The sequence below is a fragment of the Phoenix dactylifera genome, chromosome 1, assembly GCF_009389715.1.
Source record: "Phoenix dactylifera cultivar Barhee BC4 chromosome 1, palm_55x_up_171113_PBpolish2nd_filt_p, whole genome shotgun sequence".
Classification (NCBI taxonomy): domain Eukaryota; kingdom Viridiplantae; phylum Streptophyta; class Magnoliopsida; order Arecales; family Arecaceae; genus Phoenix; species Phoenix dactylifera.
This window is the reverse complement of record NC_052392.1, coordinates 11,559,143-11,631,057: the sequence shown is the minus strand read 5'-3', so window position 1 is coordinate 11,631,057 and position 71,915 is coordinate 11,559,143. Positions and strand designations below refer to the sequence as shown.

At 45.7% G+C, this 71,915-nt stretch overlaps 2 protein-coding genes and 1 long non-coding RNA gene across 3 annotated transcripts; all 3 read left to right on the top strand.

The window, feature by feature from the left end:
* The first annotated feature begins 23,370 nt into the window (after positions 1-23,370).
* LOC113461324 lies at positions 23,371-24,376 on the top strand. Its single transcript, XR_003383539.2, has 2 exons — positions 23,371-23,808; positions 23,924-24,376. It is a non-coding gene; the product is annotated as an uncharacterized LOC113461324 (long non-coding RNA).
* A 5,101-nt stretch (positions 24,377-29,477) lies between these two features.
* Positions 29,478-31,178, top strand: LOC103697376 (putrescine hydroxycinnamoyltransferase 1-like). Its single transcript, XM_008779216.4, has 2 exons — positions 29,478-29,974; positions 30,064-31,178. The coding sequence occupies exons 1-2, from the start codon at positions 29,540-29,542 to the stop codon at positions 30,949-30,951; spliced, it is 1,323 nt and encodes a 440-aa protein (XP_008777438.2). The 5' UTR covers positions 29,478-29,539; the 3' UTR covers positions 30,952-31,178.
* A 24,771-nt stretch (positions 31,179-55,949) lies between these two features.
* Positions 55,950-65,384, top strand: LOC103699039 (putrescine hydroxycinnamoyltransferase 1-like). The gene is made up of 2 exons (XM_039126535.1): positions 55,950-56,440; positions 64,330-65,384. The coding sequence occupies exons 1-2, from the start codon at positions 56,030-56,032 to the stop codon at positions 65,212-65,214; spliced, it is 1,296 nt and encodes a 431-aa protein (XP_038982463.1). The 5' UTR covers positions 55,950-56,029; the 3' UTR covers positions 65,215-65,384.
* The last annotated feature ends 6,531 nt before the right edge of the window (positions 65,385-71,915 follow it).

The window sequence follows — 71,915 nt, the reverse complement described above, 5'->3', positions numbered from 1 at the left end:
AAAAGGATATTTATGCAAAATATGCTTTCCTATTTCTTCTATCCTATGATCTTCCTTCTTCTAGGGGTGGCAAAATATGACCCGACCCACCAATCCGATCCGTGTTCAACCCGCCATAAACAAATTTAGATTTGTCCTAAACAGGTTCGGGTCATAAACAGGATTGACCTGTTTAACCTGCTTATTAATTGGGTCGGATACAGGTTTAAAATGTCTGACCCATTTAACCTGTATAACTCGTTTAATAACCTATTTAATATATGGGTCAGGTTGGATAAGGGTCACAGCCCACAGCCCACAAAGACCCATTAGGCCGTCACCCGTTTAAGACCTTCTCTCCAAGTTCACCTGGGCACCGCTGCCCTTATTTTTTTTTTTTGGTTCGACCTCTCCAGCTCTCCCTCTAGTCCACCTCCTCCCCCACCCTCGAGCCTGCCGCCCTCCGACCCCTCCAACAGTGCCGACGACCCCTCCTGCCTCCCCGACCTCCTCTTCCACCCCCGCAAGCTGGCCTCCTCCCTCCCCTCCTACCGATTCGTTGCCGAGCTGGTCGCCACCCGGTCCTGCTCCTTCGTCGGCACCCACGAGTACGTCGCCCACGAGGTCGCCGCCGGCCGCTCCCACAGTCCCATGGCAGCGTCGCGTCCTCCTCTACGAACTTCTCTACGGCCGGACCCCCCTTCGCCGGGATCCTAACTCTAGATCTCCTCCAAGGATCCGGATCTTTGCGAGGTATGAAACCCTAACTCTAGATGTCCTCCAAGGATCCGGATCATCCCTTGGTCCGTGATCTTTGCGAAGCCATGACGTCTGGGTTCTAGGGGCGTGATCTCCGCGGAGGCTTCAGGTTCAGAGCCAGAGCCGCGATCCAGAATTAAGTACATCGAGGAACCACCAGCGAATGCACTCTCTTTAGGAGGTGTTCACCAAATAGATGACCAATCTGGCTGGAGTCCCACCTTTTTCCCTCAAGACGGAGGAGATCACTAAATGCAAACCATCCACGGCCTCAACATTAACCATTGTCGGCTAGAGCCTCAATGGAAAAGTATCCACCCAAGGGTCCTCCACAATATCCATGCTACGCCCATCTTTAATCGGCCAACTGCTGCTAGCAAAAGTAGTAGAAACATATCAACAGATCTCCCTCCACATGAAAGAGCATCTTCGACTACTCTGAAAAGCCCCACTTGTGGTTTTTTGGGCCCTATCAAGCTGTCATCATCTGACTCCAAAGGCACTGAGGCTTGAGGACTAGTCATGCAGTATTTCTAGCAATCAGTGCCTCTCTTCTAGTAAGCAGAGACTGGAGACCCAGCCCCTCGCCCTAGACCGGATAGCAAATAGTACCCCATGCTAGCAAGTGCACTCCATGTCCCCCGCCATACGAGCCCCACATGAAGCTTTGAAGCATCTACTTAATTCTCACAAACACCTCATAACCTTATATAAAGGTTGTCCGACTCCGATAGGTATGCTTTGAGAAAAGTTTGAGAGTTTGGTGTAAACAAATGATTGAGATTAATGGCTGCGAAGACTCTCCTACTTGATCACGTGGGCCTATTTAGGAAAGCTTTTGAAGGCCCAAAAAGTATTTTCTGGCCCTCCGAAAGTACTTTTAGATGAAATAGATGTATTGGTAAAAGTTTCGGAAAGTTGTTTCAGCTTTTTCAGAAAGCTCAAAATAACTTTTGGCGAAAAGCTCCATTTTGGAGCTTTCCGAACATACACTTTTAGGCCTGTTCGGGAAAGCTATTTTTTTACCAAAATACCTGTGATAAAATATAATAATTATACAAAATGTCCCTTTAATAATTATTAAAACTAATTTTATCACCTAACTAAAAAATTTGTTATATTATGAGAAATTAATTTATGCTAATAATTATAATATTTTATATCTTTATTATTATATTATACTATAAATATAATATTATATACATTATATCATAATACATTGATACGTTATGTTAAATAATTTAATATTATATTAAATTATTATGCTATAGTATGGAATATTATATTACTATATTATCATAATAATATATTACATTATAATGATATTATACTATATCATATATTTATATATTAATATATATTATATTTTATTATGCTATGTTGTATAATACTATGCAATGTCCTTTATGGTTATTTTGTCATACCAAAGGTACTTTCTTATTTTGTTTACCAAACACATGTTAAAGTGGCACAACACTTTAAAACGTAGTTATCAAACAAAAAAACTTTTTATAAAAGCTCTACATCAAAAAGGTCTACTTTCAAAAGTTCTACTGCCAACAGTTCTTCAAATGGATCCTTTGATAGTATTTGGTACGGAATGATGATCCAAGAATCAATAATGATATCATAGAAGTGACAGGATCACCATATTTAGTAGCATTCCGATGATTCTATATATAATGATCCTGAATCAACTCCCTCTAAGAATTCCTGTCTAACTTAGTGATATTAAAACCCACCTATGGAGACTGAGGTCCAAAATCATCTCAAAGCAATGATGTTGGCTGATATTTAGAGACAAAAACACCAGAGTGTCCAAAGGGAAATATTGTTTCCAAAAACATCAATCTTTAAAAAAAAATGTTTTTTAGCCGGAAAAAGTTTGATCAAAGTAGTTTTAACATCACATCGTGAATGATCGTCGATAATATAGTTTTTTATTTAATAACATAATAATACATTATTTACTATATCTTTAGTCATACGTACATTATGAAAATTTCGTATAATAATATATGGTAATATTAATTTCATAATTTATTTGAAAAATAATTAAAATATTACATATCATTGTCCGGAGTCAGAAAAGCGTCCTTCCGGGATCATGCGTTGCAGGCTGAAGTTAACCCCCCCCCGGGGGACTGGTGAGTTCTTTGCTTGCAGCTCGTTTGGTTCGCAGAAAAGGAAGGAGGAAAACATGGTCAACGAAAAAGTAATAAGATGCCTTTTATTTGGTTAGAGTTTTCAAAGAAGAGAGATGGAAAAGTTATATTCTTATGAGAATATGATTCTCACATTTCATGGAAAGCCTTTTCCATGAGAAATATGGGAAAGTTACTTTCCCATGAAGCGAAAATCATTTAATGTTTATTTTTTCTCAAAAAAAGCCTTTCAGCATTAAAAAAGCATTAAAGAGGTATTAAAAATCTAATTTTTATTAGGAGCATAATAGAAATTATACATAACTTTTCCATAAAAGTGGATGGCCAACCAAACATAAGCATTTTGAAGATTTGTCACTTTTCCATGGTCAACCAAATATGCTAAAAGTACTTTCATCGGCATGCTTTTTCTAGAAATTTATTTTTTAAAAATTATATTTCTATAAGAAAAAAATACTTTCCGCAAATCAATTAATATCTACCGGCTATCATTGTGTCCGGCGATTGGGAGGGAACGGTGGGAGATCCTCCACGAGAAAGGGTACGTGCTAATGGCTCATCTATCTCCCACGTGTCATTACATAATTTGCCGCATTATTTGTAACATTTCAATTCCAAGCCCACGCTTCCCGTTCCCGGGAGTGCGTCCACTTCGCCCACGTGAACTGAATGCAGCCACGGCAGAAAAGCCCACACTTCCAGTACGATTCCTGCACATTGACAAGCCTCGTGGGGTTCGTGCGCGGTTGCACATGGCCTGGTTTGGCTGGATGTCCTCAATTAAGGGCCCCACCTCACCATCTTTCTCGCCAAACTGTCCAGCCGTTGTTTCAGTCAACATTTTTTGGAAGACATCCAGACTTACTTTTAATTTCTATATCAACAAAAAATACTCTTTTTTAATTCTTCGGGATGCATTTGACTGATATTTTGTAAGAAAAAATTATCATAGGCAGCTAATGTTAGTCCCCCCGCAAAGTTCCTCTTCGAGAAATAATATCCTGCGGCAGACGCACCATTTGAGTGTACGATGGGAACAAATCAAGAAGGAAATGGGTGCAGCCTCATAAACATTATTAACCCCAATAATTTACTTAAACTTTAAAAATAAAATAAATTGTTAGGATAAAATTAATATTATTCATGTTGCTGGTGGTCCAAACCGAGAACGATTGACACGACGGTGTGAACGGGGTTCCGCCTGAGTTGTCTTGGTTGGTGCTGGTTGCGCTCCACCTTCCGCCAAGGAACCTGCAAACAAAGCCTTGCACCACCACCAGGGTGGTGATGGCCCTCCGACGGTCAAGTCAGAGGAGATTGGAGGAGGAGAGATGATAATCACAAGTGGGAGAGAGTGCTCTGGGAGGTATTGCTTACCCCCCCTTCTCCCCCCAGCCGCATATATGCCTGGCTGGGAGGTCTCTCAGGGGGGTTTGTCGTCGTGGGGCACGATAGAATGGCCACTGACATGGCCGTTACGGGGCGTCGTGGAGCAGCGCCGGGTACGGTCATGGCAGGGCGTAGTGGAGCTCCGCTTTGTACGGTCGATACAGGAGATCGTGGGCAGCATCGGGTACAGCCGTTGCAGGGAGTAGTGGAGCAGGAGGCCGCGGCGTGCCTCTGGAGAATAGCCTGTCGTTATCAAAAGATCTCCGATTCGGGGTCGGAATGCTGGATCATAGGGCAGCCGACCCGGGGTCGGGCTGCGGAGCCGAGGAGGTCCGACTCGGGGTCGGAGTGCTGGATCATAGGGCAGCCGACCCGGGGTCGGGCTGCGGAGCCGAGGAGGTCCGACTCGGGGTCGGAGTGCTGGATCATAGGGCAGCCGACCCGGGGTCGGGCTGCGGAGCCGAGGAGGTCCGACTCGGGGTCGGAGTGCTGGATCATAGGGCAGCTGTAGCTTTCCTGGATACGCGTGCCGATCACGTGGGGCATGGCGGCTCAATTCCCCCATAACAGTAGCCCCCACTTCCGAGCCTGGAACCAGAAGGGGAACAGGTGAAGGGAGTGATGTTTCGAGATTGCCGCCATCCTTCGGAGAGGCGCGCGCGCTTCAAGCTTCCCGCCTTCTTTATGGCGTTATGGCGGTTGCTGCTGACCTGGCAACCTGAGGATTTCGGCGGACATCCTTCCTTAATGGTGTCGATTCGCCTTTGGGGTGCGAGCGACCCTTCGGCGGCCAGGCGTCTTCTGGCGTCATCGAGGTTGTCACTTGCCCTTTCGCCTATTAATCGGGGGCCCTCCCCCGTCCGTCTTCTTCTTTACGGACATTTTCGAGTTTCTCCTTTGCGCTACCGTTGTTGCCGCCGAAACGTTCGCTTGCTTTTCCTTTGACGCTCTCGGAGCCGTTCTTCCTCCTCTTCAAGTGAGTTTCCCACTCTTCTACTTTGAGCTCTTCATACTTTTTCTTTTTGTACTAGTGCACCCCAGTCGTTCCGGCCTTTCCCTCCTTCTTGACCCCGTCCTGACCGTAGATTGGCCATTAGGGATGGGCGAAGTGGGAGCAGATAGCATCAAATCAAAACTGGTCGCCGAGGACTTAGACGGATTTGTGGCTCGGTACCACCTTCCCGAGGCCTGCAATGTCACGCTCCCAGGGCCTGAGGAGAGGATGTCTCATCCTCCCCGAGGGAAGATCGCCATCAATGAGGGCATCCTCCAAGCCGGGTTCCGCTTTCCCCCTTCAGACCTAGTCTTACAGGTGCTCCGGGGTTTTAGGAATGGCACCGGACGCAACTGGTGCCGAACTCGTGGCGTGCTCTGACGGTCTTCCAGGTTCTCTGTCGCTTGCATGCGATTCCCGCCACCTTGAACGTTTTCTGGGAGCTCTACGGCCTGAGCGGCCACCCCCAGGACAAAGGGTGGTGGTGCTTCGCAGCGCGGCGAGGGTGCGGCCTTGTCAAGGAGGGTCCTACCTCCATTCACCACTGGAAGGAGCGCTTCTTTTTCGTTGATGCAGACCCCTCCTGGGAAATCAGGGCAATCTGGGGGACGCCGATGAAGTCCCCCAATTGGCCTGTCGAAGTTGTCGAGGGAGGAATCCGAGGGCGTCGCCGCCTTGAAGGGGTTGGTCGCCGAGGGCCAGCTTCCCCCGGTGGGCCGCCTCATTTCTGAGGATACCTTGGTGAACGTCGGTTTGAGCTCGGTCCCCACCCGACCGTGAGTCCGCCATCGTTTCTTTAGCTTCTTTTCTTCTCTTTCGTTCCTTTTTCCTTTCGGTTTCTCAGTCCCTGACCATCCCGTCCTTCTTGCAGAGGTCGACGACGTCATGCGGTCGGTGAAGTCGAAGGCTGTTGGTAGGGCGTCCCTGCTGGAAAGCAGTCCGGAGGAGGAAACGAGCTCTTCCGAGCGGGGCCCCACCGGCGAAGAAGTCCCGTAAGGAGATACCTCCGATGCCGACCGACGAGTCCGGGCCCACCGGTCAGGGAGATGTCGTGGGCACCGACCGGCAGCTGACGCTGTACCAGCCCTCCGGTGGTAAGGTTGCCGCTACTCCGGAGGTGCCACCTGAGCCTGCTCAAGACGGACGGGTCGGACGTGATCGGTCCCCGACCCGGCCTTCGACTCGGTCGGCTCCTGATGACTCGAGGAGGGACGCGCCGAGGCCCCGGCCGAGCGGGACCCTATCAATTCCTGGGGCGACCCCCGCCCCGAGCGCGATCAGTCGGACTCTTCCCCAGGCGATGGATAAGGGTAAGGCTGCAGAACCACCATCCGGCTCCGGGGAGAAATCGGGGTCTGCCTTCACTACCGATGGCGCCCGAAATCTCATCGAAACAGTGTTGCTGGAGAAGGACCGTCGGCGGGTCCGGGAGTTGGATGTCTCTGACGTTGGGGCCGCCAGCTGCGTCTGTCTCATGTCGGTGAGTGTTCTTCTGGCCGTCTTTCACCATTTATTGGCTCTGTTGTTCTCCGCCTGACTCCCTTATCTTTCCTATTTCTTAGCTCGCCCAGTACATGATCCGTCTGGAGGAGTGCTACAAGGAACAGGCGGGGCTTTTGGCGAAGGCCGAGGACCGGATGAAAGCAATGGAAGAGGGAGGCCGGGCTGCGGCAGGCAGGACGACCGGGGACCTCGAGGCGAGGCTCCGGGAGGCCGAAGAGCGGGCACTCGGCTTCGCCGCCCTGGAGGAGCAACTGTCAGAGGCTCGGGAGCAACTCAAAGCTGCCTCGGGCCTCGAAAGCAGGGTCAAGAAGGCGGAGGAACGGGCTGAAAAGCAGTCCCGGAAGATCGCGGACTATCGAGAGCGGTGGGAGAAGGCCCAGCGGTCTGCCGACAACGCCTGCGACCGAATCCGCTCTTTTGAAGCCAAACTAGGCGAACTGGAGTCGGCCCTGGAGAAGTCATGCACGGACGTCCAAGAGCTCCGTTCGCGCCTGAAGGAAGCCGAGGCCGCTCGGGTTGCTACCGAGGCGAAGCATAAAGAGGCTCAGGCTGATCTGCTGAGGGTCTCCTCTGAGGCCGAAGGCCGGATTGTGGCGAAGGTCTTGGAGGCCAAGGCTCAGATTATGGAGCGAGCTGAGGCGGAGCTGGCCGAGAAGAGGGCGGAAATCGGGCGTCAGGCGGTAGAGGCTTATCGCCAGTCCGCCGAGTTCGCCCATGATATGTCGGAGGCAGTGCGGACCTATCGCCAGTCTGACGAGTTTGTCCATGACGCGTCGGACGCGGGGGCCAAAGCCTTCACCTTGGGCTTCGAGGAGGGCCTGGCAAGGGTGTCGGCTAAGTATCCCGAAGTTGACCTGAGCGAGATCTCCCTCCTGGACTCCTCTCCGGCGCCATCGCCTGCTGGTTCTCCTGCTGCTTCCCTACCTCCCGCGGACGAGCCCGGCGTTCCCGACCCGGGAGTTCCTCCAAGCTGACCTCTTGTACCTTCCATTGTCTTTTTTATTTTTGTATGTCGGCGTTTTGCCCAATTGTATGGGCCTCGGCCCTGAAAATTAATGCACGTTGAATATTTCTTCATCTCGCCCTCGTCCTCTTTTTTTTTTTTTTTTAGCTCTTGGTTGCTTCTTGCTGACTTTTGATTCCCGAAGTTCTTCCGGCGCTAGGCCAGGCATCCGAGGGTTAAACCTCAGGAAACTCTTCCGGCGTTAAGCCAGGCATCCGAGGGTTAGGCCTCAGGAAATTCTTCCGGCGCTAAGCCAGGCATCCGAGGGTTAGGCCTCAGGAAATTCTTCCGGCGCTAAGCCAGGCATCCGAGGGTTAGGCCTCAGGAAACTCTTCCGGCGTTAAGCCAGGCATCCGAGGGTTAGGCCTCAGGAAATTCTTCCGGCGCTAAGCCAGGCATCCGAGGGTTAGGCCTCAGGAAATTCTTCCGGCGCTGAGCCAGGCATCCGAGGGTTAGGCCTCAGGAAATTCTTCCGGCGCTAAGCCAGGCATCCGAGGGTTAGGCCTCAGGAAATTCTTCCGGCGCTAAGCCAGGCATCCGAGGGTTAGGCCTCAGGAAACTCTTCCGGCGCTGAGCCAGGCATCCGAGGGTTAGGCCTCAGGAAACTCTTCCGGCGCTAGGCCAGGCATCCGAGGGTTAGGCCTCAGGAAACTCTTCCGGCGCTAAGCCAGGCATCCGAGGGTTAGGCCTCAGGAAATTCTTCCGGCGCTAAGCCAGGCATCCGAGGGTTAGGCCTCAGGAAACTCTTCCGGCGCTGAGCCAGGCATCCGAGGGTTAGGCCTCAGGCAACTCTTCCGGCGCTAGGCCAGGCATCCGAGGGTTAGTCCTCAGGGAATTCTTCCGGCGCTAGGCCAGGCATCCGAGGGTTAGGCCTCAGGAAATTCTTCCGGCGCTAAGCCAGGCATCCGAGGGTTAGGCCTCAGGAAACTCTTCCGGCGCTGAGCCAGGCATCCGAGGGTTAGGCCTCAGGCAACTCTTCCGGCGCTAGGCCAGGCATCCGAGGGTTAGTCCTCAGGGAATTCTTCCGGCGCTAGGCCAGGCATCCGAGGGTTAGTCCTCAGGGAATTCTTCCGGCGCTAAGCCAGGCATCCGAGGGTTAGGCCTCAGGAAATTCTTCCGCTCGCTGGTCGACCAAGGCTGGCGCAAGCCGAAGCGACCGGTCGGGGCTTCCGGCTAGTCTGCTCCCGGGATGATCATCGGGTTAGCCAGGCATCCGAGGCCCGAGCCTCGGGAGATTCCACTCGTTGGTCGGCCAAGGCTGGCGCAAGCCGAGGCGACCGGTCGGGGCTTCCGGCTAGTCTGCTCCCGGGATGATCATCGGGTTAGCCAGGCATCTGAGGGTTGTCAAGCCTCAGGGAAATTCCGCTCGTTGGTCGGCCAAGGCTGGCGCAAGCCGAGGCGACCGGTCGGGGCTCCGGCTAGTCTGCTCCCGGGATGATCATCGGGTTAGCCAGGCATCTGAGGGTTTGTCAAGCCTCAGGAAAATTCCGCTCGTTGGTCGGCCAAGGCTGGCGCAAGCCGAGGCGACCGGTCGGGGCTTCCGGCTAGTCTGCTCCCGGGATGATCATCGGGTTAGCCAGGCATCTGAGGGTTGTCAAGCCTCAGGGAAATTCCACTCGTTGGTCGGCCTAGGCTGGCGCAAGCCGAGGCGACCGGTCGGGGCTTCCGGCTAGTCTGCTCCCGGGATGATCATCGGGTTAGCCAGGCATCTGAGGGTTGTCAAGCCTCAGGGAAATTCCACTCGTTGGTCGGCCTAGGCTGGCGCAAGCCGAGGCGACCGGTCGGGGCTTCCGGCTAGTCTGCTCCCGGGATGATCATCGGGTTAGCCAGGCATCCGAGGGCCGAGCCTCGGGAGATTCCACTCGTTGGTCGGCCTAGGCTGGCGCAAGCCGAGGCGACCGGTCGGGGCTTCCGGCTAGTCTGCTCCCGGGATGATCATCGGGTTAGCCAGGCATCCGAGGGCCGAGCCTCGGGAGATTCCACTCGTTGGTCGGCCTAGGCTGGCGCAAGCCGAGGCGACCGGTCGGGGCTTCCGGCTAGTCTGCTCCCGGGATGATCATCGGGTTAGCCAGGCATCCGAGGGCCGAGCCTCGGGAGATTCCACTCGTTGGTCGGCCTAGGCTGGCGCAAGCCGAGGCGACCGGTCGGGGCTTCCGGCTAGTCTGCTCCCGGGATGATCATCGGGTTTAGCCAGGCATCCGAGGGCCGAGCCTCGGGACATTCCACTCGTTGGTCGGCCACTTGTCGCTCGCCGCCCATCGGGGTTTCTCTGTGCCCAGCCGCGACCGTGTTCTCCTCTCCTCCAAGCGTTGCCTGGGGGGAACACGAGAAGGGTATTAAACGCTAATTAATGCGTTACCTGGGAAATCGGATCGCCAGTTGCTGCTGGTGAGGAGTGTTAGTTGAGCGGCCGCGATACGCGGGTTCTTCGAGGAGGATGCGGCCTGGGGCGCGAGCGGAGACACGTGGACCTAGGGGTATACGTCACCCGGATCGTCCTGCACAAAGAATGCGATTTAAGGAGAATGACGCTTAGGAAATCGCGGGGAGATACGCCTCGGGAGCCGGAACGGCTCCGGATTCAGTGCGCCTGCATTTATTGGAGCCACCCGTATCGGAACTACCAGGGGGCCGCAGCTTGGCTATAAATACAGGTGCAGGTACGATGGGAATTTGCTAAGCCGGAGCTGCAGGTTGCCATGGATCGCGGACCTCCTCCTTGGCATATGACTGAGAGACTCCTGTCGAAGGAAAGGGGAGGCGCTCCCCTTACAACTTCAGCCAACTAGCCGTTTCATCTGGGATCAACAAGGAGGGTCTCCCCGGCGGAACTCCGCTCTAGGCGTTTCATCCGGGATCACATCTCCCCTCCTTGAAGTTCAGCCTCCCGGTTGAGCTCTGCGCCGGACGCTCAATCCGGGACCGCGCCTCCATATACTCTTCCCCCTCGAATCCCTTCTCTTTCCTACCACTGGGGAAGATGGGAATATCCTTTGGAGGCGGCGTTCCCCTGGGGGCAGCGGGAGCTTCTTCTGCGGCGGCTCCTCCTCTTTTGGTGAGGTGCTGGATGGCGCCTCCGGTTAGAAGCACCCACTTCTGGTGGGACTGCAGCCGCCCTGGGTTGAGGGTTTGGGTCCCCACCTCTTCTTTACTTTCTTTACTCCCTAATTCCCCTCTGGGAATTCCTTGTAATCACACGAGCACGCCACTGTAACCAGAAATTATTGAAATGAAAAGTATTGCACCTTTTTAAATTGTCTTTCTGGCCTTGTTGTTCTACTGGTAATACATCCGCAGGTTAGCGGAATTCCAGCCCCTTGGAATTTCTCGGCCATCTAGGGCTTCCAACTGGTAGGAGCCAGGTCGGTTTACCCAACGAACTTTATACGGGCCTTCCCAATTTGGCGCTAGCTTCCCACCTTCCGTAGGTTGAGATGCCTTAGCTCGCCTCAGCACCAGATCTCCAATTCTGAAAAGCTTCGGTCGGACTTTGGAGTTGTAATATCGGGCCACCCTCTGCTGATACATTGCCATCCGTACCTGAGCCATTTCCCTTGCCTCTTCCAAGAGATCCAAGTTCCCTCGGAGTTGCTCTGAATTGGCCTCGGGTCGGTGCGCGGCCACCCGAGGCGAGGGGAGTCCGAGCTCCACGGGGGCAACGGCTTCCGTGCCATAGGTTAGGCTGAAAGGCGTCTCTCCAGTAGGAGTCCGTTGTGTGGTCCGATACGCCCAAAGGACATTCTCGAGTTCCTCGACCCAAGCTTGCCCCGTCCGGCCGATCCGCGCTTTGATACCTTGGAGGATGGTTGGCAGCGTTCGGCCGACTTTGCCACAAATCGTCCGAGCGCGGCGACCCTTCCAGCGAGCTCCTGAACCTCCTTCACTTTGGTCGGAGGGGACATATCTCGGATGGCTTTGATCTTGTCCGGGTTGGCCTCGATCCCGCGCTGGTTGACAATGAAACCGAGGAACCTCCCGGCCGAAGCACCAAAAGCGCACTTCGCTGGGTTTAGCTTCATGCGAAACTTTCGCAAGGTGGTGAAAGTCTCCTCCAGATCTGCAATGTGCTGGTCTGCATGGCGGCTTTTTACCAGCATATCGTCCACGTACACCTCCATATTCCGGCCGATCTGCTCCTTGAAGATTTTATTGACGAGGCGCTGGTAAGTGGCGCCAGCGTTCTTCAGACCGAAGGGCATTACCTTGTAACAGTACAGCCCCCGGTCTGTTATGAAGGCAGTTTTCTCCTCGTCCTGTGGAGCCATCATTATTTGGTTGTAGCCGGAGAAGGCGTCCATAAAAGACAGTAGCTGATATCCGGAAGTCGCGTCGACCAGTTGGTCTATCCGTGGAAGCGGAAAGCTATCCTTGGGGCACGCCTTGTTCAGGTCGGTGTAGTCGACGCACATCCTCCACTTTCCGCTCGCCTTCCGGACAAGTACGACGTTTGCCAGCCACTCGGGGTAGCTCACCTCTCTTATGAAACCTGCCTCCAAGAGTTTGTCTACCTCCTGGTCGACCACCCTGATCCGATCCGGGGCACAGTGTCTCTTCTTTTGCTTTACCGGTCGGTGGGTCGGGTCGACGTTGAGGGCGTGAGAAACGACCTCCGGGTCGATCCCAGGTACATCGGCCGCCGACCAGGCAAACACATCTGCATTGGCTCGGAGGAATTCCACTAACCGGAGCCGAGCTTCCAAGTCGAGGTTGGCACCGACCCGGACCGTGCGGTCCGGGCGGCCTTCTTCGAGGGGAACTTCGATTACGCCCTCGGCCGGCTCCCCGTGCCGCAAGGCCACTTCGTCTCTGGCGTCAAGTGACTCGACGCTTAGGGCCTCCATGGGCTTCTTCCCTTTGAGAGTTGCTAGGAAACACTGCCGTGCGGTCGGCTGGTCACCTCGGACCTCTCCAATCCCGGCCGCTGTGGGGAACCGCATGAGCAAATGGTAGGTAGAAACCACCGCGCGAAGGGCGTTCAGTCCGGGTCGTCCGAGGATAGCGTTGTAGGCCGAGGGGACACGGACGACCAAGAACCCGAGCCGCACCGTGGCTTCTGCGGGTGCAATGCCCGCAGTCACAGGCAGCTCGATGACACCTTCGGCCGAGATAGCGTCTCCAGTGAATCCTATGAGGGGGGTGGATGTTTTGTGCAACAATTGTCGGGAAAAGCCCATCTTTTGGAAGGCCTCGTAATACAAAATATCAGCTGAGCTTCCACTATCCACAAGAACACGCATTACATCATAGTCCGCCATAGTGAGAGAGATCACCATGGCGTCATCGTGGGGAGTCTGAACCCCCTTTACATCTTCATCACAAAAAGTGATTACATTTCCGACCCGCTGCCTCTTCGCGACGGCCACTCCTGATACTTCCGCCGAGCCCCCTGCGTTCCTCACGGGCCGAGAGCAGCCCCCAGTGATGGTGTGGATCACTCCCGCAACGGGTCGATTCTGCTCCCGAGGCTCCTGAGGGGCCGGGTCGGCTGGACGCGGGTCTGCGGGGGGACGTCGGTCGTTTACATATCGACCGAGACGTCCTCGGCGAATGAGAGCCTCGATCTCGTCCCGAAGCTGGAAGCAGTCTTCGGTATCGTGGCCGTGGTCTCGGTGGTACTCACAGTACGCCCGAGAAGGCTTCCTCCCAGGGATCTTCTTCATCTGCCTCGGGACCGGGAGGTCCTCCCGCCCCTTGACCTCCATGAGGATCTGGGCCCGGGGGGCCAGGAGTGGGGTGTACCGGTTGAAGCGTCGGTGCGGAGAACGAGGGCGTGTGGCGCCGTGGTTCCTTGCTGGTGACGGGCTTCTGCGCCGGCGTTGAGGCGTCGGGCTCCTCCTCTGGGGTGCCTCTTTTCGCCTTTTCTTCCCGGGCTTTAGAGGGGCTTCGGCGGCCTCCTTGTTCCGGTGGGAGGCTGCCTCCTCGGCGTCTGCATACTGGTTTGCCCGAGACAACAGCTCCGGGAAGCTCCGCGGCAGACGTTTGTCCAGGGAGAAGGTGAGTCTGCCCTTCCGGAAGCCTCGCTTCAGGGCTGAGAGAGCCACCTCCTGGCTCAAATTCCGGACCTCCAGTGTTGCCTTGTTGAAGCGGGTGAGATAATCCCGCAGGCTCTCTCCCTCGTTCTGCCGGACATCGAAGAGGGAGTCGGAGACCAGTCTTCGCCGGCTACTGACGGCGAAATGGCTGATGAAGAGACGGGTGAACTGGTGGAAGGACTGGATGGAATTAGCCTCCAGGCCGGCGAACCACGCCCTTGCCGGGCCGCGGAGGGTCGCCGGGAAGGCCTTGCAGAGGAGAGGATCCGATGCTCCATGGAGGAGCATAAGAGTCCTGAAACTCTCCACGTGGTCCCGTGGGTCCGCCGCCCCGTCGTAGGGTTCGATCGCCGGCATTTTGAACCCCGGCGGGTTTAGGGTTCGCAGGATCCTTGAGGCAAGCGCCGGCTGGGAGGAGATTTCCAAGTCGGCGAAGGGATCTTTGGAGTGGCCCTTCAGGACCTGGAGCTGTCTGTGGAGATCGTCCACCCGCCGGTCCAGGGAGCGCGACCGGTGGGTGGGAGACAAGGAGCGGCGCGAGGGGGACCGACTGGAGTGCGGGCCCCTTGAGGACTGGGGTGTCTGAGAACGCGCCCGGGTCCGCCTCTCGTACACCGCGCAGCTCCGATGAGAAGGTCCTGGCAGAATGGACCGCACTCGAGAATCCTCCCCGCGCCGGCGCTCCTCTCCATGGGAGAGGAAGGAGCGCGGGTTGTGAGGAAGAGGCGAGTGCTCGGGGAGCAGCGGCTCCTGAGCCCGCTGCGGCACCCGAGAGATCACACCCTGCAGATTCTGCACTGCCTCCGCGAGGGTGCGAACCTGCTGGGCTAGCTGGTCGAACTGAGCAGGTTCGACCGTCTGAATGGGAGGAGAAGCGGTGGAATGCTGCTGAGAGTGTGTTGGGGACGCAGCAGCCTCCCGGCCAGAGGCGCGAGAGGCTCCGCGACCGGAAGCATTGGAAGCTCCGCGACCACCTCGCCGTGCCATTACGACCGTTCTGAGATTCGGGCCCCTCCTTCTAGCGCCAACTGTTGCTGGTGGTCCAAACCGAGAACGATTGACACGACGGTGTGAACGGGGTTCCGCCTGAGTTGTCTTGGTTGGTGCTGGTTGCGCTCCACCTTCCGCCAAGGAACCTGCAAACAAGCCTTGCACCACCACCAGGGTGGTGATGGCCCTCCGACGGTCAAGTCAGAGGAGATTGGAGGAGGAGAGATGATAATCACAAGTGGGAGAGAGTGCTCTGGGAGGTATTGCTTACCCCCCCCTTCTCCCCCCAGCCGCATATATGCCTGGCTGGGAGGTCTCTCAGGGGGGTTTGTCGTCGTGGGGCACGATAGAATGGCCACTGACATGGCCGTTACGGGGCGTCGTGGAGCAGCGCCGGGTACGGTCATGGCAGGGCGTAGTGGAGCTCCGCTTTGTACGGTCGATACAGGAGATCGTGGGCAGCATCGGGTACAGCCGTTGCAGGGAGTAGTGGAGCAGGAGGCCGCGGCGTGCCTCTGGAGAATAGCCTGTCGTTATCAAAAGATCTCCGATTCGGGGTCGGAATGCTGGATCATAGGGCAGCCGACCCGGGGTCGGGCTGCGGAGCCGAGGAGGTCCGACTCGGGGTCGGAGTGCTGGATCATAGGGCAGCCGATCCGGGGTCGGGCTGCGGAGCCGAGGAGGTCCGACTCGGGGTCGGAGTGCTGGATCATAGGGCAGCCGACCCGGGGTCGGGCTGCGGAGCCGAGGAGGTCCGACTCGGGGTCGGAGTGCTGGATCATAGGGCAGCTGTAGCTTTCCTGGATACGCGTGCCGATCACTGTGGGGCATGGCGGCTCAATTCCCCCATAACAATTCATTATAGATAAAACTAGTCTTTTTTTCTATGTAAATTATGTGAAGCCCATGTGAACGTGTTTAGAGTGCTTTGAGAGCTGTGCGCTAGACGATCCATAATTGGATTTATGTGAAGGCTTTGTATCTTTTCTGCAATAGGAGGATCCGCCTTCCTTTGCAAGAATCCACTGTTGGATCACCTAACCTGCAAATATCAAAGCACTTTGAACTCCATCGTTCATCCGCCTGTATAGATCTCAAAGCGACGAGTGGGTGACCCAACGGTGGATTTGTGTGAAGAAAAGTGAATCCTTCTTTTACACAAAAAATATAATTTGACCGTCCAAACTGAACAATTTGACCATTCAACCTTCCCCATTTAGATCCAATTTGATCTATTTGTAAGAATTCATAGGGACGGATCGGGTTCCAAAATTGGATCCGTTCCACATTCTAGATTAGACTGGGTTTATTGAATTTTGACCCGATCCGACTCGTTTGTAATCTAGATCTAAATTAGGCCTTCTTGTTTCTTGCCCGTCCAACCCGACCCAAACCCGATAGTCCTGATAATCGATGATAAAAATAAAGGAAGTGAACTGATCGAAAATCCTAGATCGAGGATTAGCTTTAACCCGATGGGCCTATCCTGCCTTCTTGCGACGTCAGCATGCTCAATGGACTAGTCCATCAACCCGCCCCCTCCAAGATAGTTCGAGCCTCTTTCACGTAAGTCTGATCCTTCATCACGACAGGCTGGTCCTCGACAATGATGGAATCCCCCACATTGCTTAAACTATGCCATGGGATTGTTATTTATGATGGAATTGTTAAATGGGAATTAAACTTATAATAGAAATCTGCGGATTCTGCATGCTTAATGTGTGCAAGGAACAAAAATCATTTAGGGTGGGTACAATAAAAAGAAATATGGGGTGGGACATCTTTTTTGACACGTTTTCTCTTGCACCTATCTTTAAAAAAAAAAAAAAAATCTAGAGGAATCCTACTAATGGGTCTGTTAGTTCCCTAATTTAAACAAAAAAAATAAAAAAGAAAACGAAAGTACACGCACGAAGAGAGATCATCTGCGAAGAAAGAGCATCTCTATCTCCTTTCTACCTCATCAAGCCTCTCCTTCTATCCTCTTCCTCATTAAGTCCTCTCTTTCATCTATGAGATCTTCCTTCTCCTTAATCTATCTCTCCCTTCTTTCTAAAACTATGTATCGATTTACCTAAAATATGTATTAAACGTTAAATGACTATTTCGCTAGGTATGTATCACTTGATTGTGTAGTGTATATTGATGAATACTGTGTTCTAGAAGTTATATATATCAATTTACCTAAAGGTATATATTGGGTTGCTACTGGGTGTATCAGAAAGCCTACAGCATGTAACAGAAAGCGAACGAATGTATATTACTTGACCATATAGTATATATTGGTGAGCATAATATTTTGGAAACTGTATATCAATTCACTTGGAGGTGTGTATCAGGATATTGGATAACTATATTACTAGGTGTGAATCAACCAGTTATCTATATGTACTGATAATTACCATATTCTGAAAACTATGTACCGATTTATCTAGGTTGCTGCTAGATGTGCATCCAAAAAAACTTATGTATCAGAACACTGACGAGTTGTATATCACTTTATGAAAAAAAGAGAAAATATAATGTTCTTTTTTTTCCGCATATGGCCCTCTATTGGCATATGATTTTTTTTTTATTTTTGAATTTATGGAAGTGATGGGTTGAAGTTTTGTTTTTATTTGATTTTTGAATTTTAGAGCATAAGAAGAAATGTGGTAGAAAAAAAATTTGGCCTTCTATATTATGGTGCTTGTTCCGTATGAATTTTGTTCACATGCAAGGATATTGATGATTGTATCGAGCTCTTGATGACAGGGTGTGAATATTTTATAATAATCGCATTCACCATTTTTCTCGACAATGCATGCATGCGTTATCTCCATCGTTATTTTTTTGTCCCACGAGTTGAGGTCACATGCTCATACTCCCGCGGTACGTGGGCGGAGTCATAGATTTCCACAAAACTTGATAAAGGGTAGGTTGGACGTAAGCAGAGCAGAGAGAAATTTTTTAGCGACCTATTTTTTATGGCTTGGGCGTTTTCGACATGGGATGCGTGTGAGAATGGCTGATTGGGGACATGGTGGATGTAGCGATCTGGCTGTCCAATTTAGATTTATGGTATCGTAGGTATTGTACCGCCACCATCTACGTCTACAGCCCCAATTGGAGATCCGAACTTCTTTGGCCCCAGCCAACCATTGAAGCAGTTACAGGGAAGCTACCACTGTCGCCCTAAGAGGGGGCCGGAGGTGTGGTCACTCCGGTTTGTAAGAGGTTTTCAAATTTGATACGTTGCTCCTCATTTTGGACGGTCATGAAACCATCCCTCAATTAAAGTAATATTTGAAGAGCTGTCCCGTCGAAGAACTCAACGGACAACTCAATTAAGGTGCCCTTAAAGAGGGAGGACGTTGGGATCCAACGTTCCTCTAGGGGAAGAGAGAGGACAACCTCTCGTTCTGGATTTTTGGCTTTTTCTGGCTATCCTTTAAAAATAAAACAGAGAGCTTCTCGGCTTCGGGACGGTTTGAAAGCAGAAAAAAAAAAATCTTTTAAGTCCTCCTTTCTTGTCTTTCTCGATCTTCTCTTGATCGCCCACCAAACTATTTGGGTACGAGCATACAAAAAAAAAGATTCTGCCAAGTTCAAGAAATTTGTAGTATTGCACATGTCTACAAATTTCAACGGTCCGTTGTATCTTGGGAAGGGATCGCCAGAATCCGGTGCACGTAAGGAGGCGAATCTCTTTCAAAGACAATGACTACAACGCCTCGGGACCGATCTACAAGTATTATCTATTTTATTCTGGATCTAAAGAAAACGACATCAAAGAGGTTACGCAATCGCAACCGGTTGTTTCAGTGATATTAAATTATTTATGGATTATTTGAGTTCTTTAAGTTGTATGTTTCAAAACTTAACAATTTTGAAAGAGAATCGTTTCCGAAACACAAAGATGGACAAAGTTAAGAACTCATTAAACGATATCCTGAAACCCGAGTCATTTGATGGAAAGAATTTTGTTAGATGGCAAACGAAGATGGAGTCTTAGTTAGACACATTAGATTTATATTATGTGGTTTCAAACAATCCTTCAACTAAGGACCCAATGGATCATGAACTTGGCAGATCAGCTGCTAAATACAAATTTGATAAAGATGATCGTTTGTGGCAAAAAGTTGATACTTAGTGCACTAAATGATAACTTATACGACATCTACTCTGGAGCTGAGGGTACAGCTAAGACATTGTGGGATGGAACTTGAGTCGAAATATGGTAAAGAAACCGATCAGGAAGAAAAGTTCATCATAAGAAGAATATTTTTTCTTACAAAAATGATAGATCACAAATCAATAATTGATCAAGCACATGAAGTCTAGAATATAGTGGCGAAGATCGTCGCAATGGAAATTTCTATAGATGAGAGAATTCAGGCGGCGGCCTTTTATAGAAAAGCTCCCATCCTTCTGGACAAATTTTAAAGTCTCTTTGAAGCCATAAGGAGACGCACCCTCTCTTTGGATCAAGTACTTGTGTCCCTTCAAATAGAAGAAAAACACAGGAATAACCATAAACAGGACTTGGGTATTGACTCAGAAGTAGTGCAAAGGCAAACTTAGTAAAAACTAAGAAAACTAACTTCTCGAGATATAAACCCAAGAAATATTTTGAGAAGCCAAAACCAAGGATTCAAAAGGAACAGAGCAAGAGAACATGTTTATGTCTGTAGAAAACTAGGACACTATGCCAAACAGTGTAGACATAGAAAGGATAAAGTCAAGGGGCAAGGTGACAAAGTGACTCCTCAGGCAAATATGGTAACCAGTTCTGGCTCTACTGGAACCAAGGACAGGTTTTAGTAATCTCAAAAATTTGAGTTAAATCTGGCCTACAATCCAATCGAATAGTGTATTCATACAGGAGCTACTGTCCATATATGTTCTGATATTTCCTCTTTTTCTTTCTACCAGGAGGTTAAAGAGAGAACTGTGATCATGGGCAACTTCAGTGTTGCACAGTTGATTGGAGAATGAAAAGTAAAATTGAAATTCACATCTGAAAAAATTATTACTCTCCACAACGTGCAACATGTGCCAGATGTTCGCAAGAATCTGTTAGTGGTTTTCTTTTGAGTCAATTAGGCTTTAAATTAGTATTTGGAATCAAATAAGGTTGTAATTACCAAAGGTGGGACATTTGTAGGGAGGGGTTATGTTGCTGATCGGTTATTTAAATTGAGTGTATTACCATACAACAATATGAATAAGAATGTTTCTTCTCCACTTGTTATGCATATTGACTTCTTTAGAGATGTGGCATAGTAGGACTTGGACACGTGAATAACAATATCTCAAAAGAATGATGAGTTTAGATTTAATTCCTAAATATAATTTAGAGAAGAACAAAAAATGTGAAATTTGTGTTCAAAGCTAAAAACCTAGGAAACCATTTAAATCAATAAGTAGAAGTTCTAACCTACTGGATTTAATACATAGTGAAATTGCGAAATGAGCGGTTTTTTGACGAAGAAGGAAAAATATACTTTATTACCTTTATAGATGATATGTCAAAATACTGCTATGTATATTTAATAAAAACTCAAGGATGAAGCCTTAGAAAAATTTAAAATTTATAAATCAGAGGTTGAAAATCAAAACCAGAAAATAATAAAAGACTCGGGTCAGATAGAGGAGGAGAATATAGTTCAACAGAATTTGGAAAATTCTGTGAGGAACATGGGATTATACATGAGACTACTGCCCCTTATTCTCCTCAGTCAAATGGAGTTGCTGAAAAAAAAAATAGAACTTTTCTTGACATAATTAACACAATGCTTACTAGTTCTGGTCTTCCAACAATTTGTGGGGTGAAGCTCTAATTTCAGCAATGTAAAATACTTAATCGTATACCATTTAAAGATAACCAGAAAACACCATATGAGTTATGTGGGGTAGAAAACCTAGTCTAAAATATTTTAAAGTTTGGGGTGCCTTGTGAAAGTTAAAATTAACTCTAGCAAGATGACTAAACTGTCTCCTAAGTCTTTGGATGCAGCTTTCATTGGATACGCGGAAAATAGTAAACGCATACCGATTCTTAGTAGTACGATCAAATGTAACCTAACATTACACCGAACACTATTAAAGAACGAATGATACAGTATTTTTTGAGAATGTGTTTCCTACGAAAGAAAAGAGAAAGTTAGAAATAGGAGAATCCTCTAAATCACAAAATGATAACACTGTATAGAACCCCAAGTTGAACTAGAAGGAGCAAGAGACCTAGAATAGAGTAAAACCTAGGAGATGACTTCTACACATCTTTATTGAAGATGAACCTTTGACATATGCTGAAGCAATGAAATCTAGTGATGCACCTCTATGGGAGGAAGCCATTAAAAGTGAAATGGAATCAAATCCCTTTCACACAATACATGGTTTAACGACTTACCTCCAGGTCTAGACCACTAGGATGCAAATGGGTCTTTAAAAGGAAACAAAATCCTGATGGATCCATTTGAAAATACAAAGCTAGATTAGTTGCTAAAGGTTTTAGTCAAAGAGAAGGAATGGACTATTTGACATTTATTCTTGCAGTCACTAGGATAACTACAATTCGAGTGCTTATAGTTATTGGCGGCATCATATAAATTTGAAATCCATCAGATGGATGTGAAAAACCCGCCTTTCTCAATGGCGAGTTAGATGAAGAAATTTATATGAAAGCAGCCAGAAAATTTGTAGTTCCTGGTCAAGAGAATAAAGTGTGTAACTAGTCAAATCCCTTATATGGAATTAAAACAAGCTCCTAGACAGTGGCATGAAAGTTTGACCAAGTCATTTTACATATGGCTTTAATATTTGTGACTTCGACAAATGTGTATATTGGAAAATATTTGATAAGTCTATTATTATCCTATGTTTAACGTAGATGATATTTTAATTTTTGGTAGTGAACATGTCACAATTTTAGAAGTTAAGAAATACTTAAATAACCAATTTTGAGATGAAAGATCTAGGGTATCTAAAGTAATCCTAGGAATTAGAATTATAAGGACACAAAATGAGATTGGTTCTGAGTCAATCTCATTATGTTGAAAAGGTGTTAAAGAAATTGGGTACGAAAATTGCAAGCCAGTTAGCACCCCATATGATCCTAGCATAAAATTAAAGAAAAATGGTGGGGATAGTGTTTTCCAATTAAAGTATTCTCAATTAATTGGAAGTCTTATGTATTTATCTAACTGTACAAGACCTGATAATCTCCTATGATGTAGGAAGACTGAGTAGATACATTAGTAACGCCCGATAAAACACATTTGGATGCAATAGAAAGGCTTCTTAAATATTTGAAGGGTACTATTAACTACAGGAGTATACTATTCTGGTTTTCCCCACTGTACATAGAAGGGTATACTGATGCTAACTGGATCTCTGATTCCGAAGACACTAAGGCCACTAGTGGATTTGTTTTTACACTAGATGGTGGTGCAGTCGCTTAGAAATCTTCCAAGCAGACCTTGATTACTAGATCCACCATGGAGGCTGAGATGGTAGCCCTTAGAGTTAGCTAGTGGAGAAACAGATTGGCTTAGGGGTTTGTTATCAGATATTCCCATGATGGATAAGCCTATTCCTGCTATTTTAATTAACTATGATAATTAGGCGATTATAGCAAAAGTGAAATGTAAAAATCACAATTCGAAGTCGTCTAGGCATATTGAGCTTCGATATAAAATTTTAAGGAAGCTCACCTCTACTGGAGTTATAACTTTAAGTTATATTAAATCAGTGGAGAACTTGGCAGAATCATCTGACCAAAGGGCTTGTCGAGAGGACAAGTTTAATATGCTTCGAGGGGGATGGGTTTAAGGCCTATTTTGAGTCACCGTTAGCGGCAACCCAACCTATCTGACTGGAGATCCCAAGATGTAGGTTCAATGGGACAAAAAAGCTGACTGAGTGGCTGGTAGGAGTACCAAATTTAAAGTGAACTCAGTTCACTACCCATCTCTTATGGAGCAGGTGCTCAACTGCACTAGATAGGAGGATGGCGTAATGCCTTAATGATATTAAGGCTATTATAGCAGGGTATAGAGTTGCAGTATACCCTTGGAAATATCACCGATGTGAGTGTGACTGTGGGGCCGCAGTCAAATAGAGAATTAGGGCTTGTTCTCTAAGAGACACTCTCAAAACAAGATACCTGCGCACGGCCGTAATGTGCTACCCCGATGGAACTCACATGCAGGGTCAACTCTTAGTTGTTCGGTATTTTCAAAATCTATACATAAAGTTCAAGTTCAAGACTTTGTTCACTTCGGACCAGTGTGGATGGCGAAATATCAACTAGATGAAGGTTCAAGTTCGGAAGACACCTTTCATCGAAAACTAAGTGTACTGAATGCTCGTACTTTAAATTTTTCAAATTGTTTGACATTTTCCAAATTATCTCAAAAAAAAAATCGAAATTTCAAAATGGTGGGGAATGTAAGAGGTTTTCAAATTTGATACATTGCTCCTCATTTTGAATGGTCATGAAACCATCCCTTCAATTAAAGTAATATTTGAAGAGCTGTCCGTTGAAGAACTCAACGGACAACTCAATTAAGGTGGCCTTAAAGAGGGAGACGTTGGGATCCAACGTTCCTCTAGGGGAAGAGAGAGGACAGCCTCTCATTCTGGATTTTTGGCTTTTCCTGGCCATCCTTAAAAAAAAAAAACAGAGAGCTTCTCGGCTTCGGGACGGTTTGAAGGCAGAAAAAAGAAATCTTTTAAGTCCTCCTTTCTTTTCTTTCTCGATCTTCTCTTGATCGCCCACCAAACTATTGGGTACGAAAATACAAAAAAAAGATCCTGCCGAGTTCAAGAAAATTTGTAGTATTGTGCACGTCTACAAATTCAACAGTTCGTTGTATCTTGGGGAGGGATCGCCAGAATCCGGTGCACGTAGGAGGCGAATTTCTTTCAAAGACAATGACTACACGCCTCGGACCGATCTACAGGTATTATCTATTTTATTCTGGATCTAAAGAAAATGACATCAAAGAGGTACGCATCGGAACCGGTTGTTTCAGTAATATTACATTATTTGGTGGATTATTTGAGTTCTTTGAGTTGCATGTTTCAAAACTTAACACAGTTCCCTGTTCGAAACAAGTTTCAGCTCCGGAGTCTCTTATCCACATCGGCTGGAAAAAGGCTTTAGATGGGAGGCTAACCTCGATCGCAAGATCGCGGAGATGTGCAATGAGATCCAAGCCCAGCAAAGATGAAAGGTCGAAGCAGAAGATGATCTGAAGATGATGAACAAGCCTCCTTTCACGAAAGAGATTATGAGGAGCTTTTGCCAGGAAGGTTCGAGATGCTTCAGTTACGATGGTACCATGGAACTAATGGGACCATCTTTCAAAGACTTAATTTGAAAAGAATTAGAGAAGGCGATTATCAAAGTCCTACAATGCAATAACAGATTCTGTTCATAATTACTGTTTATTCGTGTGATTTCTAGAAAGAAAATCAATATATGCATATGGACAAATTGTGGCATGTAGTTTTCATTGTTTTCTAGTACAAGTTTCCCCACTTGCCTCTCCTCAATTAGAGGAAATTGGAACAACTAGATTTCTCCAACGTAGAAACATGCAGCAGTAATGTCTTTTCTATTGGTGCACTAGAAAAACATAATTTCCACACTTTTGGAAACCACTTAGTCAACCAATTTTGATAAACCTAAATTATTTACTCAAAAATAATCACTTTTGTGTTTGAACTCAGAAGTCAGAACCATTGTTCGGTGTATAATCTGGCAGACTCAAAAATCAACGTTTTTATTCTTTTGATAACATTTGTGATAAATCTATTGCAGTCAAAGTTGCACAGTTAGTAAAATTTTGTTACATAGTTTTTGACTGCACACTAGAAATCCGTAAAATGGATATTCTAAAGTATGGATTGGTATACTTACATATGTGCCATAATTTAATGACCCACCCACTTATGGTTTCGAAACTAGTTTTCACAATGGCCACCTAGCAACATTTGATCCAATTAGTTGCACCATTTGTGAAGTAAATAAATAAAATAATTAGTTGAGTTATAACATATCTGTAAATAGATATTTGTTTAGACAGGCTAAGTTTGCACCAATTGTAAAATAGAAACTAGTTTTCAAGATGTCCAACCCTGCAACATTCGGAAGGTTTTGAGACTCGGAAAATCCATTGTGTATTTTGAGTGTATTGCCGTTTTGCTGCAAACTTAAATTGCTTTCTTTCGGCAGGGTTGAGACTCGGACAATCCACTTCGAGGAATTATGACGATATCAAAATTTTCATCAACAACATTTCTTCTCCAATAGATACGACGTTGCTACGTGAATCGCTACTTAGATCTGTAGATTTGACCTTCGCTTTCATGTTTAAACTAGTTGAACTCAAGTTCGGAAATGTCAAATTCATTTCAAACTTAATCTGGCTTGGATTGAGCGGCAATCCAAATTAAATTCATAGAATAAAAACAGAAACAATAACCAGATACAACAAAAAAATAATTCTATATTTCCCTATTGGATCCAACCTAAATCACCCTTAATTTCATTGTAGACTAATCGTCAATATCCATTAAATTACAGAAATAATATAACTGGAGTCGACCTAGACCGAACCCCTACGGCGGTACAAAAAGTCAAGCTCGGCTTCCCATAAGGATTCTTCTAGAATCGGTATGGTTAAAGGTAAATATTTTAAATGATTTAAAGTAATGCTTAACTAGTCACAACCTACCAAACCAACACCCTCAACATAAGGTGGGTAGGCATTGGCAATATGTAGTGATATGCCTCAGAACCGATCACAACCGATATGGTAGGCCGACCAATTAGAGCTTACCACGAAGCCCCCATTCAACCAGCTAAAGCTTGCCAGGTAGCTAATCTAGAGGCGCACGAAGAATCTTTTGAGTTTCATAGTCTATCCATATCTAGCGATACCTTCGCCATGATCGTGAATGGTTTCATTAACTGTACAGGCGAGAAGTGCAAAATGTGATGCGTGAGAAAAACGTCCGCATGTAACTTTCTGGACATGCGATCGGTCACCAAAGACAGCCGATCTACACGCTCGAATCTCTTGGCGAAGGGCACCGACCCTCGTCTATACAAACCAATCTAAAGGGACCCTTCATGTAAGTACTCTCAAGCTCTTTTATGTCCTTGTGCCATCGCTCTACTGCTCTAAAAACACCTTCATTATTTTCTAAGAATCTATCTAACTTAGGCCTCGAAGGATCCCCCGCTAAATACTCTCTAGCAAGAGAACTTTTTTGTCTTCATTGTTTCAGATCGGATTCAATATCGAAGCGAAGGTCCGAGCACGTTCTCCTTGTTCCAACTCTATCGTGGGAGCAACTGACATTGGAGCATCACCACCTGAGAATATTGGCCACCACCTTGCCACCTTGGAAGCACATCGCGACCTTTTGCAGACCTCAATGGTTTGACTAATCGATTGTCGAACCTTCTAGCGACTCAGCTAGCTCGGCACCCTAATCAAATCGATTTCTAGCAACAACAAATTGGCACTAGAGGAAGAATCGTGATCCCACTACTAGAGGTTCCACCAGAAAACAAACGACCTACAACTTTGAAATCTTGAAGAGCATAGCCGCACCCTCGAATGCCCCGCCAAATATGCATGTAGAATCTGATGGCTCTATAATGGAGGTTCCACCAGAAGACAGACGACTTACATCTTTGAAATCTTGAAGAGCATAAATAGCACCCTCGAATGCCCAGTCGAACATGCTTGTAGAATCTGATGGTTCTTACGGAGCCGTCGAAGGGATCCACCTTTGTCAAAGCCATAGGAGGCGCTAGCAGTCACTGTCGAGCAGATTTAGTTGCTCGTACAATGGGTTCATTAGCTGCATATAATCATCCAAAAAGTGTAGCAGATGACTGCCAATCAACACTAATGGCAACAACAACTTGCGATTTGAGTGACTATGGAGTCCCAGTGAAGCTGAGCCACTATTCCCCTCCTCGGAGTCCAGGACGGGCCAAGCAGCGTCGTCACTCCTATCCTCGGAGCCTGATAAAGGCCACTCATAGTCACCACTCTTGTCTCCGAAGCCCTAGATGATATTGAATGTGTAGATCCTCGAGCTCACCATCTTGGAAGGAATCGACGTCTAGCCACTCCTCACCACGTCGATCTAAGATAGCTTTTTGAAGGGAGGCCGACCCCAACTACAAACTTGAGGACATGGACCACCACCTTGAGGCCTTAGGGCGCCTCCAAGCCAAGCTTGGAAATAAGGTCGTGTTCACCATTGAGTCCTGGTTCTTGGCAAAGATCATGAAGGTATCTATTCCTCCTCGCTTCAAGACATACGAGAGGACTATCAATCCCTTGGATGACTTAGAGATGTTCAAAGCTCTCATGATACCCTTGAGAGCCACCAACTTGGTATTGTGTAATGCCTTCCCAGCCCTACTTCGGATGGTAGCTCGGTTATGGAATACCAAGCTTTAGCTGAACTTCGTCCATTCATTCAAGCTGTTTAGCGGATGTTCACAGCTCATTTCATGAGTAGTCGAAGGCAGGCGAAGGGGTCTGACACCCTTTTAGCCGTCAAATAGAGAGAGGATAAATCCCTATGGGTCTTCGTCAGCCTTCTCAATGTGGCCTTGTTAGAGATTCGCAACCTAAACCATTTGGTCCCCACGTCCACAATGAGGAGCAAAATGAAGATGTATTGGTTCCCTTTTCTCCTAAAGAAGAGGTTTCTGAGAGATTACGCTGAGCTCTTGGCTTGAGCCGACAAGTACATCAACATGGAGGAAATCGTGGTGGCTTGGTAGGGTTCGGTTGAGGGCATACTTGGAAAGAAGAAGAAGAATAAGCAGGTTTGGGAGGGCCTAGAAGAGTCCAGTAAGAAGCTATGGAGAGATGAGGAGAGTTTCCGCCAATCAAAGAATCCTCATTGGAGGTTCGAAAGGTACATGCCTCTCAATGGCTCCCGTAAACATATCCTCATCGAGATCCAAAACTAGCGCTATCTAAAATGGTTCGACATAACGAGACTAGCCACTCGCAAGGGCATGACCAAATTTTGCAAGTACTACCTGAATTACAGGCACGACAACGAGCCAATGACATACTATTTTAATAGTGATAGCTCATTACAACTAGCGAGTACATCAACATGATCGTCCGAAGATGGTGGATCAGGGGTCCATTAGTGGGACCCTGCTCGTCCCTGAACCCACCCCCCACCCCACCCACCCACCCACCCAAAATAAATTTTGGTTTATGCTTGTCACAAGCATTTAACTTTTCATGCCATAATTTGTTGATCTAATTAAATGCATGGTCTGAATTGTACGAGAAGGAAATGGTGCAGCCTGATAAACATTGTTAACCTTGATAATTTACTTAAACTTTAAAATAAAATAACTTGTTAAAATAAAATTAGTATTATTTATTATAGATATAACTAGTCTTTTTTCTATGTAAATTATGTGAAGCCCAAGTGAATGGTCGTGTTTACTTTGAGATTTGTGCGCTAGATGATCCATGGTTGGATTTGTGTGAAGGCCTTGTATCTTAACTTAAAGAGGATTCCTACTAATAGAGTATGTTAGTTCCTTAACTTAAAGAAAAAAAATACAAAAAAGAAAAGAAAATTGCACGGACTAAGAGATATCATCTGCGAAGAAAGACCATCCCCATCTCCTTTCTTCCTCGTCAAATTCCATCCTCTTCCTCATCAAGTCCTCTCTTCCATCCGTGAAGTCTTCATTCTCCTCTTTAATCCATTTCTCCCTTCTTTCTAAAAACTATGTATCGATTTACCTAAAGATGTGTATTGAAATGCTAGATGACTATTTTACTAGTTATGTATTACCTGATCGTGTAGTGTATTGATGAATATTACATTCTGTAAGCTATATATCGATTTACCTAAAGATATATATTGAGTTGCTACTGGAAGTATCAAAAAAGCCTACAATATGTAATAGAAAACCGACGAATATGTATTACTTGACCATATAGTATGTATTTGTGAGCGTAATATTCTGGAAACCGTATATCAATTTACTTGAAGGTGTGTATCAGGATATTGGATAACTATATTGCTAGGTGTGAATCAACCAGCTACATATTATGTACTGATAATACTATATTTTGAAAACTATGTACCGATTTATTTAGGTTGCTACTAGGTGTGTAGCAAAAAAGCTTATAATATATATCAGAGACGAGCGTGTATCACTTGATTAAAAAAAAAGAAAATATAAAGATCTTTCTTTGCATATGGTTTCTATTGGCATATAATTTTTTTTATTTTTAAAGTTATAAAATTGATGGATTAGGTTAGTAGGAAAAGTTTTATTTTTATTTGATTTCTGAATTTTAGAGCACAAGAAAAAATGTAGTTTAAAAAAATTTTGGCCTTCTATGGTGCTTGTTCCGCACGATTTTTGTTCACATGCCAGTATATTTATGATTCTATCGAGATCTTGATGACAGCTATACGGTGTGAATATTTTATAGTAATCGTATTCACATTTTTCTCGACAATACTGGCGTTATCTCCATCATTATTATTTTGTCCCACAAAGTTGAGGTCACATGGTCATACTCCGTGGTAGGTGGGAGGCGTCAGAGATTACCATAAACTCTATATAAAGGGTAGGTTGGACGTAAGCAGAGCAGAGAGAAATTTTTAGCGACCTATTCTTTGTGGCTTGGGACCAACTGAACAAGGCGTTTTCGACATGGGGATGGCTGTGGGAATGGCGGACGTGGGCATGGTGGAGGTAGTGGAGTCCGGTTTCGTGGTTCCCAGCGAGGGGACCCCAAAGAAGGCGATCTGGCTGTCCAATCTAGATGTATGGTATCGTAGGTATTACACCGCCACTGTCTATGTCTACAGGCCCAATGGAGACCCGAACTTCTTCTCCGTGGAGGCCATGAAGGCGGCCCTGGGCAAGGCGCTGGTGCCCTTCTACCCCATGGCCGGGAGGCTCGGGGTGGACCGTGACGGCCGGCTTGAGATACAGTGTACCGGGGAGGGCGTCCTCTTTGTGGTGGCCCGATCCAAGTTCACTCTCCGTGACTTCAAGGATTCTACACCATCAGTGGACGTGAGGCCGCTATTGGTGCCTCCGGTGGAGTCCGCTGAGCCTCCTTGCATCTTGCTCATGCTTCAAGTAAGCCTCCGAATCTTCTCTCACTCGTTTTCTTTGTTGTTATGTTATGATGTTGTCGTCGATCTGAAACCAAATCGAAATTGTTGCAGGTAACATTTCTCAAGTGCGGCGGTGTGTGCTTGGGCGTCAACATGCACCACTCAGTAGCCGACGGCCCCGGCTCGATCCACTTCATCAACACATTTTCTGACATCGCCCGAGGTGTTGGCCTGACGGCTCCTCCCTTCCTCAACCGCACCCTCCTCCGGCCGCGGTCCCCTCCCACCGTCCTCTTCGACCACGCCGAGTACCTTGGACAGCCATCAGGCGATCCCTTAAATGCGGTCATCCCCCTCGCCAAACCTGTGCTCCTCAAAGTATCCAGAGATCAGCTCGATTCCCTCAAGAGCGGAAACAGATCAGGCCTCTCCACCTTCAGAGCGCTCTCGGCGCACGTGTGGCGGTGCGCGTGCAAGGCCCGTGAGCTTCATAGCGTTCGAGTGACGCGGCTGAACATAAGCGTCGATGCTCGCTCCCGCCTGGAGCCGCCGCTCCCGCCGACCTACTTCGGCAACGCTGCCTTTAGGACGTCGGTGGTCGCGACGGCGGGGGAGGTCCTATCTGATCCTCTGGAGCATCTGGCCGAAAAGATCCATGGCGCTACCGTTCGATCAAATGACGAGCTTTTTAGGTCGCTCATAGACGTTTTGGAGCAGGTGAACATGAGTCGTATGCATGTATCGGCGTGGGCGCTGCCTGGCACCGACCTATATGTCGTCTCCTGGCTGAGGATGCCGATCTACGAGGCCGACTTCGGCTGGGGGAAGCCGGCGTTCATGGGCATGACAGCACCGCGCATGCCATGTGGAATGGTGCACATCATGCGCAGCCCTGGAGACGACGGCGGGATTTCACTTGTGGTGACATTGGAGACGGAGAACATGCCAAGGTTCAAGAAGTTGTTCTATGAGGGGTTGGAGGGGGTGGAATCAGCTTAGCCATGCTTTCATTCTGGTTGCTTTATTTCTTACGGTCTCCTTATTTCCTTATTTGCCTCTGGGAATATGGAGCTCAGCAGAGTTTCCCTTGAAATTGTTTGGATCGCCCAGGATCCTGTCGTGCCATTATGTAAGCCTAGCCTCTAAATTGCTGGGGAATGAATCGAAGTTTTAGTGTGCTGTATTTGTCAATAATATGAGTTGTTGTATGCTTATCATTCCGCTCATGAAGTCCTCCCTCGGCCAATGCTGTCGGTTACAATTTTATTGATTATTTTACCAGTAAACTTTATTAACTAATAATTAATTACTATATAAACCATCAACATATAATGTATTATATAACACCAACTCCGGAGGGATATGATAAACGATAATGCTTGGTGGCTCCTCTTTATGTGTACGGGAGATTCTTCAGGTTGTATCTTTCACGCAAAAGACCTTCCTTCGTGGAAATCTACCGTTGGATCATCCACTGTTTGCCTTTAGATCTGTGCAATGGATGAATGATGAAGTTCGGAGTGCATTCAGATGGGGGCTGTGGGTGATCCAACGGTGGATTCGTGCGAAGGAACAGGATCTCTTCTTGTGTTCTGGAATGATAAGTACTCTTGCCATTGTAGCATGACGAGGGTGGTTCGCCCACGTGAACGACAAGTTCCAATTATTTGTTAAAAAATCGCTTCTAATCCTCGCCGTCCATTCCGGGGTTCTCCGCACGACAATGGAAAAAGCCTGCACTTCCTGTACCCGAGATTGCATCCAGCTCGCCCTCGTGAACTGAGACGTCGCATCCGGGCCTCCGATACTGACAAGTGACCGTCGCCAGGGACCACGTGGTCGTGCACATACATATACATGATCAACAGCCGAGCATCAGGTGAACCAACAAAAATAGTATGGAACGGACATCGAAAAAAAACAAAGGCAGACTTCTTATTTTATCACATTTTTTTAATATTTATTTTAAAGTAAAAATTTAAAAGCCAAAAACTGTCTTTATTAATAGAGTCGTGAGCCTTATGATCATTAAAAAAACACAACATTTTCTTCCTTTCCCATTTTCAAAATATATTTTTTTACTGATACGTACATACTATATAATAAAGCGATACACACTAAGTAAATTAATTATTTACCAAGTTAATATAAATCTTTAGGTAAATCAATACATAGTTTCTGAAACATATTATTTAGTAGTACATAATATACAAACAAATAATACATACTTATTAAATTAGTCAGCTAGTAATCCAATATAATTTCTGAAATATTATATTCACCAATATACACTATATTGTCTAGTGGTACATATTAAACGACTTTATGATACATATTGCAAACCTCTTTGATACACACCCAGTAGTGATCCAAACATACCTCCAGATAAATCGATATAATAGTTTCCAAAGCATGCTTTCTATTAGTACACACTATATAGTTAGCTGATATACATTAAGCAAATTAGTTATCTAATAAACTAATAAATAACTTTAAATAAATCAATACATAGTTTTCAGAACATAATGTTCATTAGTGCCAGTACAGAGCACATAGTTTCATAGTTTGTTTGATTTGCTAAGTATACTATATCCGGCCATGTCGTGTATGTCGGGTAAACATAATATTTTATAAACTATGTATCGATTTATTAAGAGATATGTATTGACTTATTAAATAATTAATTTATTTGATGTATATCACCTACCATATAATATATATTAATATTTTTTAAAAAAAGTATTTTTTTAATCACGAGACTTGTAACTCCATTAATATAGAAAGCCTTAACTTTTTAGGTTTCATCCTTGAAATGGATACTAGGGCTCGTTTGGTTCACGGTAAGCATTTTTTCTCTTAGAAATATGATTCTTGGGAAACAGATTCCTAGAAAGAGGATGCCTAGAAAAGTATTTTTGGCATGTTTTGTTGACCATGGAAAAATGACAAATTTCCAAAATGCTTATATTTGGTTGACCATTCACTTTCTTGAAAAAGTTATGTATAATTTCTATTATACCCTTAATAAAAATTAGATCTTTAATACATTTTTAATGCTTCTTTAATGCTAAAGGGCCTTTTTGGAAAAAAATAAAAATGGATTGATTCTCGCTAGGGGTGGCAATCGGGTCGGGTCGAGTCGAGTCATAAATGGGTCGGGTCACATGCAGGTCGGGTCAGAAAATCATAAACCTGAACCCAACCTGTTTATTAAACAGGTCAGAAATTACAATTTAAACCTGACCTGTTTATTAAACAGGTAACCCGATCCGACCCGTTTAACCTGTTCAATAAACAGGTAACCTGTTTATCTAATCCGACCTGACCTGTTTAACTTGTTTGCCCAACCTGACCCGTTTAACCTGTTTAGATTTGTTTAACCTGCCCAGCCCAACCTGTTTAACCTGCCCAATCCGACCTATTTAGATCTGTTTAGATCCGTTTAACCTGTTTAAACCTGTTTAACCTATTTAACCCGTTTAACCTGTTTAGACCTGTTTAACCTGCCCAACAGTTAAACGGGTTAAACGGTTTAAACGGGTCAGACATCTAAAACCCGTATCCGACCCAATTAATAAACATGTTAAACGGGTCGATCTGTTTACGACTCGAACCTGTTTAGGCCAAATCCAAATCTGTTTATGACGGGTCGAACACGGGTCGGGTTGGCGGGTCGGGTCATATTTTGCAACCCTTAATTCTCGCCTCATGGAAAAGTAACTTTTTCATATTTCTCATGGAAAAGATTTTTTCATTAAATGTGGGAATCATATTTCCATGGAAATATAATTTTTTCATCTCTCTCTTTTGAAAATTCCAACGAAACAATAGGTATCTTATTACTTTTTCTTTGACCACATTTTTTTCTCCTTTTTTTTTCCGCGAACCAAACGAGCTCCTAAAGAAAAGATTGGCAAAATAAAAGCTTATTCTATATTTCGTCCTCTATTACCCGCCCTATCTAAGCTTTGGACAACGTCCAGTTCGTTCTGAATCCAAAACGCAATTCCATCTTTAATCATGTCCTCCTTTTTTTTTTGCTAAAACAAAGGGAGCAGGGGGGAGGAAGGGACAAGCCCAACCCCGCGTAGCAGCCCCCACTGGGTCCCCCACCCCGTCAGGAGAATGTTCGATGCGGGTAAACCGGGTCGTGTGTTGGGCACGCCGACCTATTTTCATCAGCAAGCAGCGAGCATTTTATACAGCGTAGGGCACATGGGTTGGCCAATTGAATTAAAGATTCCTACAGCGAGGGCGACAGAGACTGAAGCTTCCCGAAGGACGCAATTATGCCTGCTAGTCTGTGTTTGGTAGGTCCAGGGGCTATACCTGATTTGACGTGCCATCGTTCCTCGGCCGATAAGTCTAGTTCCAAAGGCATGTCAGGTCATGAAGACCACTTTTCCGTATAAATTTGATACATGACTCCACGCCATGTGTATTCCGGACCACTTTTTAAAATTTTTTTCATTACCATCCCTTTTATGTACGAGATAATTGATGATTAAATGAGATAATTCCAACCTCCATCTTATTCTTTTTCTTACTTCTTCTCCCCTCTTCTTTCTGTATCTTTATAATATCTTCTTTCTTTTTCCTTCCTTCTTCTTCCTCTTTCTCTCTATTTCTTCTGATGATGATGGTGCCAGCTTAGATTGGGCATGTTACCAAATTGGAAAGGATCTCTATGTATAATACTAAAAACAAGGGAGCGAAGATTGTCTTCTTGTATTACCATTTGCCAGGGCTTCATCAAACTTGATGCACGTGCTTCTTAAATGGCTAGGCAAGAAATTATTTGGAGAAATGCCGTGTCATTTCAGTAATGATGCAAAGCCACAACCCACAAGCTTGAAATTGAACTTCTCCAAAGTAGTAATTTATATCTATACAGTGAGCTACTCTCAAGCAATTAGAGCAATCGTGACTATGATGCTGCAGCTCAATGCCTCTACGAACCACCATAACAGCGGTTAAAATTTTGATTTCTTATTAAAAAATATTATAGATCATACGTAAAATCGATCCCAAGTGACTATACTGAATCAATAAGATATATAACAATCCAGGATCCCATAAAGTATCATTTGAGTTCTTTGATCCTACATAAGTATTTATTTAAGCTCTGACGTCCTCGTCAGGTTAAGAGTTCAAATTTATTTAAATCTAATCATACGCACCATGGTTAGCTCGTGGTCAGCCCCAATGAATTTGTGTTGCAGTGTCTCTTAGTTCGCATAAGTTATGGACTAGATCCGTTCTAATATCATTTGTAATAATTTTGAATTTCATCTAAAATAATTAGCCAAAAAATATTATTTAAATTTTTTAATTTTATATAAATATTTTTTATTTAATAAATAGTTGATTTGGGACTAAATACTGTGCTTACAAAATGAGCGGCAAATGAACGAGTGATTGTTCCTGCCATGTATTTGGTTCGGCCGCAAGGTTGCTTTTAAAAAGATACATGGGCTGCACATGGAAATATTTATATCTAGAAGATTGTCGAGATGCCCGGAATCCCGCGGTGGCCAGTACTCCTCCCGCACATTATCAAGCCCCGTGCCCCCGTGGTCCGTGCACGGCCGCACATGGCTTGGTTTGGCTGAATGTCATTATTTAAAGCGCCCACTTCACCATCTCTCTCATCAAACAGTGCAGCCGCGGTTTCGGTCTAGGTTCTTGGAAGGCTTCCAAACTTACTTTTAATTTCTATATCAAGAAAAGATGTTCCTTTTTAATTCATTTGAATGATATTTTGTCGGAAAAAATTATGACGTGCAGCTAATGCAGGTGCCCACAAATTTCCTCTTGAAGAAATAATATCCTCCACCATATGCACCATTCTAGTCCACCGTAGGTACCGAGAGAATACTCGACTTGGCATCCATCTCGAGCCGACCTAAATGTTCTCACTCTGACTATTAGTTTTTCGATCTTGCACGGAAGGATGTTTCCTTCATCATGCTAGGAGTAAAGAGGACGTCGGTGGTCGCGACGTCGGGGGAGGTCCTATCTGATCCTCTGGAGCATCTGGCCGAAAACAAACATCCATGGCGCTACCGTTCGATCAAATGACGAGTTTTTTAGGTCACTCAAGGGACTTTTGGAGCAGGTGAACAGGAGGCGTATGCATGTTGCGGCGTGGGCGCTGCCGGGGTCGTCAGCTGGCTGAGGATGCCGATCTACGAGGCCGACTTCGATCGGCTGGGGGAAGCCGGCGTTCATGGACATGGCAGCACTGCGCATGCCAAGCGGATTGGTGCACATCATACGCAGCCCTGGAGGCGGGGAACATGCCAAGGTTCAAGAAGTTGTTTTATGAGGGGTTGGAGGGGGCGGAATCAGCTAAGTAGCCATGCTTTCATTCTAGGTGCTTTCTTACGGTCTCTTCATTCATTTATTTGCCTCTGGGAATATGGAGCTGGGCAGAGTTTCATCTGAAATTATTTGGACCCTCCAGTTGCATGGCGTGCCGTTATCTAAGCCTCTGTAAATGATATGAGCAGTGTGTTTATCAATTATCATTCGGCTAATAAAGTCCTGTCTCCGCCAATGCCATCGGTTACAACTTTATTGATTTATTTTCCCAGTAGGCTTTATTAACTTATTGTTAATTGTTATCTAAATTATCAACATCAATGTATTATATAATACCAACTCCGGAGGATCAACTTAAAGTTAATAAACCACCGTTGCACAGAGGAATGGACCCCTATTGGTGTCCCTATTTTGCTATGGGAAAAAAAAGAGAAGAAGGAAGCCCATTTCCTGATGTGATTCCACCTCTTTAGATTGGCTCCAAAATTCGATTAGACCTACACCTTTTCCCTTATGGTCACCCTCCTCTCTTGACCACAAAGACCAGGCCCATGATTAGGCTAATTATTAGATCAAGATCTAGACTGAATTTTCTCTTTTCTTTATTCTCTCTCTCAATTGAAAGCTAACAGTGTTAATTATTTTGATACGAGCCTTCAACTCCAGCGGAGCATCACGTCAAAGGCTGTGATTAGCCTCCATAAGAAAATTTGGATTTGATCCATTTAAGAATATAAGTTTTCTTTACCTTTGGTGATTTTTAGTGCATGCCATGTATTTTAATTGTAATACATATTTGCTAGTTTTGAATGTATGATTGAAAATAAAATATTTAAAATTTGATAATTTTGGAAAATTATGCATTATTATGAGTGTTATACATGTTTATATAACAAGAATAATTCAACATTTATGGATCAAGCATAAATTCTTACTTTGGCATGATTATGAAAACATTGATTTATTTGCTTAATAACAAAGTTTGAAATAAGCTGATATGCTTGTTTTAATACTACATAATATTTGGAAAGAGATGATTACTCTTATTTCAATTCTGCATGAATTTCCGATTATTGTAAATGTAATGTCCGAGCCCACAACCTACTAGGCCCAATAAAAAAATAGGCCTAGTTAGGGGTTTGGGCCCAAATTTTTACTGTGGGCAGTACTATCAGAGTGGCAACCGGGAAGAGGTTGCCACCTCATGCTGAGAAGAGAAAGGATAAGGCCACAATTGGCCGACAGGGGAGGGTCACCTTATGCCCCATGTGGCAAGGCCAGACGCAACGGCAGAGCAAGGGGGGGCAGCTGGAAGCTCCCGAAGCTAAGAGGGCAGGGGGGATGGGACCTCACCGAGGGCCCCCCAGCCATGCAAAACCTGGAGCCGCCTCCTCAACCCCCTACTGGCAGCCGATTCCGGCGCGCCTGAGACCGGGGGAAGCAGCTGTCAGTCCCGGAGCAAGGAGGAAAGGAGAGGATGGGACCTCTCAAAGGAAGCCTCATCCCTCAACAAATTATATAAGCCTATGCCGGTAACCTAAAATCACAGACCCCCTAGAACACAGAGAGCCGAAGCCCTGGAGCCGAAGGCGAAGGAGCCCTGAAGCTCCAAGAGGAAGGAGGGACTACCAGGGGGAAGAACTGCCCAACGGTAACCGGCAAAAATCCAGGTAAGAGGCCCCTTTTAATAAAATTTTAGGGAGTGGAGAAACCCTCTGTGGGGTATTCTCCCCTCTGTTTCAACTATGGGACAGAGAGGAGGAGACCGGCAGAAGGGAGAAGGGTCACGGGCCGGACCCATAGACCCCGGACCGGCCTGAGAACGGTCGCGGCCCAAGGCCAGGCCCGATGACCACTCGGGCCGAGCCGCCTGCAGGGCACCGCAGCCTCGGCTGCGGCTACTCTAGGGCTCGGGGGGCAGCCCCGGGCCGCCGGTCAGGTCGAGCCGGCAACCGGCGTGGCCACAAGGCCGCCAGCCCCGGCCGGACCACTGCCTCCTCTCCGGCAAGAGGCGGTGGTGCCGGAGGGAAGGACCAAAGAAAAGAAAAGGAAGAAGGGAAGAAGAAAGAAAGAGAGAGGAGGAAGAGGCCATAGATCCGGCCGGAGGAGAAGAAGAAGACCGGAGGACCGGCCGAAATGGCTAGGGCTTCCGGTCGGAACCAAGGAGAGAGAGAAAAAGGAGAGGAGGAGGGGACTTGCCCGTGTACGGCCGCGAGCGTCGTCGGCCGCGGGCTCGGCCGGGGAAGCCGAAAGCTCGGCCGCGGGCTCGATCGAGGAAGCCGAGAGCTCGGCTGCGGGCGTCGCCGATCGCGGTCCGACCCCCTCCCTTGGAGGAGGAGACCATCGACCTCCCTTCGCCGGAGAGGAGAGGAGAGGAGGAATGGGAGATCGGGATGAAAGGAAGCTTCGGGAAGGAGAAGAAGAAGAAAAAAGAAACGGTGAAGAAAAAGAAACAAAAAGAGAAACAAAAAGAAAAGAAAAGAAAAAGAAAAGAAAAGAAAGAAAAAGGGAAGAGAAAAGAAAAGAGTGGGTTAACGGGCCGGAATCGGGTTCGGATCCGAAACCCATTAAGCCCAATAATAAGAAATTGGTTTAGCCAATTGAAGCTGAACCCGAGCCCAATCAAATTGGGCTAAGTCTGGACGAGCCCAATTTAGACCAGGTCCAAACCCAATTAAGTATGTGGGTCTCAGTAGGCCCAATTAATCATAAAGAAAGCCCAGTTCAAACCCCGACTTAACAGATAGTAGGTCAAATTGACCTCGGGCTGACCCTAACTCAAGCCCAAACAAGCCGTACTGACCCTAAACACAAAATTGAACCCAATTAAACTTGGGATTAAGCACATTGACCAAATCAGAGGACCCAATTGGCTAGAAAAGGTTGAACCCAATCATGAACCAGGCCCAATCCTTTAATTAAAACCCAATTAACCTATGTGAACCCAATCTGGTTTTAAACTGAGCCCCAAAGGCTCTAAATTGGGTAAATTGGACTTGGCTAGATCCTTGGATGGGATCCAAGCAAGTAAGTTCATAATATGATGAACTAAGAAATTTTATAATAAATAAATGGGGAATAATGTAATCCCTATGATGTTGTTTTAGGTGATTAAGGATTTGTCACCTGGACTTGAGCAATTTGGAAAGCGAATTGATGTAAGTAATCTGTCTTAATCTTATCGTAGATCTTATATTACGTTTTATAAGATGAACCAGTGTTTTTCATACAATTTGAATTGTATACATGATTTGTGAAGAAAGTAAGTAACCTGTTCTAATCCTGTTATGGATCATGTCATGTTATTAATGTTTCCTAAGCATTTATTTTAAGTATATATGTTTCATGCATGATATGTTACAATGCACAAGTAACTTGCATGATCCTAGAAGCTATAGCTATGTATGCAATATGATGATGCTGATATTTTAATCATGCATGTAAGTTTATAAAGTCTTAGCTAGCCAAGAGGCACTATAATGGGCTCAAAGATGCTACTGATCGAATGCAATTGAGCTGGCCTTGCTAGTGGCCGAGAATAACTTCGCTGGCCTTACTAGTGGCCGAGAATGACTAGCTGGCCCCGCCAGTGGCCGAATGGACTTCGCAGTAGCATCCGAGAGAATGGACCACGGCATGCCGGGGGGCACGGTTTCATATGCATACTTTATGAAAATGATATTTGAAGCATGATCATGAGGCTCGTTTCAGAGCCTGGGTATATGAGGCGGGTGCTTCCAAATCCTGCAGATGCGTTTTTGGGGAGAAGCAAAATCGGTGAGGGGTGAAGGACGCTTGCGTGAAGCCCCGGAACCGGCCAACATCTGGTAGGGGAGCCCCGTGTTTCCCCCTCATGTGGGCCCGATAGTCACGGGCCCTGCGCAGGCGGGCCGTGACATTTATGAACGTGCTTGGCCAAAGCATACATTGTTTTACAACAGGTTTTTGAATATATCCTTATGAAATGTTGTATTTTGCTAAAACCGCTATCTCCTTTAAATGATGCTAAACGCATGAATTCTTATGTTTTATGAAAATTTTGTTTGACTGAAAATACTGCTTTGTTTTCCAAGCATACATATTTTGCCGTGATAAATTGTGAGATAATACGCATGTCAGCTTCTCAAACCCTGCATAAACATGGTTACCATTATGTCCGATCCGGTAAGATTATGTATGATTACTTACTGAGCCGTGTAGCTCATATCCGTTCATTTACTTTTTTTCTTTCAGATCCTCACCACTGATAGCTGCCAGAGACACGTTAATTTGGTATCAGGGCTTCTTTCTTTTGGGGTAAAGCAAGTATACTTTTGTGTACATAAACTACATAGAAGCTCTGTATTTGGGTACTGACCAGCATGCTGTACTAAGAATGCTTTCATATGAAAAGATTTGGTTGGTTTGACTACCCTATTACCCAGGTATGAGGCTGCGTGCTATTGTGGGCGGTAGTCGGCAATAGCACGGCCGTGTCACGGATCCGGATCCGGGGCGTGACATTTAGTGGTATCAGAGCTCTAGGTTTAACAAGACTATAACCGTAAAAATTTAGGGTAATGGGTAGTTAAGAGTATCATAATATATTAAGATTGTCATAATACCTTAGTCGAAGAAAGCAATTTATTTCAGTTTCACCCTAAACTCTTGACTGCTAGGTGGCTATAAGGAAATAGGGAATACTCCGACATTTACCCTGATGAATTACCGGAATTATCCCTGGTTGAGAAATCGAATTCACCATCGATCTTAGGAAAGGGACCCATCTTCAAGGCCCCCAACCTGGCGATTCTTGTTAAGCTATGAGAACTGAAATTTTTGGAGGGAAACTTTGTCCACCTAAAAATGTTCTTTTCGAGGAGTGTTGCCCGATTCGGGCAATACGGCGAAATGAGTCCTCGCTACATCGGTCCACTTGAGGTATGTTTAATTTCGAGGACGAAATTTATTTTAAGGGGGGTAGGATGTAATGTCCGAGCCCACAACCTACTAGGCCCAATAAAAAAATAGGCCTAGTTAGGGGTTTGGGCCCAAATTTTTACTGTGGGCAGTACTATCAGAGTGGCAACCGGGAAGAGGTTGCCACCTCATGCTGAGAAGAGAAAGGATAAGGCCACAATTGGCCGACAGGGGAGGGTCACCTTATGCCCCACGTGGCAAGGCCAGACGCAACGGCAGAGCAAGGGGGGGCAGCTGGAAGCTCCCGAAGCTAAGAGGGCAGGGGGGATGGGACCTCACCGAGGGCCCCCCCAGCCATGCAAAACCTGGAGCCGCCACCTCAACCCCCTACTGGCAGCCGATTCCGGCGCGCCTGAGACCGGGGGAAGCAGCTATCAGTCCCGGAGCAAGGCGGAAAGGAGAGGATGGGACCTCCCAAAGGAAGCCTCATCCCTCAACAAATTATATAAGCCTCTGCCGGTAACCTAAAATCACAGACCCCCTAGAACACAGAGAGCCGAAGCCCTGGAGCCGAAGGCGAAGGAGCCCTGAAGCTCCAAGAGGAAGGAGGGACTACCAAGGGGAAGAACTGCCCAACGGTAACCGGCAAAAATCCAGGTAAGAGGCCCCTTTTAATAAAATTTTAGGGAGTGGAGAAACCCTCTGTGGGGTATTCTCCCCTCTGTTTCAACTATGGAACAGAGAGGAGGAGACCGGCAGAAGGGAGAAGGGTCACGGGCCGGACCCATAGATAGTGTTGGGCAACGGGCCGTGCCGGGCCGGCCCGGCCCAGGCCCACCGGGCCAAAGGACTAAACGGGCCGTGCCTGGCCCGGCCCGCTTATGAAGCGGGCCGTGCCTGGCACGGCCCGTCCAGCACGGAACGCCAACCCGGCCCGGCCCCAGGCCCGTCTATTGGCGGGCCGGGCCGGGCACAGCACGCCACGGGCCGGGCCGTGCCAGGCACGGCCCGTAACGGGCGCAAACGGGCCGTGCCAGGCACGGCCCGCAACGGCTTCAAACGGGCCGTGCCTGGCACGGCCCGCAACGGCTCCAGACGGGCCGTGCCGGCACGGCCCGTCTGGAGAGGGGGGAGGAAAATAGCCGTTTCCAACGGCTATTTTTGAAAAAAAGTCCATTTTACCCCTCCCAACAGTCCAATAACGGCTGAATTGAGGGGTATTTTGGGGAAAAAATTTTGGGCTACTATAAATAGCCCATTCCTCCCTCATTCTCACCACACCAAACCTCTCATTCTCTCCTTCTCTACTGCTATTATTTCTCTCTTCTAAAGTGCTCTTCTAGCAATTTAATTTTTAGTTTGTTCAAATGCTACACAAGAGGAGGTTCCTGTGGAGAAGAGAAGGTCGCTTCTGTTGGGAGCACAAGAGGAAGCTCGGAATCTCGGCACTGCCTCTGCCCTCCGACCCTTTACTCAATTCCTCCTTGCGGTTAGTTTTTATTTTTTGAATTAATTATAGATATGTCATCTTTTGAGGAAAGTCAGTTTGGCATTCCTGTTTCTGAGGGAGAAGAAACTAATCCCCAACCCCATGTTCCTAGTTCCTCTAGAACTGGTGAACCGAGTGAAGATCAAACCTCTTCTCGTAAGAGGACTAGTGCTGTATGGAATGAATTTGATAGAGTTATGGTTGATGGAGTCTGGAAAGCTAGATGTAAAAAATGTGCCAAACTTTATAGTTGTAGTAATAGTGGGGGAACAAGGCATTTAAAAAGACATCAAGAGAGTCATAGGATGCATGATTCTCATGCTCAAACTCAAAGTACCCTTAATATACAAGGGGGATTACTTGTAGGTAATTTTGCATATAATCATGAAAATCAAAGAAAAGCACTTGTAAAATGGATAGTTAAGGATGAATTACCTTTTAGTTTATGTGAATCTTTTAATTTTGAAGAATATGTTCAATTAAACCTACAACCTGCTTACAAAAGAACTAGTAGGCGTATATTTAGAAGAGTAGCTATGACCAACTTTTAGCAATGAAACAAAATTTAATTGAAACACTTTCTACTTTAAATGTAAAAATTTCATTAACTTCTGATATTTGGTCAGCATCTATAGGTAGTAATTATTTTATTGCCATTACTGCTCATTATATTGATAATGATTGGCAATTAAATAAACGTATTCTTGCTTTTCGTGCTTTTGATTTTCCACATTCTGGGCAACAAATTTCAAATATTATTTATCAAACTGCATGTTCATATAATATTAATGATAAAATTATGTCTATTACTTTTGATAATGCATCTAATAATAATTCTGCTGTTGCATTATTAAAAGACTCATTGCATCCCATATTAGATGGAAATTTACTGCATATTAGATGTGCATGTCATATCTTAAATCTTTCTGTTCAAGCTGGCATGGGCATGATTCAAGATGTGATTTCAAAAATTAGAAATGCAGTTTCTTTTATTCATGCTTCAAGATCAAGACTTCAAGAATTTAAGGAATTATGCATAAATCATGGTAAACGTTTTAAAAAATTTAAACTTGATGTAATTACTCGTTGGAACTCCATATATAGCATGATACATGATGCATACCCATATAAAAACTTATTAAGTGCATATATTAATGATCGTGGATTAGGCTTTACATTGTCTGAAACTGATTGGAATAAAGGAAAAATTTTGGAAGATTTTTTGCTTAGTTTTTATAATGCTACCAATGTTCTTTCTCGTATTTATTACCCTACTTCATGTTCATTTTTACAACAAGCATATATAATTAGTCAAAAATTTGCAGAACATAGATATGATGATGTTTTAATGCCTATTATTGACCTAATGGAATCTAAATGGAATGAGTATTGGGACAAGATATGTCCTATGCATAACTTAGCTGCTGTATTTGATCCTAGAGTTAAATTAAATGGCGTGCTAATTTTACTTGATGCATATTCTGAAAATATGAATCAAGATTCTGAATCTGCTAAAGATGAGGTAAAACAACTTCTTTATGATATTTATGCTATATATGATGAAAAAATTCGTGGATCTAGAACACAAATACAAACCTCTATTTCTTCTTCTAGTAGTTCTCGTTCGTCATCTATTTTTTCATTCATTGCACAGAGAAGACACACACATGCTTCAAGTTCCTCTTCATCTTCTTCATCTTTAAGTAGTGAACTAGAATTTTATTTACGAAATGATCTTCATTCTGCATATGATGAAAATCAAATAGAGAATCTAGATGTATTATCTTGGTGGAAGAGTGTTAGAAATCAATATCCTGTTATGTCTGCAATTGCACGCGATATTTTAGCTGTGCCGATGTCCACGGTAGCATTGGAATCCGCTTTTAGTGCAGGTCGGCGTGTTCTTGACGAAAAGAGAAGTAGGATGACGGGCGAAACGGTGGAGATGCTTCTCTGCTTCAAGGATTGGTTGGATGCTGAGGCAAGACTTCAAGATAAAGGTGGACATAATACAACATCCTCTAATGATGATGATACAAACACTACTGAAGACTGAAGACTGAAGACTGAAGAGTGAATACTGATTCACTGAATCACTGATGATTAGTAAGATTTCTTAATTTTTTATAATTGTACATTTTTATTGTATTCTGGAGGTCAGACCAAGGTCCAAACCTCGGCCCTTTCTTAGTTTCTTATTGTATTCTAGAGGTCAGACCAAGGTCCAAACCTCCCTTCATGTACCATTTTGATTTAAATTAATAAACTGGTAGGGGTCTATGCCAAACCCCCCACCATTAAGGTGGCTTTATATTCATAAATCCTTAGTTTTCAATATTTATTAATTTTTTTAGAAAATTTATGAAGCATTAATTTTTATCGGGCCGGGCCGGGCCCAGGCCCGGACCGTGCCAGGCCCGCGGGCCAGCCCGGCCCAGGCCCTTATGGGCCGTGCCGGGCTGGCCCGCGGGCCGTGCCGTGCTTGGCCCGCGGGCCTAGAGCGGGCCGTGCCGGCCCAGGCCCGAAGCGGGCCGTGCCGGGCTCGGCCCGCGGGCCAGTACCCGGTGACCCAGCACGGCCCTCTCAAATGGGCCGTGCCAGGCACGGCCCGGCACTGTAGCAAGCGGGCCGTGCCGGGCCGTGGGCGGCCCGGCCCAGTGCCCAACTCTACCCATAGACCCCGGACCGGCCTGAGAACGGCCGCGACCCAAGGCCAGGCCCGATGACCACTCGGGCCGAGCCGCCTGCAGGGCACCGCAGCCTCGGCTGCGGCTACTCTAGGGCTCGGGGGGCAGCCCCGGGCCGCCGGTCAGGTCGAGCCGGCAACCGGCGCGGCCACAAGGCCGCTAGCCCCGGCCGGACCACTGCCTCCTCTCCGACAAGAGGCGGTGGTGCCGAATGGAAGGACCAAAGAAAAGAAAAGGAAGAAGGGAAGAAGAAAGAAAGAAAGAAAGAGAGAGGAGGAAGAGGCCGTAGATCCGGCCGGAGGAGAAGAAGAAGACCGGAGGACCGGCCGAAATGGCTAGGGTTTCCGGTCGGAACCAAGGAGAGAGAGAAAAAGGAGAGGAGGAGGGGACTTGCCCGTGTACGGCCGCGAGCGTCGTCGGCCGCGGGCTCGGCCGGGGAAGCCGAAAGCTCGACCACGGGCTCGATCGAGGAAACCGAGAGCTCGGCTGCGGGCGTCGCCGATCGCGGACCGACCCCCTCCCCGTGAGGAGGAGACCATCGACCTCCCTTCGCCGGAGAGGAGAGGAGAGTTGGAATGGGAGATCGGGATGAAAGGAAGCTTCGGGAAGGAGAAGAAGAAAAAAAAAGAAACGGTGAAGAAAAAGAAAGAAAAAGAGAAACAAAAAGAAAAGAAAAGAAAAAGAAAAGAAAAGAAAGAAAAAGAGAAGAGAAAAGAAAAGAGTGGGTTAACGGGCCGGAATCGGGTTCGGATCCGAAACCCATTAAGCCCAATAATAAGAAATTGGTTTAGCCAATTGAAGCTGAACCCGAGCCCAATCAAATTGGGCTAAGTCTGGACGAGCCCAATTTAAACCAGGTCCAAACCCAATTAAGTATGTGGGTCTCAGTAGGCCCAATTAATCATAAAGAAAGCCCAGTTCAAACCCCGACTTAACAGATAGTAGGTCAAATTGACCTCGGGCTGACCCTAACTCAAGCCCAAACAAGCCGTACTGACCCTAAACCCAAAATTGAACCCAATTAAACTTGGGATTAAGCACATTGACCAAATCAGAGGACCCAATTGGCTAGAAAAGGTTGAACCCAATCATGAACCAGGCCCAATCCTTTAATTAAAACCCAATTAACCTATGTGAACCCAATCTGGTTTTAAACTGAGCCCCAAAGGCTCTAAATTGGGTAAATTGGACTTGGCTAGATCCTTGGATGGGATCCAAGCAAGTAAGTTCATAATATGATGAACTAAGAAATTTTATAATAAATAAATGGGGAATAATGTAATCCCTATGATGTTGTTTTAGGTGATTAAGGATTTGTCACCTGGACTTGAGCAATTTGGAAAGCGAATTGATGTAAGTAATCTATCTTAATCTTATCGTAGATCTTGTATTATGTTTTATAAGATGAACCAGTGTTTTTCATACAATTTGAATTGTATACATGATTTGTGAAGAAAGTAAGTAATCTGCCTTAATCTTATCGTAGATCTTGTATTATGTTTTATAAGATGAACCAGTGTTTTCATACAATTTGAATTGTATACATGATTTGTGAAGAAAGTAAGTAATCTATCTTAATCTTATCGTAGATCTTGTATTACGTTTTATAAGATGAACCAGTGTTTTTCATACAATTTGAATTGTATACATGATTTGTGAAGAAAGTAAGTAATCTGTCTTAATCTTATCGTAGATCTTATATTACGTTTTATAAGATGAACCAGTGTTTTTCATACAATTTGAATTGTATACATAATTTGTGAAGAAAGTAAGTAACCTGTTCTAATCCTGTTATGGATCATGTCATGTTATTAATATTTCCTAAGCATTTATTTTAAGTATATATGTTTCATGCATGATATGTTACAATGCATAAGTAACTTGCATGATCCCAGAAGCTATGGCTATGTATGCAATATGATGATGCTGATATTTTAATCATGCATGTAAGTTTATAAAGTCTTAGCTAGCCAAGAGGCACTATAATGGCTCAAAGATGCTACTGATCGAATGCAACTGAGCTGGCCTTGCTAGTGGCCGAGAATAACTGAGCTGGCCTTGCTAGTGGCCGAGAATGACTAGCTGGCCCCGCCAGTGGCCGAATGGACTTCGCAGTAGCATCCGAGAGAATGGACCACGGCATGCCGGGGGGCACGGTTTCATATGCATACTTTATGAAAATGATATTTGAAGCATGATCATGAGGCTCGTTTCAGAGCCTGGGTATATGAGGCGGGTGCTTCCAAATCCTGCAGATGCGTTTTTGGGGAGAAGCAAAATCGGTGAGGGGTGAAGGACGCTTGCGTGAAGCCCCGGAACCGGCCAACATCTGGCAGGAGAGCCCCGTGTTTCTCCCTCATGTGGGCCCGATAGTCACGGGCCCTGCGCAGGCGGGCCGTGACATTTATGAACGTGCCTGGCCAAAGCATACATTGTTTTACAATAGGTTTTTGAATATATCCTTATGAAATATTGTATTTTGCTAAAACCGCTATCTCCTTTAAATGATGCTAATCGCATGAATTCTTATGTTTTATGAAAATTTTGTTTGACTGAAAATACTGCTTTGTTTTCCAAGCATACATATTTTGCCATGATAAATTGTGAGATAATACGCATGTCAGCTTCTCAAACCCTGCATAAACATGGTTACCATTATGTCCGATCCGGTAAGATTATGTATGATTACTTACTGAGCCGTGTAGCTCATATCCGTTCATTTATTTTTTTTCTTTCAGATCCTCACCACTGATAGCTGCCAGAGACACGTTAATTTGGTATCAGGGCTTCTTTCTTTTGGGGTAATGCAAGTATACTTTTGTGTACATAAACTACATAGAAGCTCTGTATTTGGGTACTGACCAGCATGTTGTGCTAAGAATGCTTTCATATGAAAAGATTTGGTTGGTTTGACTACCCTGTTACCCAGGTATGAGGCTGCATGCTATTGTGGGCGGTAGTCGGCAATAGCACGGCCGTGTCACGGATCCGGATCTGGGGCGTGACATCTAGTGGTATCAGAGCTCTAGGTTTAACAAGACTATAACCGTAAAAATTTAGGGTAATGGGTAGTTAAGAGTATCATAATATATTAAGATTGTCATAATACCTTAGTCGAAGAAAGCAATTTATTTCAGTTTCACCCTAAACTCTTGACTGCTAGGTGGCTATAAGGAAATAGGAAATACTCAGACATTTACCCTGATGAATTACCGGAATTATCCCTGGTTGAGAAATCGAATTCACCATCGATCTTAGGAAAGGGACCCATCTTCAATGCCCCCTACCGGGCGATTCTTGTTAAGCTATGAGAACTAAAATTTTTGGAGGAAAACTTTGTCTACCTAAAAATGTTCTTTTCGAGGAGTGTTGCCCGATTCGGGCAATACGGCGAAATGAGTCCTCGCTACATCGGTCCACTTGAGGTATGTTTAATTTCGAGGACGAAATTTATTTTAAGAGGGGTAGGATGTAATGTCCGAGCCCACAACCTACTAGGCCCAATAAAAAAATAGGCCTAGTTAGGGGTTTGGGCCCAAATTTTTACTGTGGGCAGTACTATCAGAGTGGCAACCGGGAAGAGGTTGCCACCTCATGCTGAGAAGAGAAAGGATAAGGCCACAATTGGCCGACAGGGGAGGGTCACCTTATGCCCCACGTGGCAATGCCAGACGCAACGGCAGAGCAAGGGGGGGCAGCTGGAAGCTCCCGAAGCTAAGAGGGCAGGGGGATGGGACCTCACCGAGGGCCCCCCCAGCCATGCAAAACCTGGAGCCACCACCTCAACCCCCTACTGGCAGCCGATTCCGGCGCGCCTGAGACCGGGGGAAGCAGCTGTCAGTCCCGGAGCAAGGAGGAAAGGAGAGGATGGGACCTCTCAAAGGAAGCCTCATCCCTCAACAAATTATATAAGCCTCTGCCGGTAACCTAAAATCACAGACCCCCTAGAACACAGAGAGCCGAAGCCCTGGAGCCGAAGGCGAAGGAGCCCTGAAGCTCCAAGAGGAAGGAGGGACTACCAGGGGGAAGAACTGCCCAACGGTAACCGGCAAAAATCCAGGTAAGAGGCCCCTTTTAATAAAATTTTAGGGAGTGGAGAAACCCTCTGTGGGGTATTCTCCCCTCTGTTTCAACTATGGGACAGAGAGGAGGAGACCGGCAGAAGGGAGAAGGGTCACGGGCCGGACCCATAGACCCCGAACCGGCCTGAGAACGGCCGCGGCCCAAGGCCAGGCCCGATGACCACTCGGGCCGACCCGCCTGCAGGGCACCGCAGCCTCGGCTGCGGCTACTCTAGGGCTCGGGGGGCAGCCCCGGGCCGCCGGTCAGGTCGAGCCGGCAACCGGCGTGGCCACAAGGCCGCCAGCCCCGGCCGGACCACTGCCTCCTCTCCGGCAAGAGGCGGTGGTGCCGGAGGGAAGGACCAAAGAAAAGAAAAGGAAGAAGGGAAGAAGAAAGAAAGAAAGAAAGAGAGAGGAGGAAGAGGCCGTAGATCCGGCCGGAGGAGAAGAAGAAGACCGGAGGACCGGCCGAAATGGCTAGGGCTTCCGGTTGGAACCAAGGAGAGAGAGAAAAAGGAGAGGAGGAGGGGACTTGCCCTTGTACGGTCGCGAGCGTCGTCGGCCGCGGGCTTGGCCGGGGAAGCCGAAAGCTCGGCCGCGGGCTCGATCGAGGAAGCCGAGAGCTCGGCTGCGGGCGTCGCCGATCGCGGTCCGACCCCCTCCCCGTGAGGAGGAGACCATCGACCTCCCTTCGCCGGAGAGGAGAGGAGAGGAGGAATGGGAGATCAGGATGAAAGGAAGCTTCGGGAAGGTGAAGAAGAAAAAAAAAGAAACGGTGAAGAAAAAGAAAGAAAAAGAGAAACAAAAAGAAAAGAAAAGAAAAAGAAAAGAAAAGAAAGAAAAAGAGAAGAGAAAAGAAAAGAGTGGGTTAACGGGCCGGAATCGGGTTCGGATCCGAAACCCATTAAGCCCAATAATAAGAAATTGGTTTAGCCAATTGAAGCTGAACCCGAGCCCAATCAAATTGGGCTAAGTCTGGACGAGCCCAATTTAAACCAGGTCCAAACCCAATTAAGTATGTGGGTCTCAGTAGGCCCAATTAATCATAAAGAAAGCCCAGTTCAAACCCCGACTTAACAGATAGTAGGTCAAATTGACCTCGGGCTGACCCTAACTCAAGCCCAAACAAGCCGTACTGACCCTAAACCCAAAATTGAACCCAATTAAACTTGGGATTAAGCACATTGACCAAATCAGAGGACCCAATTGGCTAGAAAAGGTTGAACCCAATCATGAACCAGGCCCAATCCTTTAATTAAAACCCAATTAACCTATGTGAACCCAATCTGGTTTTAAACTGAGCCCCAAAGGCTCTAAATTGGGTAAATTGGACTTGGCTAGATCCTTGGATGGGATCCAAGCAAGTAAGTTCATAATATGATGAACTAAGAAATTTTATAATAAATGAATGGAGAATAATGTAATCCCTATGATGTTGTTTTAGGTGATTAAGGATTTGTCACCTGGACTTGAGCAATTTGGAAAGCGAATTGATGTAAGTAATCTGTCTTAATCTTATCGTAGATCTTATATTACGTTTTATAAGATGAACCAGTGTTTTTCATACAATTTGAATTGTATACATGATTTGTGAAGAAAGTAAGTAACCTGTTCTAATCCTGTTATGGATCATGTCATGTTATTAATGTTTCCTAAGCATTTATTTTAAGTATATATGTTTCATGCATGATATGTTACAATGCATAAGTAACTTGCATGATCCCAGAAGCTATGGCTATGTATGCAATATGATGATGCTGATATTTTAATCATGCATGTAAGTTTATAAAGTCTTAGCTAGCCAAGAGGCACTATAATGGGCTCAAAGATGCTACTGATCGAATGCAACTGAGCTGGCCTTGCTTGTGGCCGAGAATGACTAGCTGGCCCCGCCAGTGGCCGAATGGACTTCGCAGTAGCATCCGAGAGAATGGACGACGGTATATGCCGGGGGGCACGGTTTCATATGCATACTTTATGAAAATGATATTTGAAGCATGATCATGAGGCTCGTTTCAGAGCCTGGATATATGAGGCGGGTGCTTCCAAATCCTGCAGATGCATTTTTGGGGAGAAGCAAAATCGGTGAGGGGTGAAGGACGCTTGCGTGAAGCCCCGGAACCGGCCAACATCTGGCAGGGGAGCCCCGTGTTTCCCCCTCATGTGGGCCCGATAGTCACGGGCCCTGCGCAGGCGGGCCGTGACATTTATGAACGTGCCTGGCCAAAGTATACATTGTTTTACAACAGGTTTTTGAATATATCCTTACGAAATGTTGTATTTTGCTAAAACCGCTATCTCCTTTAATTGATGCTAATCGCATGAATTCTTATATTTTATGAAAATTTTGTTTGACTGAAAATACTGCTTTGTTTTCCAAGCATACATATTTTGCCATGATAAATTGTGAGATAATACGCATGTCAGCTTCTCAAACCCTGCATAAACATGGTTACCATTATGTCCGATCCGGTAAGATTATGTATGATTACTTACTGAGCCGTGTAGCTCATATCCGTTCATTTACTTTTTTTCTTTCAGATCCTCACCACTGATAGCTGCCAGAGACACGTTAATTTAGTATCAGGGCTTCTTTCTTTTCGGGTAAAGCAAGTATACTTTTGTGTACATAAACTATATAGAAGCTCTGTATTTGGGTACTGACCAGCATGTTGTACTAAGAATGCTTTCATATGAAAAGATTTGGTTGGTTTGACTACCCTGTTACCCAGGTATGAGGCTGCGTGCTATTGTGGGCGGTAGTCGGCAATAGCATGGCTGTGTCACGGATCCGGATCCGGGGCGTGACAGTAAAATTATGGTTCACATTGCTTATGTTGTTGACAACAATTATGTATGTTATATTATATATGAGAAACTGGTTGTTATTAATATTATGAAAATCCTCTAGTTTGACTATGATTTGAGTCTAGCCAATGGACTGATTATTGCCACATGTCAAAAACTATTTTTGTTAGGCCTAGCTAGTCAAGCCTTATTATTGGTACACGCTGATGGTTCATATGTTTTATTCTCAGAATTAGTCTCTTTGCCCTATCATGGGATGAATCGAGGCCATGTGATCCGGAGCTAGTTCTCTTCAAACTTAGCTAGTTAAGGTTGGTTAATGGCACACGCTAATGGATCGCATGTTCTGCATTCAGTGGCTAGTCTCTTTTGGGTATTGTCACGAGGCCGATCATGGCTGTAGTCATCAAAAGCTGATAGAGAGTTTATGATTTACCTTTATTTATGGTATATTTTGAAAAAAAAATTAAATTGATGAAGGCATGTTAATGTTGTTAAATTGTTTATATTTTAAAAAAATTATGTTATAATTGATCTCACTAGAAATTTTGGCAACTTACTCAGCCCGTAAAACTCATTCTCTCTCTTCTAATTTTTTTCAAATACAATAGAATAGAAGGATCTTGTGACCAAGCAGTGAAGAGTTTAGGATTTAGAAGGTATTAATTAGCTCTCCTTAAATAAAATTAATTTGAACATATTCTTATTATTAGTGATTGTGAACTATTTTTCTAAATAAATAAATTAAATTATTTGTTTCTATGACTATCTGAGTTTGGAATGGCATTAATATCTATGAATCAAAAAGTAGGCCTTACATGTCCTTTCTGTCACAAGCTACTGTGCCGGGGGCGTGACAATCTCTCTTCTAGAAATTGAAATGGATTGATTCTAAATCAATCCCCGGCCTTGATCCAATCCAAACTATATGCACCGCTTCGAGTCAAGGTTTTAGTTACAGTTTTTTCAAGCGTCTGCAAGATAGCATTGTCCATATGCTCGAAAGATGGCACCGTCAATACAAACGAAAAAAATGCTGTCTGTGCTATCTGAGAACCCACACCCACGGTGTACAAGTTGTACACTAGTACATTTTCTTTTTCTTTTTTGGATGGAAAAGAGGGGCTTTGAACCACCCAGATTATTTTATTTGAACAAAAGTATATACACAGAGGAAAACCTAGAAAAAGAAAAGAAAGAAGACGGCTAGGTACAGTCTGAGAAAAATTTGTTCCAATCCACTGTAATTTCAGTCTGTGAGGTTGGCCCCAATAGTTTTGAGCAGTAACTTACAAAAGCAGCTTGTATCTGATATGGCTCTTCTGTGATCTTCTCTTGATGTCGAGTACAGTGAATAGTATTCTTTCTCTTCCTAAAGCTTTCTATGGTGGGAAAAAAACTGTGTTCTTGTCTCCATGTAACAAACGAGCCAATTGTTTGAGGCTCCACTAAAATTCCGCGAACGCAAACAGCTTAATGAGAAAACTCCATAGCGAAAAGTTTCGCCAATTGCCAAGAATGCCTCCCGAAGTGCCTGTAGCTTTTACAAAACTCCAGTCATCAAACTTCCTCCTGCATGCTGAGGAAATGATTCTGCCGTCGATAGAAGCATACTATTTTGCATTTTGATTGGTTAACAATTTCTTTGACCAATCTTCTCCTTCTTTTTTTTTTGTCTTTAACTGCCTAAACCCTTCCCATTCCGAAATATAATGCTCATTTGATAGGTAGATGGAACTTGCAAGAGATATGCTTTCCCAATAGTTTCATAGCTTTGTGTGCTCTTCATGGGATGCCAAAATAGACTAAATTCATTCCAAAAACGTTTCTAGCATTGCAAACCGTAAAGTTGTTCAAAAGAGCTGTATTTGAGTGGTGAGTAATGTAACTTGCACATGTACATTTTCACTAGCATGGGAGGAATTAAGTTGTTCAAAAATTATTGATCGTATTTTACGTTAAGGTATATATAGTTACGAGGAAAAACGCTTGAAAGACTTTTTTTTTCTAGTGAATTGTGCATTTATATTGAATAATAATATTTTTTTTAGAAACCTTATTTCTAGTTCTTTAAAAATACCTTCCATGGCTGTCCTTGCAATCAAGCATACTCTATAAGAAAAATCCATACATGATGTTCTCAATGACACAGCAATCCATAATTTGAAGTTTTAGAGATAAAATCTCGAGATCCGGTTCAAATTATATCTAGAAATCAAAGGGCCCAGCATTGTGAATTGATTAGGGATGAAATCCATTGCACTCTGGATTCCGAAATACGCCCTTATCTATTCTGATTTTAAGTCAATGATATGTGGATCAATTTAGATTCAAAACTCCTATTGAGTCCTACTTAATATTTTGTCTTTTATTGCAGATATCTTCATATTTTCTTAAGAATAAATAAAAAATCAAGTTAAACAAGACCATGAAATAGCTTGATTGGCCTAAGCCACCGCTCTTCATCGGGTAAAGGTAAGCCATTTGCTATTGAGCAAAAAACTGGGTCACGGCAAACAGGTTTCATGTGAATGATTCTGTGACTATAAAATATTAATGAAATATTGTAATGGTCATTTAGTAACCGTTAATCTATGATATCTGAACTACCCGAATAATGGTGTGATTCGTGAGGTCTACAAATGAAAGCACGACATTCTCACTTTCCTAACTTTTTTTTGGATATTAAAAAAAAAGGTGACAAAGAAGGAGCGAATTATTCCAGCGCTGTCCCATATCGCGACATGCATTGCTGGGCGGAGCTGGTAGCCCATCACGATCTTATGATTCGTGCGGAGAATCAGACAGACGAACGGCTGCAGTTCCTCCAGGTAATACGGTACGTGATGATTGCTCATCTATCTCCCACGTGTCACTACATAATTTGAAGGATTATTTGTAGCGTATCGCTTCCAATGCCCGCCGTCTATATCGTGCGTCTCGGCACGGCCTACGCTCCCTTATCCCTTGGAAATAATGCATCCACGTCGCCCATGTGAACTCATACGTACACCCAGGCGGCCTCTTCCTCCGATGACGACAAATGCCCGACGGGGGACCGCGTGGACCCAGAAACGAGACATATGTCAATTTGGCCGGAGGGACCAAGCTTGGACTTGCAGGGGTTAGAGGAATTGTCAAGCTCCAGAAAGAGATGGCGGTAGAGTTGGAGAAGGATTGCCCAAGAAGCCGTACTCGTGAGATATGATTCACCCTCCCCCCCCCCCCCAACCCAAAAAAAAAAAAGAGCAGTGATTTGGATAGTATCTTATGTAGTTAACTATTTTGAAGATATTTTTTGGACGGAAAAGAAAAGTTATCCGGTGCATCTCAAAATTTGTTATTTTAAAAAAAATTTAAATATATTTATATCCGCATTATATGATTAATTCGTTCTAGAAGAAGAAAAAGGAAAAGGAGATACGGTCATGAATGAGAGTGGAGATTAGGGGCTGAATAAATTTTTTTCTTATAATTTCTTTTGACGTTCTTTTTTTTATACTTTCTTTTGACGTTCTTTTTTATACTTTCTTTTGGTTTCTTCCGGTTCCCTTTAATATTGTTGGGAGAAGTAAGGGGAAAGTAATTGGTTTGGTGCACCGTTGAGCTGGTACACCAGATATGGGATATAATTTCTCTTGCGGGACACCTTATCATGGGGGGGACCGCACATTTAAATCACTGATGGTAGGGGCCTGAGTGTCTTAAAAAAATTTCGTAACTATTTTATTCCCACAAATAACAGGATCCGGTAGGGGCTCCGTTACAACACTACCGATAGAGGAGGAGAGATAGCATCAGTTCGAAGAATGGGGAAGACGGTGGAGATATTGGAGACCGGCTTGGTGACTCCGAGCGACGACACCCCAAAGCATGAGATCTGGCTATCAAACCTGGATCTATTGGTGGCCCGGGGTCACACGCCAACGGTCTATTTCTACCGGCCCAACGGGGCCCCCAACTTCTTCTCGGCGGAGGCCATGAAGGCGGCTCTGGGCAAGGCTTTGGTGCCATTCTACCCGCTGGCCGGCCGGCTTGGGGTGAGCCGGGAGGGCCGGGTCGAGATCCAGTGCACAGGGGAGGGGGTTCTCTTCGTCGTTGCCCGCTCCGACTCGACGGTTGATGAGTTTGGGGACTTCGCGCCATCGACGGAGATGAGGCAGTTGCTGGTGCCGTCGGTGGAGTCCGGCGACCCACCGTGCATCTTAGTCATGTTTCAGGTCAGTTTTCTTCTGTTGCTTTATTTCAATATTTCTTCTCCTTTCTTTAACAGCAAACTCTTCTATCTTTGATGCTTCATTGTTATTCTAATATTAGTTGGAAGTTTATCTATAATTTGTTGGTCGATTTGCCTCCAAGATGGGGCTGATCTAACGTAAGTATCACATGAAATGCTCTAAATTCCTAGGGATTTTGCTATGATAAGTAGCTATATGGTATACATTATATACTTCTGATTCCTACAATCCAATTGCGATTGCATCAACCCAATGCTTGTAGATATAAAGATATATTATTTAACCAAATTACTACTGTGTGTACACCAATGTGTAGCCAAGATGAGAGCAGACCCGGCTTAGTACCCCATACACAATGGGTAGGTGGTTTGGAAGGGACTATAGTACCCATTTTACTCCTGCAGGTTCACAAAAAACCCTGTCAAGGTAGGCTTTGGGGTACTTGCTAGGGTACACAAAGCATCGTTCCTACCCAAAAAGCCTGACCCAAACCCAGCCCAAGGAAAAACAAGTTCAAACTTGGATCTAGCTAACCAAACACTACTTATGTGAACTCTCAACCCAATCCGCTTGGCCAAACCCAATCTTTAGCTAGGTCAGTTTCGATGTGGACATTGGAGCCATAATTTAATCAATACGTGTCGACAAAGTCTGACAGTCATAACAACCGACAGCTCTGGCAGCTCACAGTCGTGGCAGCACCACGGCCTATGCCCCACCAGCGCTGCTCCCTGCCCACGCAGACTTACTCCCATACCGCGGTTGTACTATCGGTCGTTATCTGGCCATCATTACATGCCATGTCAGGTCAAGTAATGACAAGATGAGCTCCCCTACATAAAGAGCTAGCCCGAGGGACCTCAAGTACGCAAGATATAACACATGCAATATTCCTAATAGTCACCCTCTACTGAAACTCTCTTCCTTTCATACTGTTGCCTCGTTATTCTGACATATATTGCAGGATCCCTCGTCGGAAACTTTCCAGCAAGTGGATTTCTTGCTGGCCACCAACGAAGGAGACCGGCACCCAACGTGTCAACCAGCCTCCAGCTAACCACAAGGTTGTCCAAGCGCGCTCTCACATCGGTTTAGATTTGGTGGCAATAGATGGCGCTAGAGAAAGGACCTTGCCCCAACTACATCGACATCTAGCAAAGAGACAACAAGCATGAAGTCGTGAGGAGCCCAAGGTGCATCACGTGCCTTGCAACGTTGCACTCCAACCTCCCGAGGATCGTTGCACATCCCGCCGTGCCTATAGGCAATGAGCAATTCAACCAATTCATTCAACAGGTGCAGGCACTGGCCACAGTGATCTAAGGCCTGTAGTAAGTAGCGACACGACCGGAGCCAGTCTAACCGAAATCCAGCCAGCCAAGCCTTCACCCTCCGTCACCAGCGCACAACATGCGCCTGGTCAGCCACCGCTCTCAACATCAAGATCCGGAGTGGTCTCATCAAAGCCGGCATACTCTACGAAGCAATCCCGGCCGGAATGGGAAGCGCTGCACTCGAAGTCCCCGCTTCTGCGAAGACACCATTTAGAGCCTCTCGTCTGTTTACCTCGTGGAGCTCCCGCCCCAGCGGGATGCCAACCTCGATAGGAGAATTGAGAAAATGGGCCAAAAAATTTATGCCCTCAATGAACAGGCTCCGAGGGCAAACAATGATCTCAACTTCTTCTCAGAGCCTCTCTTTACCAGGTAGATCATGGAGGAATCGATCCTACTTTGGTTCAAGATGCCTCTAGTAGATTTGTACGACTGTACCTTAGATCCTCTAGATCACCTTGAGACCTTCAAGGCCCTCATGATGCTTCATGGAGCCATCGACACCATGCTGTTGCAAGGCATCCCTATGACCGTTTGCAAGATGGCTTAGTTCTGGTTCTCTGGGCTTCGCCCCAAGTCCATCCACTCCTTCGAACAACTCGCTCGCCTCTTTATGACACATTTCATCTCCACCTGAAGACGACGTCGCGATTTGGATGCACTGCTCGATATCAAGCAGAGGAAGAAAGAGTCCCTTAAAGAATACATCGACCACTTCAATACGCTGGCACTGGAGGTCCACGACCTGGATCAGTGGTCACGATGTCAGTGATGAAGAGCAGCCTGCAGCCGCTAAGCTTCCTCTTCTCTATGAAAAACCGCTTCTTCGTCGACTTATCGAAATGCAGGTGCGAACTGGCAAGTATACTAATGCAGAGGAAGCCATGGCCTCATATCGCAAGTCTTCTGACGGTAGACCCTTCCTCCCCGAGGAGGTAAGAGGGGGCATGAGTAGAGCCAAGGAGTGTCTCACCCCAGCGTAAGAGGGACTAGCGATGGCCCAAGAGCCCCCCTCAGAAGTTTGAGAGGTATACCCCTCTCACTACCTCAAGGACCTAGATCCTCATGGAGATCGAAGGTCAAGGCTACCTACACTCTCCACATTCGAAGAAATGCCTAGTGACCAAGAGAGACCAGAAGAAGTATTATCGGTTCCACCGAGGCTGCAACTACGACACCAAGAAGTGCGTTTAGCTCAAGGATAAAATCAAAGCACTCATCCAGCTTGGGCTGTTGGACCGGTATATACGCGCTCGGCAGGGCCAAGGTGCGCCCGCTCCGGCCTTTGATTCGCTGCCTCTGGAGCAAATCAACAATCATCCGATAGCAGGCATCAACAACACCATCGCTGACAAATCTGCCGAGAACCCAAGTGCCTCGGGCAGCCGAACTCCTTAAAAAGAAGACCATAGAGCGGCCATGAATTTGCACGTGGATGGGTCACTAGGCCTGGGGGGCAGTAGGGTTGGTCCCATACTTATCGGCCCTGGCGAGGTAGTCACGGAGTTTACTCTCTAGTTCGAATTCTCCACCTCGAAAAATGAAATTAGATATGAGGTGCTCTTCACCAGACTTGAGCCTTCAAAGGAGCTTAGAATGCAGCAACTGAAGGTCTTTGGCATACGGGTTGGGGCACCTCGACGGTGCCCCGATGCCATGGGCTTGGAACTCCGACAGCCTTCACACCTATTATTAGTAAGGCATATTGTAGTCCAAATTTATTTCTAATAAAAATTCTCTTGTTGCGTTTGTCTTTTAGATCTGACAACTATGGAAATTCAGTTTGATTTGGGACACCTCGAGGACGCCTGGGACCCTAAAAAGGAGACACCTGAGAATACCTGAGCCCCTAAAAAGGAGACACCTCGAGGACGTCTGGGGCTTCCTCAAGACCGAGCCCACTCAAATTTCCTCTAGGAGCCAACTTTAGAGATGCCTCTATGAGCATACCCCAGAGATGATTAGACTGGCTGCAGCGCTGAAGGCTTGGCATGTCAATCAACCTTTTCAGGTCGAACAGCCCAAGCAGGAGATCAGTCGCCGCACCAAAGGCTTGATGTGTCAATCAACCTCTTCAGATTGAACGATCCAAGTGGAAGACCGGCTGCCGTATGGAAAGCTTGGCGTATCAATCGACCTCTTCAGATCGAATGGCCCAAGCAAGAGATCAGTCGCCGCGTCGAAGGCTTGGTATGTCAATCGATCTTTTCAGGTCGAATGACCCGAGCAGGAAACGCCAAAGGCTTGGTATTTCAATCGGCCTTTTCAGGTCGAACGACCCAAGTGGAAGACCATTCGCCGTGCGGAAGGCTTGGCGTGTTAATCGGCATCTTCAGGTCGAGTGACCCAAGTGGATGACCGGCCCCCGCGCTGAAGGCTTATGTACCTACCGAACTCCTTAGTTCGAAAATGGCCCGAGCAAAATACATATCCCCATACCGAAGGTTTGGCGTGCCGACCGACCGCCTTAAGTTGGAAACGGCTCGAACTGAAGACCGAGCCCAGTCGAAATTCCTCTTGGATCTCAATCTACTTGAGACCATAGTCCGGGATGAAAGGAGACAGCTCGGGCCGACCTAGGACTTCCTTCAACCGAGCACACTCAAAATTCTTTGTGAGATGAACTTTGTGAAGATCAACCGAGGAGCCAAGACATGCTAAAGCCCCACAAGGGGAAGAGCTTGGTGCGACAACTCAATCTCAAATCAAGAAGTTGTCAGACACAAATAAAGGCCGAAGATGGATACTTTAGGAATTTCTCTACTTTTTTATTATCTTATAGTGAATACTTTGAGCTTGGCAGAGCCCGAATAAAAGGAACCATATAGAAAGTCGAAGCTTGGGGCGACAACCTGAACACAAGCAAAAGTATGCAGGAAGGATGAAAGCTAAAGCCAGATTTTTTGGAAAATTTTTCTATTTCATTACTTTTGAATCTTTACACTGACCTGAGTAGAGGCTGAACAAAAAGAAAAGTACATCAAGCTCAGCCTACCCAAGTGAATAGAAAGAGCAAGTAAAAAAATGATGAGGCGAGAGACTTTATCCTTCGCCCTCACCCCAGTCGGCGCCTCCACCTTGGCCGAAGACGCCACCTTCGCCGTCGACAGGGTCGCCATCTCCACCACCCCCGCCTTCACTAATGTTGTCATCGTCATTGTCGTCGTCGAGGCCGAAGAAGTCCATCCCGGGAAAAAGCCATTGACTTGAGATCGACATGCCTTGAAGCCCTTCCCGAAGGTGCGTGTCATGTTCTCCAAGGCTTTGTCTCAAAACTCCTCTCTAAGGCGTGGTACTCCTCTACTACCTCTGCGACCTTGGCCTCGGCATGAAAGACCTACTCCTTGGCCTCGGTAGCTCACTGATTGGCTTCATTGGTTCACTGCTCGACCTCGTTGGCCCTCTACTCAACTTGAGCTAGCCTTGCAGAAGGCTCTACTACCCTCTCATCGGCGGCTTTGAGGGCCTCTCTAGACATAGAAAATTGGGCCTTCTCCACTTCCGCCTAAGCCTATGCGGCCGAGACGTGGGCTTCTACTGACCTAATCTCATCCTCAGCTGACTTGCCCTTCACTTTGGTAGCCTTGGCCTGCTCTTTGGCAGCTTTCCATTATCCCTTGAGTGCTACGCAGTGCCTCAAGAGCCTCGAGGTCATTCACTGCATCTCGGTGATCACATGAGCATGCTGGAAAGGAGAACAAGAGTAAGTGACCAAAGTAAAAGACTTCATGGGAATTTGCAAGTTAGAGGCCTACCCAGATGACCGTGGCGAAAGCCTCATTGAAGAACTCGACAATGTCAATGGAGCCTACAGCCTTCTTATTTGTCGGGATCCGCATAGCCTTGACGAACAACATTGCCACCATGGAGTTTGTTAGTGTTGAGTCCGACTCTCAAACAGACCAGCTAGGGAGTAAACCTAGGGGGTGCGACCCAGAGAGGAAGGTCACTCCTTGCGAACGGGCGATCTCGAGCGAGACCAAGCCGAGCCATGGGCCTTGGGGGCCAGAGCCTCGGTGGCAATCATGGTGGCAACTTCGGCGGCAGCAGCCGAGGAGGTCTCCCCCCTCGGCCTTTTCTTCTAAGGGACCCCGACATTGGCAGTAACAAACGAAGAGGGCTCCCCTCTTAGCCTTTTCTTCTGGGGGAGCCCGACCTCGGCGACAGCCTCGACGAATCAGCATAAGGTCGGTTTTCATAGTAATGAGAACTGCAAAACCAAGGATGAGGTCAGAAAGAAATGCAACAAGGCTGGAAGATAGAGGAAGAGTGTAGAAGGAGCTTACCCAAGGGGTCGGCCGGGCTCAGACCGATGTTAATTAGAGTCTCCTCGGACAACAGCTGCTTCAGTGCGGGAATCTTGGCTCGAGATTCTAGAAGCCTATCCAAGACCCTTTGATTGTCACTAGTCAAACCTTGGGGGCCGACTTAGGTCGGTTCGAGGTACCATTCACACAGTCTCGAACCCCCATAACTACTCAGAGTAAACAAAGAAGAACCTCTCTTTCCATCCTTAGATGGAAGAGGGAGTACCTCGGATCAGCTGGCAGTCTTTTCGAGGAGAAAAGTATCACTAATTGCTATTCTGAGAATGCTTCTTCATAGTGAAGTACCTCCGAAAAAGAGAAATAAGGTCTGGATGTCCTAGAGAAAACAAAAGAGAGTAAGACAAGGAAGACCCGCCAGGAGTTCGGAACTAATTAGGTTGGGACGAGGCTATAAGCCCTCATTAGCTTGACAAAAAAGGGATGGAGAGGTAGCCTCAGCCTAGCCCACTGAGTCTTCTCGTATAAGATGAACCAAGAAAGAGGTGGGGTAACCTGGTCATTGGGACCGATGAGCTCAAAGGCGAACTCGGAAAGAATAAAATGCTGGTGTCCGACGAGGTCCATCTCCTCTAATGTGAGGATGGATGCCTCATGGTCCGGTCCCAATTGGACCTCAGACTCAGCCGAAGGTGATGGCTGTCGAGCCTAGGGAGAATGGTCCGGCGACCGACTCCACTTCGAGGTATTAACTTCACTATTACTCATGATGGGAATGATGAAGAAGAATGAAGAGACGAAGGAGACAAAAAAATGACCGAGTAGTCAAGGAGCGTAAACCCACCGAGAATGGAGAAGCACGGGGGGCACCGAATTCGGAGATGAAGGACTTCGCCAGAGCACCACCCTAGAGCGTGCACATTAGAGGACTCAGATGGAGCAAGAAGTTGAGGTTGAACGTTAGGGACGCTCTTATATAGGGGCACACGGATGGTCACGATCGAAGCGTCGGTCCGGCTATCCAAGCAGATCAAGCCACGCGTCAACCCGTGGTACGACGTGAGTGATCCGCCGGATCGTTGAATTAATAACGCCTTGGAGTCACCCCACAATGATGAAGTCGCAAAATTGCCCTGCATGATGATGTCTAGAGATGGCCCAGATCTGCTGACGCTTTGGGCGGACCAATCGGCACACCTAATGCCCCTGACGAAGGTCTCACTCTCAATCGAGATGACGGCTTGACTTTCATCGGCTGAATTTGGCCTTAGAAGTAAGAGACAAGTGATGGGAGAAATGTTGGACACTTTGATATCGGACCAGATCTACCATGTTGACCTCCAACATGAACCGAAGAGAACAACCTTGGCACCAGCAGAGCAGCAAACCAACTAAGGTGAGCAACTTCGGTCCCGACCTAGAGGGAGCCATTGACCGAGAAAAACAATAAACATGTGTCAACAAAGACTAATAGTCCTAAGAACCGACAGCTCTGGCAGCTCACAGTATTGGTAACCCCATGGCCTGCGCCCCACTAGTATTGCTTACCCCCCACACTGTGGTCATATTACCAACCGTTGCCTGACCATCATTACACGCTACATCAGCTTAGATAACAACAAGATGAGCTCCCCTATATAAAATAGCAGCCCAAGGACCTTAGGTATGCAAGATATAACACATGCAATATTACTCACAGTCACCCTCTTTCGAAACTCTCTTCTTTTTATACTATTATCTCATTATTTTTACTTAGGCATCGGAGAGTTTTTGTCGGAAACTTTAGGCAAGCGGACTTCTTGAAGGCCACCAGCAGAGGCGACTAACACCCGATGTGTTAACCAACGTGCTCTATTCATCTTCAACCAATCTTAGGGTCGTCCGAGCTGTACTCCCATCTTGATTCGGATTCGACAGCAACAACTACCACCTTGGAAAGGGTCAAATGACCTACCAGTTTTTTGTCTTGGTCTTAGCCCATCCGGCTGGAGGGGTTTGCAGTTGGACCCATCACCCATCGCAATGTGGAGTTGGTTAATTTATGCTACATTCCATCGGTTACAATGGTAATAACGATTTGGAAACATATATCAGGTAACATCGTCACAATGTGGAGGTAATAATTGGACCCATCACGATGTGGAGTCGGTCGCTCTCCTTTACGTCCTCTTTCCACAGCTGTGTTCGACAAATACTTGAATTCGTCGAACGAACAAACACAGAAACCATCATCCGAAACCGTATCTCTGAAACCGTATCCAAATTGTTGCAGGTAACGTTCTTCAAGTGTGGTGGGGTGTGCTTGGGCGCCGCCGTGCATCACACCGCCGCAGACGGGCTCGGCGCACTACACTTCGCCAACTCATGGGCCGAAATTGCCCGAGGCATCGAGCTCGCCGTCCCCCCATACCTCGACCGCACCCTTCTCCGAGCTCGGTCTCCACCGACCGTGCTCTTCGACCATGTCGAATACTCGCAGAAGCCACAAGCGAAGCCTTCCAACGGCAGCAAATGCCCCTTCGACTCCGCCATCCTAAAGCTATCCAAGAACCAGCTCAATTCCCTCAAGAACGTCGGCGGCGGCAAGAAGCCCCTCTCCACCTTCAAAGCGGTCGTCGCCCACGTGTGGCGTTGCGCGTGCAAGGCTCGCCAGCTTTCAAGCGATCTGGAAACCCGACTGTACATGACCGCCGATGCGCGCGCTCGCGTTAAGCCCCCACTTCCAGAAGGCTATCTCGGCAACGCCATCTTCAGGACGTCGGCAGTTGCGACGGCCGGAGAAGTCTTGTCCAATCCACTCGAGTTCAGCGCGGACATGATCCATGGTGCAACCGTTCGATTAAATGACGAATTCATCCGGTCGCTCGTAGACTACTTGGAGCAGCTCGAGGATGTGAGGGGGTTGCAGAAGGGTAGGTGGGTGATGCCGGGCACTGATCTGTGGGTGATCAGCTGGCAGGGGCTGCCGATCTATGAGGCCGACTTTGGATGGGGGAAGCCAGTGTTCATGGGGCGCGCGTGCCTGCAATTCAGTGGGCTGGTGTACGTCATGAACAACCCCGGAGACGATGGTGGTCTCTCGTTGGCGGTGGCGCTGGAGCCGGAGAATATGCCGAGGCTCAGGAAGATATTCTATGACGAGTTGGCTGGCTTCTGAAACTTTTTGAGCTCTTGCCTTCTGGTGCTTGTCGCTCTTTAGCTGGATTATTGACTCGCATGCTAATAAGTTTGGTTCTGGAATTTACTTTCAGCATATTTGAGTTTTGGCGGTTGTCATTTTTTATTCCGAATGGGCAATTTTAAGGGTTTATTGATGTTTCAGCGTAATTCAGTTTTAAATATCCTGATTGTGATAACCTGCAAAAGGTGTGCCCGTACATTAATTTGCACTATAGTCTAATCCAAAATACGTATCCAAAGGTCGGTTTGATAATGACCATACGATGACGATGCTAGAAATCGGATAATAATGAGAGACTCTTACTTTGGTAATGTAAAGTAGGGTGAAGGTTCTGTACTTATTTAATAGCACGAATATGAAAGAGTTGGATAGGATCGTGCGCATTATATGCTTAAGAACATGAGGATCAGCTAAAATGACGGCATAAGACCAAATTCGGGCATTAAACTATAGTAGGCCTATCGAATTATCATGAGATGCCACACGAGACAGGCAAACTTATGACTAAAGGAAGTAGGTCGAATCAGGCCGAGTTTTATAAAGGTTACAAGTATGGCCCTTGTAAATATGGCGCATGAAGGGACTAAGTATTGACTTAAATGCTGATCATTGCCTTATACGGGGACATCAGCCTAATACATATTAGGGTTTAGAAGCATGATGAGAGAGGTGGAAACAGTTATTGAAAGATTGGGATGTGAGATGTGGAGATGTGGTTGGAACCTGCTACAGCAACTGTCAGATAAGAAAGTGGATATGTGATGGTAATTGGGAAGATAGATGTCAATGCTTGAATGAGAACTAAATATTTTGTTGAAATTCTGAGAAAAGGCCTTCCTCCAAATAAATCGATAATCAGTATTTTTATCGTTTTAAATTTGTCTTTCAATTATTTTTAACCTTTGGTTCCTAATTCTTAGTTCTAGCCGCCATTAGCTGCTCCTTTCTCTAAGAAGGCGGCACCCAGTAGTAAAAGTCCTTCAAAATTAAGATAGCAGGATCCATTACCATCTATTCCTTTTCGGCTTGGACATTGGTGGCACACTCATGCATCTGTATCCAAGCCCAATCATCAACTTGTGCCTTTTTCTATCCCATCCCGAGGGAGAAAAGGAGGGCCAACAAAGTTCTTAGCCTACATGAGATCTTCCTAGGCACATCCTGGGTTATGCGGCACAAGATAACTTGCCCTAGGGCTTGTCTAATTAGAGGTTGAGATCATGGCTTAGTAACTAGGATAATGCTTTCCTCTGCAAATATGCTTGAACAAAATGATGGATTTAACATCATTATTCCTGGAGAGGAAACTAAGAACAGATGTTAGTGTGAACTGAATTGGAGTTCACCCGCATTGAACTTATCTAGGTTCGAGTCTCTCCTTAATTAACTAGTTATTGGTTGCTATTCTCAATTGAGATCGAAAACCTGGAAATTTCAAAATATTGCTTTGATGAACAATCTTTATGGCAATTATTTGTCACTATACGATTTTCTTACCGAAGCACGAAATGATCCAACTAAGGGTCTGTTTAGGAAATCCAACAAATTTGGACTGATTTTTTATAGCAATCAGGCCTATTGGTCTGTCCAACCTATTTTCTTTTAAAGGTCCATTATAGTCTTGGCCTAAATTCTATCAATGAGCCTGTTGGACTGCAAGGTAGAAAAAGATCTTTATAGGTCGATTTTTTTCATCCCACTAAATTTGGGCCGGAGAGGAATTGGTTGATATCAGTCTTACTTAAATAAACTATATAATCTCTATATCCTATGAAAAATCCAACCCAATTGTGCTAGATTTTTCAAACAAACCAAAACATCTTTCAACATCACCTTGTGCTATTATTTCTTTTTCTTGAGAAGAAATTTTTTTTTGACCCGCATAAACTCCCATTGATCCAAGAGGATTAATAAATCTGATACTTTTTGTGGATTAGATCCATGCACCATAAACACATGACCAGCAATACAGCATCGGTGAACAATGTCCAGTTCGTTCTGAATCGAAAAAAAAAAAATCCATCTTCAATCATGTCCTCCTTTCTTCAGCAAGCAGCGTGCATTTTATACAACGTAGGCCGCTTGATTTCAAGATCTCTACACCGAGAGCGACAGGGCAAAGATCCTGAAGGGTGCAATTATTCCTGGTAGTCTGTGTTTGGTAGGTATAGGGATGTTGGTGCCATTTCTGATATGACGTGCATAATGATGGAAGAAGTTTGGTACCAACTTAGCTTGGGCGTGCCACCAAATTGAAAAGGATTTCTATGTATAATAATAATAATAAAAATAAAAGGAGAGTGAAGATTGTCTTCTTGCGTTACCATTTGTTAGGGCTTCATCAAACTTGATGCACCTGTTTCTTAAATGTTTAAGCAAGAAATTATTTCATTTCCGCGATGGTGCAAAGCCACAAGCTTGTAATTGAACTTCTTCAAACTAGTAATTCATATGATAATCTATAGAGTGAGCTAGTCTCAAGCACTTAGAGCTATCGCTGCGCGGAACATTGCCGCTCAATGCCTCAACCAACCACCATAACAGCGGTCATAATTTTGATTCTTTATTCAAATATATTGTAGATTATATCTAAATTTCTATTCCCATTCACTTGTCCAATATGGAAGTAGGTGATTGCCAAGTAGTGCCAATATCCCTCATGACTAGGTGCAACTGAGGCGGGCCGAGCTGAGTAATTTAATAGAGTCTTAATATTCAAGTGTAAACTCGACTCGAAATAAAAAAAAAAAAAAAACTACCTCAACTCGGCTTAACTCAAACATCAACCGAACAATACTTGAGCTCGAGTTCGAGCTCGATTTGAACCTAAATCGTAATTAAAAAATAATTAAAATAAAATATAACAAAATATTATATTTTAAAATTATTAAATTAATAATATCTATATATAATAAATAAAAATAATTTTGATTCCAAACATTGTTGAGGCTTCCTTAGCGGAAAAAAAAACATTGTTGAGGCTTCTCCTTATGGAAAATTTATATTGCAAGTCTACGTAAAGTTCCTCTTGGGTTTACAGCTTGCGTTGCTCGCACGATTATAATATTTTTATTTCCAAAAAAAATATTCAAATGATTCCAAAAATATCAACGAAGAAGTCACTTTCCTGGTGCGGTGCGTCGTAATCGCTTGTAGGTACCGGGAAGTGCGCCACTAGATGAAGCAAGCGGTGACTTTTCTCAGTGATTTTTCCAAACTACCGCAACGTTGGTTTTCAAATCGGGTAGGTACACGTTGCTTGGAAACAAACTCTGCCTTTATCCAGCCAGTGGTCCGAAAGAATCAAGTAGCCTGCCTCGATCACAAAGCTAATTAAGCCATTCACATTTAAAATTTAGATGTCAAAGAAGTCGACGAGCTCATCCCGCAGTCGCATTATAAAATAAAGTGGCTTTTTTCTCAGGATCGCTACAAAGTCACCAACACACTTAGGATGAGAACCTTTTGAATAGTTAAGTTTGTTGATTTAGTTGGTGAAAAAAATTTATCATTAAAATATTTTTTTCTAAAAAAATTTGATGTCTGAATATATAATATGTAAAAAAATAATTTTTGTATATTTAGTTGTCCATGAAAAAATAATAGATTTCAAAGTGGCTTATGTTTCGTTAAGTATTTATTTTTATAGCAAAATTAAAATATATCTTATGTCCTTAATAAAGAGAAAAGTCTTGTTATATCCTATCTAAAAATTTAAAAATAATTTTTTAAAAAAAATATTTTAGGGACTTGCCTATATATAAATTTTTTTATAAAATATGAAAATTTTATTTCTTCAATGAAAATATAATTGTGATATGATTAAAAAAAAGAATATATGCCAAAAAGAATTCTGTAACTCTTTCTTGGAGGAAGACATCGCGTGTTTGTGACCTTTGCCACCTTGAATTTGACGTTTTGGTCTTTCCGCCGGTGGATCATGCTTTTAGCAAAGTGTGTAGGCTCTGCTCGTGGAGCACGGAGAGAAAGTTTGTTACTTTAATGATGGTTGTTTTATATAGAAATTAGTTGATAAAGAATAGACGAAATGTTTTCTGAAAATTAAACGAAGAATGGACGAGAGTCGACTTGGAGGACCACATGTTTGAAAAATTTAAGGATGCCCACAAGGCACCGATATGGCTAGAAGTACACCATTATAGGGAGCTCCGTCCATACCAATGGTGGAGTGAAAAGCTATCGTGATTCATCTCCACTAGCCAACCATGAGAACTTACTTATGAATCTAACTCTTTTGAATAAATCGGCTCATGGAGCTACAGGGAATGATACTGATAGAGAAGGGTAAACTCCTGCTATAGTTATTATGTCCCCAAACTCGATAGTTTTTTGATCATCTCTGGCTTCGACTTCAATTAAGACTTACTAAAGACCGGTTGGATCTCTTTCAAAGGCTTTCAAAAGAATTAGGAAAGGTAAACATCGAAGTCACGATGTGATAATAGATTCTGAGCATGATTACCGTGATTTCTAGAGAAAAAAAAAAACAAGGCGATATATGCATGCGGAAGCAAGCCAGAATGGGAAGGCAAGACTACATATTAGAATATATATATTCCACGTATATTAGAGCATTGTACTTTCGTTAAAGAAAATGAGACATACAAGAGAAATCACTTGGAAACCATATTATGAGATGTACTTTTCATTGTTTTCTACTATAAGTTTCCCCACTTGCCCCCCTTAATTAGAGGAAGTTGGAACAAATAGATTTCTCCAATGTAGAAATATGCATTCTTTTCTAATGGTGCACTAGAAAAAACATAATTTCCACACTTTTGGGAATTACTTAGTCAACCAATTTTGATAAACCTAAAATATTTACTCATAAATAATCACTTTTGTGTTTGAACTCAGAACCATTGTTCGGCGTATTATATGGTAGACAATGGTGCTTCTGGCAGACTCAAACCTCATCGATTTTATTCTTCTGATAACATTTGTGATAGATCTGTTTCAGTCAAAGTTGTGCAGTTTGGTAAAATTTTGTTACGTAATGTTTGACTGCGCCTGAGGAATCAGTAAAATAATGGATATTCCAAAGTATGGATGGGGATAAACTTATGAATGTGCCACAATTTAATGACCGACCGTCCTGGCCTCCTGGGCTCCCGTTAATCTTGTCTCGACGTGACGTCAACGGGTCTTGAAGCTAAAAGACGAGCGGTGGTAAAGGATGATTTCTTATTACGTCAAAAGGTTGAATCCAGGCTTGGCTCGTATGTTCGACGCTGATACTCAAGTGACTTCCTATCCCTGGCGCTTCTAGACCTTTTGCTGCGGATAGGACTCTGAAGCTGTCTAGTTTTTTTGTCTTTAAAATCCTTCTGTTGTGTTGCAGCCGTCTTTACGCTTTGCGTGCCTGCTACACTTTTATATATATATATATATATATTAGGACAGATTTATCATGTACGAATACACCAAAGAAGTTAAAAAATAATATATTCCGAAGTATATCGGGTAATCCTCTCACTCCTACCTAAAGAGTATTCCCAAAGTGGTTGGCCACAAAGAAGACTATCCAATCCACTGTCCCATTAGCCTCTTTATATACATGCTTGGCGTGGAAGGCCATCCCACGACCAACCATTATCCGGATATCCCTGAGCAGCAGGTGATAATCGCCTACCCCTCCCGCGCTCTGCTGGATCCAACCTACTAGACTCCTTGTTCAAAAAAAAAGATGGATGCCCATTCTGCGCCAAAAATTAGATTAATCTCAAAAAAAAATAGATGTTCGGATCACTCAACTAGATCGGTCTTCTAAACGAAGTATCAAAGGAGGGCTTGCTTGCTCTCCTGCAATTCCACACAAGAATCTTCATTCTACATTATACTACAAATTTGACTCCTATTCCTTGCTGCACTAGGCCCCAATACAATGCTCACCAAACTAGGTCGAGCCATCACCAAACCCCTCTCCATCTTCTCTTCCCGTAGCACTTCCCAACACAGCCACCATGGCCCTCCTCACCACCGATTGGTGGTCCAATCTAGCTGCAGATGGGCCCGAGTCTAGCCGACTCACCATCACCACCAGCCGACCAGGACACCGGCACTGCCACCTCCCCAGTCTTGGGTCCACCTCCCCAGTCGACCCAAGACCTGACATCATCTAGTCCAACCCGACTGGGGCACTGCCACCCGATGTCGAAAGGGCTAGATCGGCCTCGGGAGGCCGAACAGGTGACACCCTCGGCAAAGTCAGAGAAGAACCGAAGGTTGCCAGAGCGGGAGCTGTCCTCGCCGAGGAGGATGCCAGCGTTGGGGCGAAGGGGGGGGGGGGTGGCCACTTGATCCCACACATTCGGGCCCTGATCAGGCCCAGTCATCTGCTCTAGCTCCTTGGGCATGCCCAGCCCATCTGCTCGAGTGGCCCTGTCCACGTTATCGAGCCAGCCTGAATCCGCCAGGCCCAGGCCCACCCCAGTTGACTCGGTTGCTAGGCTCTTAGGCCGCTTATTCGACAGGCCCATACCCGCGCCCACCATCATCACCTCTGGGCCGGCCTGCATAGTGGCCGACCCAACACCTCCTAAGTCGTCCGCCGAGTCCACCAAATCGTTCAACAAGTCGAAACTCGACCTGGCTCGACGGCTGCCCTAAGTTGTGTTCGACCTAGAGCTCGAGTTAACACCCTGGTTGGTCGGCCG

What these genes read in the sequence shown, in the direction of transcription:
- LOC103697376 (XM_008779216.4), top strand. Translation starts at nt 29,540, where the DNA reads ATGGGGATGGCTGTGGGAATGGCGGACGTGGGCATGGTGGAGGTAGTG. An exon ending in GCATCTTGCTCATGCTTCAA is followed by an intron (nt 29,975 to 30,063) that starts GTAAGCCTCCGA and finishes AAATTGTTGCAG; the next exon opens with GTAACATTTCTCAAGTGCGG.
- LOC103699039 (XM_039126535.1), top strand. Translation starts at nt 56,030, where the DNA reads ATGGGGAAGACGGTGGAGATATTGGAGACCGGCTTGGTGACTCCGAGC. An exon ending in GCATCTTAGTCATGTTTCAG is followed by an intron (nt 56,441 to 64,329) that starts GTCAGTTTTCTT and finishes AAATTGTTGCAG; the next exon opens with GTAACGTTCTTCAAGTGTGG.